General features: G+C 38.4%; 3 protein-coding genes across 4 annotated transcripts; 2 read left to right on the plus strand and 1 right to left on the minus strand.

Moving 5' to 3' along the window:
* Positions 1 to 21,380: 21,380 nt before the first annotated feature.
* Positions 21,381 to 25,816, minus strand: LOC128608048 (transmembrane protein 26). The gene is made up of 3 exons (XM_053625430.1): positions 25,301 to 25,816; positions 23,638 to 23,779; positions 21,381 to 22,499 (listed from the first exon to the last, which is right to left on the minus strand). The coding sequence occupies exons 1-3, from the start codon at positions 25,549 to 25,551 to the stop codon at positions 21,825 to 21,827; spliced, it is 1,068 nt and encodes a 355-aa protein (XP_053481405.1). The 5' UTR covers positions 25,552 to 25,816; the 3' UTR covers positions 21,381 to 21,824.
* Positions 25,817 to 41,657: 15,841 nt separating this feature from the next.
* tmem115 (transmembrane protein 115) lies at positions 41,658 to 46,651 on the plus strand. 2 transcript variants are annotated; one of them, XM_053625428.1, is made up of 3 exons: positions 41,658 to 42,905; positions 43,410 to 44,409; positions 46,062 to 46,651. In XM_053625428.1, exons 2-3 carry the CDS (start codon positions 43,553 to 43,555, stop codon positions 46,285 to 46,287), a joined length of 1,083 nt encoding a protein of 360 aa, XP_053481403.1. In that variant the 5' UTR covers positions 41,658 to 42,905; positions 43,410 to 43,552; the 3' UTR covers positions 46,288 to 46,651. The 2 variants fall into 2 exon arrangements, with proteins under 2 accessions (XP_053481403.1, XP_053481402.1); XM_053625427.1 differs by having other exon boundaries at positions 41,659 to 42,746.
* Positions 46,652 to 52,096: 5,445 nt separating this feature from the next.
* Positions 52,097 to 60,575, plus strand: rhoab (ras homolog gene family, member Ab). The gene is made up of 5 exons (XM_053625429.1): positions 52,097 to 52,204; positions 56,671 to 56,828; positions 58,581 to 58,701; positions 59,313 to 59,443; positions 59,772 to 60,575. Exons 2-5 carry the CDS (start codon positions 56,673 to 56,675, stop codon positions 59,943 to 59,945), a joined length of 582 nt encoding a protein of 193 aa, XP_053481404.1. The 5' UTR covers positions 52,097 to 52,204; positions 56,671 to 56,672; the 3' UTR covers positions 59,946 to 60,575.
* Positions 60,576 to 70,805: the final 10,230 nt, after the last annotated feature.

Below are 70,805 nucleotides of genomic sequence, written 5' to 3' on the forward strand. Positions count from 1 at the left end.
AGTGAGTTATGAGTCTGAAAAACTAATTTGTTCATCCATGATGCTGCAGGATTGCGCTATGCTTTTGCTGCCTCCAGAACAATAAAAATAAAAAAATTTTGTTATAACAAGATCACAAGAAAATTAAGTCCTGATCATGAGAAAACAAGAAAGAAAAAATATAATAATGCATGGCTGCTTAGGGTTTCCATCAGAGCTGACTTGCTGCAGTGGCTGAACTGCATTATTGGAAATTTAGCAACACATACCAGGCTTAGGAGGCACTCTTTCACTATTTAGTCATTCTTTTGTCATTTTCAGCACTCTGAGTTTTGTGGCCAACACTAAATGTAAATCAGTTGTGCCGTGAACATACTTATCAACATATGCATGTTATTTCAAAACTGCCAAATCTGAGACTTACTTTTTTTTTTTTTCTTTTTCGGTTTGACCTGCGAAAACACTTACACACAACTTTGTTAGATTGATTAGATTTGAAAGATTGATAAATGAACCTATTGCTGGACAACAGCTTTATCAGTGGCTGGCAGTAATGAAGTGCAGGGCGCCAAGAGGCCTCCTCAGACTGATGCCAATAATCACAGGTAGCACTTTATATTGAATTAGTGCCAGGTGCAAATTAAGCAATAAGCAGGTAATCAAAGTTGTTTGGCCCTGGAAATAACCCCTGCCCCAGTAACAGATATATGATAGAGGCTTTAGTGGCAAATAGCATTCATTAGCCAGTGATGATTGGCAAGAAGAACATGGTCATTAAATGAATATGCAATTACTTTTGATTGAAGATAAAAATAAATTTAAAAAATCTGTAATATATATGTTTTTTTAATTTGCATTCATTAAATTGTTGAAATAAAAGCCAAACAGCTACAGTGGCTCTACATCCAACTATAAAAGAACCAGCAATAATGATTATAATAATGAATAATTTATAACAATTGCTATTAGTAACTATTTGTAACAGCAATTAGTTACTCATTTTATTTTCTCCTTAAAGGTTTAAGGAGTAAAAGCTTATTTATTCCATCTTACCACAATATTTCTATTGTACTCTCAAAGCCTACAGTTTACAGCAGGGATAAATCTCCTTCAGTGACTCTAACTCATGATTGCTTAATGTTTTTGGGAACACAAACCCTATCCCTTGCACATTTAACATTTCCAAACTGCATCGGTTTGTATTTATATGCCGTATTGCATGTCCTGTGTTTGTTTTATGAGTGTTGATGTTAGATAGTTTCTTACAGTTACATTTATATAGCACATTTACATTGTATGGGGAAATCTCATCAACCACCACCAGTGTGTAGCATCCACCTGGATGATGTGATGGCAGCCATCGTATACCAGAACGCCCACCACACACCAGCTATTAGTGGGGAGGAGAGTGATATAACCAATTTAGAGATGTGGATTATTAGGGGGCATGATAGATAAGGGCCAGTGAGGGAATTTTGCCAGGACACCCCTACTCTTTTATGATAAGAGTCCTGGGGTTTTTAATGACCACGGAGAGTCAGGACCTCGGTTTAATGTCTCATCTAAAAGACAGTGCTGTTTTTACAGTATAGTGTCCTTGTCACAGACCACAGGGTGAGCACCCCCTGCTGGCCTCCCTACTCCCACTTCCAGCAGCAACCTTAATTGTCCCCAGGAGGTCTCCCATCCAGGTACTGGCCTGGCTCAACCCTGCTTAGTTTCAGTGGGTCACCAAGCAGGGAGATATGGCATATATGTTGCATTCTACATATGTTGTGTTCTACTGTGTAATAAAGTGCTTTCTCTTTCTCTGTGTGTCAGACTACTTAGGTAAACTGCACAGTGGATTTTTATGTGTTCACCGAATGTTTACAAGGATCAGGTACTAAGCTCAGTAAATACTGCTACCAAAGTAAACCTGTTTGTGTTGTTGCCTTGTTGGTTTGTTTAGTACTTGCTTGCCTGCTTTTTGCTGATACCCAAGAGCTTCTACAATGTGTCAGTGCAGAGAGTGTGAGACAGTATTAATTATTTAGGTTTGCTCAAGAGGATACATGTAAGAAAAATACAAACTGAATAACCTTGCTTTTAAAAATAAAACGTTACAGAAGTTAGAAGTTATAAATTGTTAATATTCAGCTTGACATGCATAGTTTTTAATAGCCTTCTCTATGTGTATATTCCACAAGACTAGTCATCATCTCTCAAACAATAATCATGTCTCAAAATAATATTTCATTTCAAAATAGATTGTCAATTTACTGAGATAAATCATAAGAAAGAACTAATGTCATTATACTTAGACATAAGAAAAAAGCAAGAGATGATGTCATATAATTAGTCATAAGTAACAAGAAAGAGATGATGATGATGTCATACTTAAACATAAGTAGTAAGTAAGTAAGAGATGATGTCATTATACATACAGTATGAAAAGTAATAAGCAATAGACAATGTAATTATACTTAGATATAAGTAATAAGTAAGACAAGATGTCATTATACATACAGTGCATCCGGAAAATATTCACAGCGCTCCACTTTTTCGACATTTTGTTATGTTACAGCCTTATTCCAAAATGGATTAAATTCATTATTTTCCTCAAAATTATACAAAGAATACTACATGATGACAAGATGAAAGAAGTTTGTTTGAAATCTTTGCAAATTTATTAAAAATAAAAAACAAAAAAAGCAAATGTACATAAGTATTCACAGCCTTTGCTCAATACTTTGTTGAAGCACCTTTGGCACCAATTACAGCCTCCAGTCTTTTTGAGAATGATGCTACAAGCTTGGCACAACTATTTTTGGGCAGTTTCTCCCATTCTTCGTTGCAGGACATCTCGAGCTCCATCAGGTTGGATGGGGAGCGTCGGTGCACAGCCATTTCCAGATCTCTCCAGAGATGTTCAATCGGGTTCAAGTCTGGGCTCTGGCTGGGCCACTCAAGGACATTCACAGAGTTGTCCTGTAGCCACGCCTTTGTTATCTTGGCTGTGTGCTTAGGGTCATTGCCCTGTTGGAAGATGAACCTTCGCCCCAGTCTGAGGTCCAGAGCTCTCTGGAGCAGGTTTTCATCAAGGATGTCTCTGTACATTGCTGCATTCATCTTTTCCTCGATCCTGACTAGTCTCCCAGTTCCTGCCACTGAAAAACATCCCCACAGCATGATGCTGCCACCACCATGATTCACTGTAGGGATGGTATTGGCCAGGTGATGAGTGGTGCCTGGTTTCCTCCAGACATGACCCTTGTCATTCAGGCCAAAGAGTTCAATCTTCGTTTCATCATGGTCTGAGAGTCTTTCAGGTGCCTTTTGGCAAACTCCAGGCAGGCTGTCATGTGCCTTTTACTGAGGAGTGGCTTCCATCTGGCCACTCTACCATACAGGCCTGATTGGTGGAGTGCTGCAGAGATGGTTGTTCTTCTGGAAGGTTCTCCTCTCTCCACAGAGACACGCTGGAGCTCTGTCAGAGTGACCATCGGGTTTTTGGTCACCTCCCTGACTAAGGCCCTTCTCCCCCGATCACTCAGTTTGGCCGGGTGGCCAGCTCTAGGAAGAGTCCTGGTGGTTCCAAACTTCTTCCATTTACGGATGATGGAGGCCACTGTGCTCATTGGGACTTTCAATGCTGCAGAAATGTTTCTGTACCCTTCCCCAGATCTGTGCCTCGATACAATCCTATCTCGGAGGTCTACAGACAATTCCTTGGACTTCATGACTTGGTTTGTGCTCTGACATGCATTGTTAACTGTGGGACCTTACACAGACAGGTGTGTGCCTTTCCAAATCATGTCCAATCAACTGAATTTACCACAGGTGGACTCCAATCAAGTTGTAGAAGCATCTCAAGGATGATCAGTGGAAACATGATGCACCTGAGCTCAATTTTGAGTGTCATGGCAAAGGCTGTGAATACTTATGTGCTTTTTTTGTTTTTTATTTTTAATAATTTTGCAAAGATTTCAAACAAACTTCTTTCATGTTGTCATTACTGGGTATTGTTTGTAGAATTTTGAGGAAAATGATGAATTTAATTTATATTGGAATAAGGCTGTAACATAACAAAATGTGGAAAAAGTGAAGTGCTGTGAATACTTTCCGGATGCACTATATGTGATAAGGAATATGAAAGAGATTATCTCATTATACTTAAACATATGTAATAAGTGTTGATGTTACTATACGGGAGATAAGTAATAAGAAAGAAATGATGATGTCATTATGCATATGGGATAAGTTATAGGAAGTACAGGGTGTAATTAAACTTAGACATGTAAGTATATGTGATTGATGATGTCATTACACTTACACAGAAAATGCAGACTGAAGAAGAAATAGTTTGTTGTTTCTTTTGCTGAAAAATGTAATACAATGTAAAAATAAATAAATAGATACATACATACATACATACATACATACTAATTCATTGATGTATGAATAAGATTATGGCAAGCATTGAAATGAACATCGGGTAATGTCTACTTAGACATAAGAACTAAGAAAATGATGATGTCCTTGTACATAGAGATAAGTAATAAGAAATAGAGAATGTAATATAGTTAAATGTGTGTAATGCTAAATAGATTAGATAAACATTAAATACATCCAAATAAATAAATACAACTGGACTGTGTGTACTGGGTTCACACTGAGATCTGTTAATAAAGCTAAAATTAAAGACATGTTTCACTCTTATTTCTGCATCTGCATGCACTGCTCAGAAATGTTCTAAGATTCTGTACATAAACCAGACAGTGTCCAACTCCAGGTCATCCAGCTACAACTCAATTTTGTTCCACTTAGGCCTATCAGCAGTTTCTGGTGATAGCCTCATTTCAGTGGCTTTACAGAAGGATGTTAATCTTTGTACATGAAAGTGAAAACCAGGCCTGAATTTGTAAATGGGCACAAAACATTATATTATTACTTACATACATTACAAGAATTTGCTGTTTTTTCAGGTCTTCATGAATAGTTAAATACCGAGGCGAAATGGAGATGGGAAATAAATATTTGAGAGAAAGCAAATGAGTTTCATAACTTTCATTCTCTTCAATGCAGCCTGTGTTTTTCTTTCCAAAAAGCTTAAAAAGCTCTTAAAATGTTGCAATTATACCCTGTGAGTCTTTGAATGTTACCCAGACAAACATATGAAGTCTTCCTAATTGAACATAATCACTGTTTAAACAAGCCCGTCTTTTGTCTTTTGCCTTCTAAGAAAAAATGATTTCATTTTATATGATTTTCTCTCTAATCTTTTGCTTCTGTTTACCTCTTTTCTCCAGAGACATTATCTAGCTTGTGTTCTGAAATAACAGCAGCTTTGCAAATGACCTGCACTCCCAACTACATTGTGCTACTTAAACCCCTTCCAATTCTGCTTCAGCCAGCCAGTTCAATATTGTATCGACATGCCTCTTAGACTGAGGCTTAGCAGGTGAGAACACTCTGAATGCCTCAGTGACCACGAAGAGTGTGAGAATGTGTTTTGATGCATTGAGCCACCCTGCATGATTAAGTGTCAGTCAATGTCAAACAAAACATTTTAATGTGCAATAAGTCTCGCTTGGTGAAAAGGTAAAAAGGTCTATTACACTACTAGGGTTTCATATTGCACATGTGTTGCATCAGACACCTGGGAATCTGATCGGGTAGGGTCTGACTTCATCCACTGTTAAATGTACTTGTTCTTTTATAATTGCCTTTTTGGAAGTTCTTATTGCTAATTATACTGTTGTACATGCCATTATTCTGTACAAATAGGGCACCATTGGATTTTTTTTTTTTTTGTCTCAGATGAGATAATCCCTGTGGAAATAAGACAAAATAAATTAAAAATATAATAAGAATCCAGGATTTCTCATGAGAATGGCTATGTTCCATTCATTATTTATGATTTCAGTTGCTCTTTCTTTATTTCCTGCCATTTAAGTGGAACATTAAATATGTATGAACAATTCAAGGCAAATGTTTGCATCTCCAGTGGTTTTTGAATGAAGGCGGGGGGACCTCTATTTTGCAGTATATTAAAAAAAGGAATTAAACAATGTTTTTATTGGTGAATCCTGCAATAAAACAATGCAAAGCATATAGCAAAAATTAGTTTTTAAAAAGAAAATTTGTCAGGGCTGTCTCTGTCAAAACAAATTATATGAAAAAAGAAATGATTACAGCTGAGAAGATCCAAAAGCTGTGCAATGGATACAAAAGAGGCTGGAGGCAGTTATAAAGGCATATACCTTATTGCAATACTCAAAAGGAGGGCACAATGTTTTGAACTGATATAATTTTGAGAGTTTTTTCCTATAATAATATCTTAACTTTACCATTTGGCGATTGTTGGTATGTTTGTAAAATAATGAGCATCTATAAAACCTAATCAATATTTTTTGTTTGTTTGTTTTTTTGCTATAAATGAAATTTGTCTATCACTAAGATGGTCTAATAATCTCTGTAAATTGAGGTATTGGGCTGTGGGAGCTAATATTTTTTTAAATGCTGTTTAAAACTTCTGGTGATTCAGTGATAATTCAGACAACAGGATTCGCCTTTAATGTGCCTCAGTCTCACCCAATCATCAGCAGTCATGTCCCTTTTATTTCCCACCAACCTCGCTTCTTTATTCATATATAATAATTGTACTATGTAGGACGATGGCTGCCAGGCTTCTCCTTTGTTCATCTGAGAATATGAATGGGGAGGATCTATTTCAGGAAATAGGTTAGTGGTAAGAAGACGTAGCTTTGTTTAATAAACAGACATTCTGTTTGTTATTTCTTATTCCTATACAATTCCGTTCAGGGATACGTGTTTTGCCATGTGCTAAATGTACAATGTAACGTTCATTTCATCTTTCTTATTTGCTATAAATGTTTTTTTTCCCCCAAAAGAAACCCAACAATCCAGTTCAACAGTTTATCAATCAAGCAAGCACATTGACTCTCTCATACATGTCAGCACAGCTGAAAATCCAATTATTAAAGAAACTGAAGTTATAATTCAAACTTCATCCTGGTAAAAGAATGTGTGTGTAGAACAGAAGGAGATGTCAACCTACAAACACATCTCATAATTCAGTCTTCCTGACATTTCTGCAGGGAGAGATGTCATTTACATGTTAAAGTATAACATCTGAGGTGTAATCATCAGCATTGCCCTTAGAAGAATTGGTTTGATTGTTGTTGTTGTTGTTGTTGTTGTTGTTGTTGTTGTTTTTTACTGGCACTGTATTGTTTTTATTAAACTCATGCTCTAATTTGTTTTGTTCTACTAATTTATTTTCTCCAAGCAAATGATGGTGAAAATCAACTTAGCAAAATAAACAAGTCACATCTTGAATAAATCTTAATGAGACAAGGTGAAAATGAGAGAAATAGCGGTGGAGTGACAGTAAGGGTTGAAACTGGGTTACTTAGTTTGATTATGCATTTCAATCTTCTATTATTCATGTTACACCTTTAAAATGAAAATGCAATTTAGGTCCTGGCTGTCAGAGTGAGTGAGGAGCAGGAGAGTGATGAAGGAGGCAAAACATGGGTGAGAACAGCACACAGTGGAGAAGATGAAGACATAGTTAAGAAGTTATATTTTAAGAATATACTGTGAAAATGTATATGTTTGGCTACATCCAGTAAGAAATGACTATATCTCTGCTGATTTGGAAATTTACACTGGGCCATTAAGCCATAACTGACTCCATAAACAAACTGTCAACTTGCTTTTAATTGTGATCACATGCTAGTAATAAAACATGTGAAATGGGGTAGTTTATTTTCTGAAATTGAAATATTTTGAATGGTTAATTTTTAAAACTTTACTAAGACCAGTGTTAGGTGGAATACATCAGAAAAGCACATTGCACATACATTGCACATGTTTTAATTAACATATTCATTAAAAAATGCATAAGAGAAAAGGCAGCTGTGTGGGATGGTGATTCTTCCTTATTGGTTAAGTTACATGAAATGCTTTTGTATGGTGAATTTGCTAAATATAATCTTCTACTACAGTTAGTTGACCTGAAAGATATTGAATTGTGTGTCCAGACTGCTTAAAGTTGTTTAACTCAACCAATTTTACTGTACCATCTGCAACTAATCCTGCTAAGCTAATCCTACTTAAATTAGAATATCCATACATCCATTTTACATACCACTTATCCTACACAGGGCCATAGGGAGCCTGGAGCCTATCCCAGGGAACTCAGGACACAGTGTGGTGGACACCCTGGATGGGTGTCCAACCCATTGCAGGGCACAATTGCACACACTACAGACAATTTGGAGATGTCAGTCAGCCAACAATGCATGTCTTTGGACTTGGGGAGGAAACTGGAGTACCCAGAGGAAACCCCCAAAGCATAGGGAGAACATGCAAACTCCACACACACCCTAGGGCGGGAGACAGGATTCTAACCCCCAACCCTGGTGATGCTAAGCAAAGATGCCAACCACTAAGCCACTGTGCCCCCTAAATTAGAATATAACAGAGGAAAAATGTAGGCTAATTAAAATTATTGGTGGAAAAATACATTTTTGAAACCTTAAAGGTGTCCCCATGAGGAAACCCTCTGTAGAAACTGACAAGAGCTACAGTATATTCTCTAACTATTACAGGTTATATTCTCTCACTTTTATGTGAGACTTCAAGATGGTGGCCCGTACAGTGCAATCTCTTTGGATTACAACAAAGGTGCTACTTGTCTGTTCTTTTGTTTGTTCTTTTGTCTTTTGGTTACGTACCCTCTTGTCTGACATTATTTCATGATAAGAGTAGCACTGTGATTCTGGAGGAACTATATTTCATCCTTAAAATTACATCTGTCTGTGATGTGAATGTCTGTGAATGACAGTAAAGACTGGTCCCTGGAGCTAGTTACAAACCCTTACTTACACAATCAAATCCTCAAGGAACCTTTGAAGAACATTTTTTCTAAATGTGTACACTAGACAAACAAAACTGCTAAGAGTTCAATTTGAAATTAATCTACAACTTTGTCAAACAACTTGAAACCTATGTATATATATGTGTGTATATATATATATAGCTATTGGACCACAAAAAAAAAAAAATTCAAATGCTGTGGACTCTGGTAGTCTATGTCCTATCCACACCTCTGCCAACAAGCTAGACAGCTTTGTATATTGTATAAAATAGTGATGGAAGCACTGATCTTGATCATGAAAATTGTCCACAGTGTTCAATAAACTGACAATGTAGTAAACACGATGTATAAGAGAAGTCTTTCAAAGCAGAGAGCGTTTTTATTGCAGGCAGGCACAGCTGGCAATTCACAGTTATTTTATCCACTGCCTGAATGATAATTTTAAAAATTGTGCTGGTTCTTTCAATTCTCAAAGGTGTCACAGTCTTACATGGTTGTGATCAACTTTGGAAAGTGTGCCTATGTGTTATTAACCTACATTCAAGTGCTTTTTTAAAGCAGTGTGGTCTTTGAAAAACATTCCCTGGCAAAGTCCAAATTGTAATCTTAAAAGGTTTCCATTAACAAAATATATCATGGACCACATACAAATACTGTTCTGCCATTTTAACTAGCTGGCTTGTCATGCTAGCAAGTAAATGAACCAACGAGGTTTTATACTTAATTTAATGGCTAATTCCTTGTCACATTGGTGATTAGTAAATTGGTTTAGCTAGTTTACACTGGTTTAGCTGGTTTAGCTGTATAACTACTGTATACAGAGGCAATAACAAAGCAATTAACACCTAGCAGGTATAAGCTGATTTGGTGTTTGTAGCGGAGTTTAGTTTCAGTTGTTTGTTTTCTGGTGGTATAATTTGCTCAGCGTTGTCATATCACCTATGTATGTTTTCCATCCATCCATCCATTTTCTGCATTACTTATCCTGTACATGGTCGTGGACAAGCCTGGAACTCAGGGCACAAGGTGGGTCCCTGAATGGGATACCAATCAGCTTACAACACATGTTTTTGGACTGGTGGGGGAAACAGGATTACCTGGAGGAAATCCCCAAAGCATGGGGAGAACATACAAACGCCACGCACACAGTGTGTAGGAAGGATTCAAATGTTTGCGAGGCAAATGTGCTAACCACTAAGCCAATATGCCTCCCAATTTAAGACTTTATTAATACATAAATACTTTCTATTCATTTAATAAATAAAAGTGTCACTGCTGTGTTCTAACACAGAGTGTTCTTGTCATAGACACTCAACATCCACTTTATAAGGAACACCTGTTCACCTGCACTGTCATGCAATTAGCCAATCATGTAGTGGTAGCGCAGTGCATGAAATCATCCAGATACAGGTCAAGAGCTTCTCTGAAACTGAGCAGTTGAAGATTGGACAGAGACAAGGCAACAGTATCAGTGACCATGTTCTCACTGTAGCATCAGATTCCTGTCCTTTGCTGTCAGCTTGAGCCAGTCTTGCCATTCTTCCCTGTGCTTAGTCATCAGTAGGGGAATTTCCGCCTGCAGAACTGAATGATTTTTTTCACACTATTCTGTGTAAACTCTAGAGAAAGTTGTGCATGAAAATCCCAGGAGATCCACAGTTTCTAAATGAACTCAGACCAGCCTGTCTGGCACCAACAACCATGCAATGGTCAAAGTCAATGAGATCTTTTTTTCCCCTCATTTAATTTGAACATTAACTGAAGCTCTTGACCTGACTCTGCATGATGTTGAAGACCTATTTGCATGAATCTGTAGGTGCACATGTGTTCCTAATAAAGTGCTAAAGTAAGGTAAGTAATAAACGTGAAGAATTATACAACTGTACAATCTCTGCACTCAATTCTCCCAGATAGTTCAAACTTTAGTGCTTCTGTCTGCATACCTTATTGATAGATGACAGATATGATACATTTGATTTAGAATTGTTAAGAAGTTTAGATAAAGGGTATCACTTTGGGAACTGCCTTAAACTGCTTTGAATAAATGTGTAGTTATGGTAGGCAGTAATAAAAAATTGGGACATGAGTATTTCAGAAAGGATTGGTGTCAAACCCACAGTCCTCAATCGCTCTATCTTATCAGCTTTGATGGGCTCAGGTTTCCAGTGAAAGCTTCATACATCACATCTAGGTTGATTGCTAATCATTATGCTTTTTTTGATGGTTCAGATAAAACCATCTAGGTTTTATCCAGGTCAGACAGGTTTCACACTGGATCTGGAACTGCAGCTATAACTGCAAACATCTCAGTAGAGATAATGATGTTACATCGCACTAAATCTGTGGTATGTTAAATAGTTTATTGAGATGTTCAATCCCTAACAAAATGACATTTCTCATTGAAAAATTCTATTTATCCAAAGCCTGTTATATTCTGCTCGATATCATTGTAATGTTATGATGTATATACGTGTATAAGATGCCATAAGTGGATTGAAAGTGCAGTGAATGTGGACTCATGTTCATTTAGATTTACATTACAGTGTAACTGATTTTGTCAGTTATCTAAGCTTTTTTATTGTCATATTATCACTAGTTTCAACTTCAGTTTTTCTGCTCATGTCTCAAGAAGCTTCAGAAACTGGAAGTTTGCAATCTGTTTGGTTCTACCGGGTATATTCACTTCTGTAAATACAAAAACAAACTTTTGAACACTATAACACAATAAACTTTGGAGCAAAATATAGTCAAATCCAACACCTTTTTATTTATTTTGGGGGGGGGGGGGATTTTTTTTTAAAATTTATAAGTGGTGAGTAAACAAGGTCTGCCTTTTGCAATGTCAGACAGGCAGATCATATCCTTGATGAAACTCTCTGGCCTTTCTGTCAAAAGCTCAAAAGCTATGATAGATTATCTACTGTAGGTTGTCACACATACCATAATTGTATGCTTTTTTGCTGCTTTTTTAAGCAGTGGAAGTTTTACAGGAGGTCCAGGGGGGCAGTGTGTCTGTAAAAACTAAAATAATGAATCAGATATAAATAATAGGAATTATGAATATCAAATAATGATGTTTAGCTAATAAAAATTTCTTACAAAGCGTATGACTGGGTAAAATTAAGCCACTCTTTAGCGACCTAGCTAATTAGCAGTACATTTCTATGCTTGTCAGTGATATGATTTCTTTTTCCTTAAAGGAGTAATAGTTCAGACTAAATGGTCTTACCTTCACACCCCAATGAAGATGGTCCATCGCAGCTAAGACTTTTGTGATGTGTGACTTTGAGTGAATAAGACAAGTTTAGGCAGACTCTGTAGTCCTGAGTGAAAACAGAGGAGGGAAACTGTTTTTCTATTTATTTGATCTCCCAAAAGCTTGAATCAGAGATTGCATAAGGGATGGGTCAACCTTAACAAAAGAAATGCAATGAACTAGGATTAGTCATATAATTAGTCCAACTAAAACCAAATGCCATGTTCAGCTATGATCACAAAGGACTTATTTCCACCTTCTCATCAGTGTAGTAGGAAATTTATAATGAACAGGAGTATTCACTTACATGGAACTGAATAGAGAGCAGTCTCATTCATTCTGTCCAGCACGGTCGGACAAAAGTGTCCAAAATGATTGTCAGTAAATGTAAAATGCTGTCGCTTGCAAAATTGCTGCATATTCAGCCTTCAGGTTTTTAACTAGCTAAGCTATTAGCAATGATGAAGCTGAAAGACAAACCGTACTACGTGCAAAACTGATTTTGAAAGAATCTGCTTAGTCATTTCTGAGGTATGTAATTTGCATTCAAAAGTCAATTGAAAGCCATTTGATTAATTGAACAATGTTACTTCCCAAAAAGGAAGTGTTGAATGCTGCTTAGTTTGCAGCTGATCCAGCAGATAACATCAGGCTGGAAAACTGAGACTGAAAAATGCTACAGACAATTCAGGTCTTCCATAGTTTGAAAGGTATGTAACAGCAGGCACCTACGCACACAGGCTCTTAAAAGCCCCTGGTATATTTTGTCGTTCTCGGCTAGTCTTGACAATACAAATAACTCCTTGCCTGTAATGGACAGGGAATATGAGTAATTATGGTGGATGAATCATCAGTAAGGCTAGCTTAAACTAGCACCTTATTTTCTCAAGTCAGTGCAGATGGATGCAGGTAATTGAGTCAAACTTATTGTGTCTGTGGGAGGCTGGACAAAGACCTAATAAGGAACTGCTAAAATAGCAGCACATCCATTCCTGTACAACTCTGGAGCTTAAAATGGACACTGTTGTGAGATTGTTTGAATGTTGATGCAATAAATACTATACTATGTAATCTCATTTAAAAAATCATATGAATTTGAGCAAACAATGGCAATGCTTGGATTTCAGATGACAATGTTGTAAAGAAAGGTAGAACCACTGACCCTAACATTAACCTTTGCAATGTTTCCTCCAAATGATACTAGATTTGTTTGAACCTCCATAATGGCAGACCTCAATCAAAGATTCTCCCTCACTCTCAGTGCTAACGTTAATTGTCAAGTAGGTTGTTCTTGATACTAATAATCTCAGCTCAAACAGATATTTGAGGACAATATGATATGAAGGTTATGTATTATGTGACAATCGACACTGAATTAAATGTGCTGAATTATATTGGAAAATCTTTAGCTAGTGCAGAACTCATAATTGTTACACATGGACAGATAACTGGTGATTACTCATGGTGCTCAAGATTCATGGTACTGTCAGCTTTTGAAATTTCTCACCATGATGAGTAAGTCCATGTAGTTTTCTGTATGTGTAATGGTTTAAATGTGCTTGGACAAATGGAGTACTGCATCTCGAATGTAACAAGTATGTACTGTAGTTCCAGTACATACTTGTAGCCGCTCATGCAAACTTCATTTGGGTTTGTTTAGAAAAGGCAGACAGACTTATATTATCATCAAAATTAGTTTTAAACATTAGTTATTAGATTATAAAGATTAATATAACAGAAAAAAACCTGATTCTTGAAGCACCGTCAGTGATAATGATCTAATTTATATTCATTTCTGATTAATTTGAGGACTGTATGTCACATCCATTTAGTGGTACAATTAATGGACTTGGGCCATGTAGATTATAAAAGTTAGATAACATAGCTTATGAATCTACTCATGTTATGTTCCAAAATGTAAGCGTTTTCTTGCATTGTTTCTTTTTCAACTTTTTCACATCAGCATAATGGACATCACTGTGATCCACGTTGCCAGAAGCTTAATTCTAATTGGCCTTATATTTATATTTAGTTATATATAAATTTGAGTTATATTTATTTGAGCATTGGTTTCAAGAATTAAAAAGGGATGCCAAAACTAATGAAGGACTGTGAGTTCTTTGGAAAGTTAGGAGTTTTTAGCTTCTTAAACCGGTTCTACTTGAATCCTGTCTATGTAGAACACTAGAACAGGAAAACCCCTGTTGTAGGTTTCCACAATGAAACCTTCCAAATAAGTATGTCCCCAGAGGAATGACCAAAGTGGTGCTATATGGAACCTTTTTTTTAAGTGTATGAGCTTCATTTGAAGTTTATTCATCTGCAGTAACCACTTTATCTTGGTCAGGGTTCTGGTAGATCTGGAACTGCTGTATCCTGGGAATACCAGGCACAAGGCAGGAATATATCCAGGATGGGATGCCAGTTCATCACAGAGCACCATTCACGCATACACATACACACCCACACACTACCTCGCACCTACCAATCCACCCATTTGGGTGGTGGACAAGCAGACAAGCAGACATTCTTTCCAGAATCATGAATATGAAGAGACGTGAAAGCAGTGACAAACTGAGTGTCTGATTCACCGTGTATTCATGAAACTGTCATATGACATCAAAGCAATAGTGAGACAACATACGGTCCCCTCACATTGAAACACCTCATTGAGTGAAAATGAAGATGCTAGTCAGACTCAAAAAAAATTTTACATGCTATCGAGAGATATACACCATAGCTCATAACCAAAATGTTAGCCAAAGACTTTCTGCCTTTTGTCGAGGATGCAAACATGATTCTTCATCATCAGAGACATTATCAGGACAGGATCAAGACTGCTGCTATATTAAGTCACCTCCTCTCAGGGAATCAGGTACTTGTTTATTTACCATAGTCTGCATATAATAAATGCACATAATTAGCAGATCATACATATGTGTTAAATTTTAAGTGCTGCTTTTTAAGCTAGCTAAATGGACTTCCGGGTAAGTATAACATGGGACTTGGGAAGCATAATGGAGATTTCACTTGCTAATTAATTGCCTATCTTATACATTTATTTGTTCACCCCTGAAAAGGTTTTAACATTGGGGCTTGAGATGTCTCACAATTCAAGTGAAGATAATACCTCTAGAGACTAAATGTACTCTTTTAGATGTCAGACTGACAAGGTTTGGAAAGCAGCCAAGTTTTGTATGCCACAGGATCACCACTCCTCTGTACTCTTGCAAGCTTCTTGAAATCTTACATGAATTCCTGGTATAAGCTTTGATCCAACTTTAGGCATCTTTTTAAAAATACACTGATTACAAGTAACATTACACCTGACTTTGTGCCTTTACAGCTGGTTCAAAACTGAAAAATGAAAATCACTGCCCACAGCCTAGATGTCCAGCAGAGCCAGGACGGGAGGGACAAATAACGCTGAATTTGAGTTTCAGTTCGTTTTGGACAGCTCATGTGCTTCACTCAAAGGATTTGTGTTCTCTCTTTCACCCTGTGTGTGATTTTCATAGATGAGTGAGGTGTCTGGTGAGATTTGGCTTCTTAATAATTCATTTTGGCACCTCGGAAAAAAGAAAGTGTTTATCTCGTTTATCATGTTCCTATGTCAAGCTGAGGCACAGAGGCAAAGTTATTACAGTCTGCACATGAATTATTAGCTTTAAACTCTGTTAGAATGTGAAACACACCCCCTGATATGTATGCTTAATGTACAGGATTTTAAACACTGGATGAAAAACTGGGTGAGACTTTCTTTTCTTTTTTCTTTTTTTTTACCTCACTTATGATTTTAGCTTTTAGATGGAATATATATATATATATATATATATATATATATATATATATATATATATATATATATATATATAAAGCAGCATAATTGGCTGTGAATTCTGGTGTGTAATGAGGCCATTCCAACATTATGGATGTGACATTTGGACTCATATTGACTTACAAACTGTCTCAGAGCAAGCACAAGCTTAGCATCACTAAGACAGTCTGAGTATATCGGTATTGCATTTTAAATTTAAGATCTTAACTTTTAAGATCTCAGATATTTGTTTACATTTAATAGGTATCAAAAAATGATCAGTGTTCCAAATGTGGATTCAAACAATCAGGCTTCTTGTGGCAGAGAATTCATTTTGTCCAAACAGCAATATTTAAAGACCATCACAGCAATAGTATAACATGTCCTCATTAGACAAAATACAAACATACATCAATCTGTCATGAACCAGCCAATCAAATTATTCTGAACAAGATCTTTCAACATATCATATATACCAATCAGCCATTACTTAAAAAACATCTGCCTAATATTGTGTAGGTTCCCCTTGTGCCATGAAAACAGCTCTGACCCGTCGAAGCATGGACTCCACAAGACCTCTGAAGGTGTGCTGTGGTATCTGCTGTGGTATCTGACGTTAGCAGCAGGTCCTTTAAATCATGTAAGTTGCAAGGTGGGGCCTCCATTGATCAGAATTATTTATCCAACACATCCTACAGATGGTAAATTGGATTGAGATCTGGGGAATTTGGAGGCCAAGTCAACACCTTGAACTCTTTGTCATGTTCCTCAAACCATTTCTGAATAATGTTTGCAGTGTGTCAGGGCACATTAACCTGCTGAAAGAGGCCACTAATGACACTACAAATATGTTTTATTAAAAAGGCTTACTTCATAATTAGTCATTTCTGCATCTTGCTGTTGGCCAGTTACCAACTTCTGGAATATATTTTCCTAATATTCCTAATATTCTATGTAAGGCAATTATGTGCTAGCATTAAAAGCAGCTTGCTTTATTTGTCAGTCATCTCTCTGGGCTCTCAGCGCACATGATTGAGATGGAAATTGCTCTTATGTGTTGAAGGAGAAATCAGAGGGAGCCAGTGAGACATGTGGCTCAGAGTTAATTCAGAGGACAGGTTAATCATGCCGGCTGCTCTGCTACAGATGTGCACCTGCTCACTCAGCAACCTGTTCTCTCCTGAGAAACCCAGTCATTACCTTGTCTGTGTGGGTGTGTGGAGGTGTGTGTGGGTATGCGTTTAAGTGTGTCTGTGAAGTCTGAGTTCATAATTCTTATTGTTTGCCCATACACTCTTTAGTTTCTTCCTATTTTGTTTGATTATTTCTCAATTGTTTTACTTTGTTTTGCTTAGCCCACCCCCTCTGTTTTTCTAGGGCAGGCGAAGCTCTTTTAGCGATTGTTGATCAGCTGACTGCCTTCCTCCCACGTCACAGTATCGTTAAAGCTCCTGTGAGTGAGAGTTGCTCTCTGTGCCTTTTCCTTTTCTCATCGCCTTTGTTTTTCTTCTCAGCCATCCAGGTGCTCCGAGCTAAATAGTACATCACAAGCACGCACACACACACACACACACACACACACACACACACACACACACACACCTTCCTACCTATGCTGCCAGCCTACAAGCCTGCCACAGTGCCAGTCTCATCACTTTGAGAACTTGCTGACATCTGATCCAACTCTGTCTTGGTGCGAAACTCCAGCATTGTACCACATGACTGATGTATAAGTCGTGATCAGAGACATACTAAGCCCTGATGTACAGGAGGGCTTTTAATTCCTCTGTAAAATGTAAATGCTTTTTGATCACTTTGCAGCCAGGTAATCTTTCACTAGCCATGATTGCATATTAATATGCAATATTAATTGCATGTTTTTCTGAAGGCAAATGCCCTGTGTACATCATTGCACCGTGGAAAATGCCACAGCCCTGCTGAATAAAAAAACACGTCCTAATGGAATTGACAGAATTGTACCTGAGGATAATCACAACAATAAGACCAAACCTATAGTACACTTTTTTCAGCAGACTCATAAATTAGAAATAAGATTGAAACACATTCTATGAAGCCCATATACATAAATTGATATTCATAAAACTGTGCTTGTCATTATTTGTACATTGGCAATGATTCATTGTAAGCATTATTACAATTACGTGCTATAAGTAATTCCTTGATAACTTAATGCACATGTTGTAATGCAAGTGCACTATTCATTATAATGGCATGTGTTGTACAGCACAACATTAAAGACCTGTGAATGATTATAAAACCAACTGAAATATTTGTTTACAGTTGTAAATATGATCAAAAACTTGGCTTCAGATTAAGTACTAATCTGAAACTTGGATTCAGATTAAATACACAGCCACAGTATGGGGGTTTAAAAAGTACGTTAATAGGCAGGTTTTTTGTTCTAATTCTGCATTCAGCTTAGCTTGGAAGTGTTACATAATACTCAACCTATGTGTTAGAGCTACAAAGTGAGTAAAAACATGGACGCTTCCATTTTTGTCTTTTGCTAGCAACAAGCTTACCAGCTAATGTTATTGACAAGAGTGATGCAATTACGTTCACAGAGCCGCGAACTCAGCGTTACAGATTTAACAAACTAATATGTCTGTAAATTGACTGAGCTAAAGCAAATACTACAGGGTGTCCCAAAAGTATCCATACATAGGGGAAATTTACACTTTTTAGCGAAGGGTCTTCCAAAAAATTGTATACTTAGTTTAAATTATTATTATTATTATTATTATTATTATTATTATTATTATTATTAAGAATACCTTTGACAAAAGAAGAATGTATTGAAATCATTCTCATGGCTGGATCAGGAAGCTTTAACAGGAAACCTGGCAAGCACATGACACACTGTTGCCAAACTTATTAACAAACTCAAAAAGACAAGAAGTGTTTTGGACTAACCAAGAAGTGGACATCCACGAACATCCACTGATGAAGGCACAACGATGTGGTGCTGGAACACATAGTCCCCAATGTATGAAAACTTTTGGGTCTCCCTTTAGTATATACAGTATAACTCATTTAAAAGTAAAAAAAAAAAAAGCTACTTTGTTTGCTGTTGATGCCATGAGCAGCCATGTTGATTTGACTTCTGATGTGCTGAGGAGACCCTCCTGATATTTTGAGTAAGAATTCCAGGTCCAGGTGCATTTTCTTTAGTTTTTGGAGGTTGGAAATCACAAGCTTTAGTCAAAAACAACAAATGACATCCAAAAATGACAAGGACACATGTCGCACCTAGCTTTCTGTCTCTAATGTAATTAATGTAATGTATCTCGTATTAAGTGTTTCCATATTACATTACATAAACAAATCGTGTCTTTCATCTTACCTATAATGAAGAATAACTGAACATATTAACTTTACTTGATGCACACAGTGATGGTATTTGAAATGTTTATAAAGTTTTTGTACTTGCGAATTTATATTGCAGTTCCTTTATAATTATACACAGGACATCATTAGTTATAAAGGTTGTGCAGTATACACATACATCTATCAATGAATTTCTTATGAGCCATTAAATGAGTTAATAAAATGCTTACAAGGAATTATTACCAACTTACAAAGAATTATACGCGCATGTACGATGATTTATGGATATGGGCTTAAAGATTAAGGTTGAAATATAGTTTTATGATGATGATGATAATAATTATACAGCAAGCGAAGGAGGAAGAGGTGTGAGGGCTGACGGCAAATCTGCGGATTTGAACAGCTAATACCCTCAAACAGCAAGCTGTGAATTAGCAAACACATCTAGCCTATTTGCCTTCTGGCTTTTTTAAAGACCATACATTAGCATATATTGCCTCTGACTTCACACAAGCTGCTATGGATTTCACCTCGCTTTCTCTCTGTCTTGCTCTGCTTTTCTGATTTAAAAAATTGCTACAGTGAGGAGGACTTTGAAAACAAGACTGTACTTAGAGAGAGGGGGGAGTGTTTCATTATGTTTTATTGTTCTCAGGAGATGTTGCAGCTCTTTTATTGCAAAACAGCGAGAGAGAGAGAGAGAGAGAGAGAGAGAGAGAGAGACAGCCATCGCCAGTATGAGTACTGTGACAGTATAACAGTTATAATAAGGCAGTGAGTGTGAGACTGAGGTGCTGCCTATTTCTTATTTTAGACAAATTATGGAGTGTGTGTAAAAATAAGACAAACAAGCAAGGCAGCATGATATATGTTTTAATTCAAATCTACTGTAGTTGTACACCATTATAATATACCTACAGTATGACACACACACTCTCTAATTAATCTTCATGTTTACCTGGACAGTAGATTTGAGGTAATCGTTTTCCCCAAAAACTCTGAGCATAGAGAATACTCTATATCATGGAAACGATGCAGTAACTGAGAATGGGACCATGTTCACAAGACCTGACATCGAATGAGCATCTTCAGAAAAACACAAGCTGCCTGATTCGTGTTGTTCATAAAAGCTGTATGAACAGAGGGTTTTTGCAGCTCTTTAATCAACCCTAGACACACACAAAAATGATTCATTTGATGTTAGCAAGCATGTAGTTGTGCCATGTCTGTCTTTGTTACGGTGGCTTAAACAATATGTGAACACTGCCATCTCATGGTTCTTAAGGCTACTATCCAATTCACACTGTTCCAAACGATTGTTTTCAAGAATGTTAGAAATAAGTTTTTGGTAGTGTTTAATATATATATTAAACACTAATTAAACACTTTGGTAGTGTTATATATATATATATATATATATATATATATATATATATATATATATATATATATATATATATATATATATATATATATTGGTTTTTGAGCAAACTATGGTGGGCTTTCTGGTTCAACTTTAAGCAATGGCTTGTTTTAAACTGTATAATAAAGGAATACTTAGTGACATTTTATTTTATTGGAAATGATCTACATCTCATTGGAAGCAACCAAGATCTTGTTCTCTCTCATTAGGCATTTACAGTACACAAGATATAGTTGTCTTACAATTGATATTAGCACTAGCTATGAATCTTTTATCTATAGACTTAACTGCTTTAGCCTGCCTATAATTAAATAAAAGGAGCCAGTTAGTAGGAACTTAAATAGAAAGATTTGGTCCTTTAATAGAACATTTGTTTGCTATTTTCCTAATTTAATTGGCACTCTGTAGCTTTTTTCTTTTGTCTCCAGCACTAATATTGCTTATTCTGTAATAAAACTCCAGGCACTGTATAATGAATAACACAGCCAAACCATACAGAACTAAAATGGCACAAAAATGGAAAGTCCCATGAAAGGATTTGTTTTAAACTTTTTTAAAATTAGTTCAGTCTGCATTATATCATTATATCAAGATAGAACAGCAGGCAGGAACAAAGGAATATTGAAAGTTATAATTATAACTTGGAATGTCATGGTGAAAACTGGAATGTCTGAGATATTTAGTGATGTACATAATACAACGTGAGGAAACGATGACAGGAATGGCTACTCTAAATTTCCCCTCAGTGTGAATGAGTGTCTGACTGGCATCCCATCCAAGGTCTATTCTCTTCTTGTGCCAAGTATTCCTGTGATTGCACTGGATTGATCTCAGCCCTGACCAAGGTAACGCAGTTCCTGGAGATGAATGAACTTGTATTGTGATGTGGTAAACTGAAATATCTCAATGAATATTTGATGTCATAATATTTTAGTGATGCAGAAGCCATGTGAGATGATGTGAAACAATGTGAGGATACAATGATAACACATAGCCTCTTTAACTCTTGATTTTAAGTGAATTTGTTTAACCATGGTTTTCAACTTACTGTTGAAAATCTGTTTACTCACAGTACTATAGATTCTTACCTAATCTTAACCTGAATTTTACATCAAAAACTTTCATTAATACTTTCATTTACCGCTTGGCCACTAGACTCTAAAACTTCAAATCTTTCACCTTCAGCTCTTTCAGTCTGTCTTTGAGGTTCATCAAGTGATCTTTCTACCCCCCCAGGCCTGTGAAGCTCAAAGTGGACCACGCCAATCCTGTACAGCTCCAGCATAACAATGAGGATGTTCTTACATGTGAAGAAGATCATCAATTGGTTCAGAACATTTTCTCTGAGCATCAGGTAGAGGCGGTACACGAGGAACGGGCCGTCCTGGAGCCCAACAGTAAGAAGAAGGCTCCAGATCTCACTGGAGCAGCAGGAGGTATATGAGCAGGGCAGTAACCCAGGTCTGATGGGTTTAAGATGGAGCTTTGTGTGGAGTTTAGGGGGATTTGTTTGTGTCAGAACCAAAGGGAATTGCATTAAGGCCCAGGAGAAGAGGCTCAGCCCCACAATAATTACAGCATGGTTGGTTTTCACTTGAGGCTCCTTGAAAGTGTCAAAGATGTCCAGGATGTCTGCGCCCAGGCCTACGTAGACCATGAGGAGTTGTGAGAGCTGGTCACGTGACATGTCACCTTTGGGCATGAGCCAGCGGCCTAGTACCAGTATGATAAGCATGGTCTGCTCCAAACCGGCCACCCAGTTCTCAGGTTCCAGATCTGCTAATCCCTAAGAAAGATATACATGAGAGCACAATTATAACACAAAATCTGGCAAGAAACACAACTGAAGTAAATACACTTTTCCAATGCTGTTATGAAATTCTCACATACAAGCCATATACATAGAAATAGGAAATACCAAACACTCTGAACAGCTTCAACATTGCAAAGGTTCGACTTTCATGCTAATATCATCATGAATGTCATCTTGCTTGTCATCTTATAGACTGCTGACTCAATCTTTGGTGTAACTTTATGTAACTGCATGGTGTACCTGCATTGCATTCTTGCTGTCTCCACTAATTCTACATTGGCTTTCTCATTAATAAACACATCGCAAATACTACAATACAAGCATATTAAATGCTTTTCCTTTAACTTCTTCTCATTGCATTTACTCAAATGTCTAGTCCAGTGTAAATCCCCGGATTCATAAATCCTTGATTTACATCTACAGGGCTTAGTTCATGCTAGGAGGGCTGTCTGGCCGTTGCTTTCAACATATCAGCAGCAACATGGTAACCCCATCAGAGAGCAAGAGCCAAAAGCCTGTGATGCCTCTCATTTAATCTCACTGTGACAGTTTCAGATCTCTCAGCTTCTGAAAACAGATCAGAGGAAGGATTCTGGGGTTGGGAGCTCTGCTGCGTGAAGATATCAGCAGCTAAAGTGATTATTAGCTGCTTCTGAGGATGATGCAGGCTACAAACAGCCTACAGGTTAGTCAGACAAATTGCTAATCCTTCTAGGAAGATTTAAAAAAAAATAAAAAAAATAAAAATCAATAGGTGGTCATGGAAATGAGGTGAAATCATCACCTTAGCTCGAGTCAGACTGCAGTGTTGACAATCCAGATACAAATATACTGTATATGGTTCAATGATTCAAGTGTCACAGCTGACAAACAACACCAAATATCCACCTGCACCTGTATCAACTGCATTTTTTTTTATGCTAAGGGGAAAAAATGATCAGGCAGACTTTTGTACAAAAAAAAAAAAAAAATGCCACTTTGCCTTTCATATGCAGGCCAATAAGAGTACACATGATGCTGGGTAAGCACTCTGAGATCCCAGGCTCATACAGTATATTGTATATGATACAGAAAACTGATGTTTCACTCTGAGAAACTTGAAGAGACCCACCACTGCTATGGGGAGATGAGACAGGAGGAGAAAATCAGGTGAAGATGAGTTGATTGGCAGATTGAACTGCAGCAGGTTCAGCTCCAGGAACCAGATGGAGGGAATCACAGTACTGAGATAAAGGAAAACCATAGGAGAGAACCTGCACAGAGGAACATCAGAGCGAGAGAGAGAGTCAGTGGGGGATTTTCAGCACAATCTTTCAGATTTAGACATGTATTGATCTATGCTTCTTTTCACAAAGCTTGCAGGCAAATTCCCAGATTTTGTTTTTCATTCTTTCATTGTTTATTGCCTGGAGTGGAGGTGGGTTATTTTATCTAAATGTTAATTTCAGGATTTATAGTACTTAATCTTCCAATTATAATGTTGGATAGATAGATAGATAGATAGATAGATAGATAGATAGATAGATAGATTGATTGATTGATTGATTGATTGATTGATTGATTGATTGATTGATCGATTGATTGATTGATAAGTGATTTGGTTAAGGATTAACAATGATCTAGACCACAGAGGCTCTTACTGCTGCCAGAAGGGACTCAATTCAGACTGCAAATTATTCCCATCAGCTATGCAAATCCCTTTAGATACATCCAAGCCTCTCTGGAGAAGAGAAGTGAGACTTCAAAGTGTGTGTGAGCGAGAGAAAATGAAGAGAGCACAGTGTCAAGAAACTAGAATGTGAATAAAAGAGAAAATGAGTAGGAAAATGGGAGCCAATGAAGGCCAGAAACATCATGAGCTCTGAGTTGGTTACAGGTCCAAAGACAGTGGAGGCGGTCAGGATCTAGAGATATTCAACATTGAAATCTCCAGTGATATGATTTTGCTTGACAAGTTTTTAAAAAGTGATTGAGATGCGATCATGAGTTCATTATGTAAATGTAGACATTATAAAAACACTGTGAGCTGAAATATTAACAGCAGTATTAATCGAAGCATCACTTGGACACAAAGAAGTTACAGAGGAGAGATGTGTGCTCTACTGTCACAAGAAAAGAAAATCAGTATACCATGGTACTGTGATTTTGGGGTGCCTCAAGTAAACTAGAATTTTTACTTTTTTTTCCCCGTTTGCTCCCTAATTTAATCTTGGGAAATTCCCACCTACAACTCAGCGCTCCCCTATCAGACAACGTCTGCCAACCGGGGAGGCTAAAGGTCATTGTGCTTCCTCTGAGGCATGAGAAGCCAGCCAGTGCATCTCAAAGTGCTGCTCTCCCAGGGCTATGTCATTAGGCAGATGAGCACACCCAGAGGAAAGCGCTATCTACCCTCTTCCATATACACAAGCTCAGAGATGCCCATGATTGGCTAGTGTCACTCTGATTGACAGGGAGATAGTAATGCTCCTCCTACCCAGACAGCATGGCCTATTTTAATCTCTTGGATTCCCGGCCACAGATAGTTATGAATTTGAAATCATGATCTCCTGAACACTAAGCCATTTCTGACATCCAGTCAAGAAGAAAAAGCTTGTGATATAGGTTAAAGGATTTGGTGTGGACAGGCTAGTTGATCTGACACTATGTGATGTGAAGTGCTGTATCAACAGATTAATGTATCATTAGCTGTTTCTAAAGGTAGAGTTTCTTTAATAAACGTAACAGTCCAACATCCTGCTTAGAAATAACACCAAATCCAAATCAAATGTCACCATTTCCACTCTGCGTTGCGGGTGCATTTGATTGTAACAGCCATCTCTACTCCCAGCAGTGCCACGCCCATCAGCAGCAGCCAATAGCGGGGCTCACCCTTCACCACCACAACACGCCACACTGTCACGATGCCATGCACTGCGAACAGGAAACGACTTAGCAGAGCCAAAAGGACGTCCATAACTCTGCGCATTGTCCCGTCTTTGCACTCTGGGAAGAGGGGGAATACATTATTCTCTCTGAGAGTCATTATGTCTAGTAAATACACTTCCAGCAAGGAGTTTTTCAACAGTTTTATTACAGTTTTATCATTATTAGTGCCACATATAAAACAAAAAGGTTGCGGAATGGCAGTTAAATAAGGCAATGAATATATTAAATAAATGTTCAGCCAAACACCTCAATCTTTGAATTTCAAGAGTAACGGTCCACTCTCAGATCCTAATGGGGCTTTAAATTAGTGCTGTATTAAAAGCAGGTCCTTTTCTGTTCACGTATACCTTTTTTTACGCATTTTTAAACAGTTTAAATAAGTAAAAACTCAAATAAATAATGTATATTGTATCATAGTAAAGGCAAACTAATGAATGCAAGAAGTTTATATAAGAACATAAAGAAATTTAACACAACACTGAAAATCATACGAACCACATTAAAATATGTAATCTAAATATTTAAATAATTGGCTCACTGATTAATTGTCCTTGACTGGACAACTTATGCACATTTGCAATACAGTGATCATTCCTAAGATGCATGAAAGAAGAAGAAGAAGAAATAGAAGAAGGAAAAGAGAATGACACTGAAGAAAACAAAACGAGAAGAAGAAAAACAAGAAGAAGAAGGAATACAGTGCAATACAGATAGAAGAAGAAGAAGAACAAGAAGAAGAAGAACAAGAAGAAGGAGGAATACAGTGCAATACAGATAGAAGAAGAAGAAGAACAAGAAGAACAAGAAGAAGAAGAACAAGAAGAACAAGAAGAAGGAGTAATACAGTGCAATACAGATAGAAGAAGAAGAAGAAGAAGAGGAAGAAGAAGAAGAAAAGACAAAGAAGGAAAATAGAAAAATTAGTTGAAGGAGAGAAAGGAATAGAATATAAGGAAGAAGAGGACAAAGAAGAAAAAGAAGAAGAAAAAGAAATAGAAGACAAATAATAGAATAAAATAGAATAACTGTATTTAATAATTAAACATATTCTAACACTAGACAATCAGAGCATTATCCTAGGAATGCCATGAAGTAATGACAGATGCATTTTTTACACAGTGTTTTTGTTTTTAATTTATTAACCAATTGAGACGGTCAAGGTCAAGGTCAGCACTGTTCAAAAAGTAGCTATCAGAAGATATATCAATTAAATTATAAGATTATGTCAATATAGGTAAGATTGAATACTCACCCAGTGAATACTAAAACCAAGGAACAAAGTTCAGAACTCAAGTGAATGTCCCTCTGAAAAAGTCTCTCTCTCTTACATCTGTCTAGCTTTAAAACAACATCCCCTATCAAACCCCCCAGGAGTGTGTGTGTGTGTGTGTGTGTGTGTGTGTGTGTGTGTGTGTGTGTGTGTGTGTGTGTGTGTGCATTATCATTATTGTGCTGCTGATAAAATTTCCTGTTGCTTTATGAGCATCAGTCATGATGTCATCTTTAAGGGCCTCGAGAACAAAATAGGTGCTAAAAAAGAAAGAAAGAAAGGAAGAAAGAAAGAAAGAAAGAGATTCCTATGTAATACTTTATGAATATGTGCATTAAATATACAGACACTAATCTGAAAACTACCAGTTATGATTTAGCACATATTATTAACATTTTTGAATATCCAGCATGCAATATATGTACCAGACAAATATAATTATGACCTATTGGAGAGGCTGCTATTATGTAAGTGATAACAAAAACTGACTTTGTTGCACAATGTTAAATGTAGTTATAAACTGAGAAAAAAGTATTATGTGTTATTCTTTAATTAACGCAGAAATGTAATCCTTGGTGAATAGCTGTGGCATGAGAAGAATAAAACACTGGAGCGTACTTTTACAGGAAAACAAAAAACTTCTTTTGTCTTTGGCTGCATCACACCACTCCACTGTTGATTATTTTCTTATAACAGCATCTCCTGTTTTATTCTTTACATAAATCAAGTGCAGTAGCACGTCCTATGAATCCAGTGTGCATAATGCATTGTAAAAGCTTTTATAACATGTTATATAGCATAGACACATTATAATGTATTATTCATTATTCTGTATAATCTATATAATCTGTATATTCTGCTCAAAGTTATAGTTATATGAATGCCATTTCATAAATCATGAGTTAATGATTTGATGATGTCATAAAATCTATTCATAAATACATTGTACATAGTAATGTTGTAATGCATTGTAAAAACAGACCGTGGTTATAAAGTATGTATGCTACAAGTTATAATGCATTATAACATACAGCTTTTTTCAAATTGTACTTGTATAAGGTGATATTGTCTGTATATAGAGTGAGTGATTTTACTTACACATCTGGATTTAACAGAACTTAACTTGCACTAATGTGAACCTCAGGATTAGACTGGTATATGTGCTGTGTAATTTTAATGTTTGTTTACAAATCTAACCATATTTATGTGGTGTATTCTGAAAAAATGATGTCCGTTCAGGTGGACAGGACAGAGTAATACATTTGAAAGTTGTTTTGAGTAATCTACAGGCAGGCACAACTGGCAGGATGTGATAACATGCTCTGCATTCAGCCCTCAAACGCAGTGGAAAAACGGGTGGAGGACTTAAAAGAGAAGGAAAAAGGAGGAGAGTTGTAGTGAAGTTAAAGCTATACACCCTTATTATCTGTTTCAGGCTGCTGGTGTGATTTCCTATCAGATTTTATAATGTAACAGCTTTGTAATATGTGTATAGTGTGTACATTTAGATCTGGTGTATTTAACTCAAATTTGTGACGGTCCAGTTACATAAAATGTCTTTCTTTGAAAGGTTCCGATAAGCAACTACAGTAACCCGGCTGAATTCCCACAAGAGTTACCTTTTCATTCTTAATCATTAATGATTCGTTCATAGCTGTAAATAGGACATTTTTAATAGTTATGTTTTGTTTCGCAGTGGCAATTCATGTTACCATTTCAACTAGCACCATAGAATGCACATGACTGTTTTTTCTTTTTAATCCCACTTAAACCCTTTCCCACAGAAAGTTTAACCACTCCTGCAGTTATTATATTTGATTGCACCTGGCCATGATATTATCTAACAAACTTGGTTGGCTCTATTTCCCCAAATATAACAAATTATTCATTTAAACCACCATGACTTGCTGTGAGCAGGAAAAAACACGTTTTGTAGCCAGAAGCTGAATAAATAAATGTTGTAATTGAGATGCACAGTTCCATATATTCCCATGTTAATGAACATAGCCTTGGTTTGTGCCTCATATCTAACTTAAATTAAAAACCGCCCACTCCTGAGACTTTTTTTTTGTCTCAATACACAGCTCTACTGAAGAGATGAGACAGATAAGTCTATTTTGAACTCTATGCATTCATTTTTAAACATTCTTTTTTCATCCTCAACTTTTTTTAACAAGTCATGTTGTGATTTCATTGATCAGACCAGAAAGGGAAAATGAAAAAAAATAATAAAATTCCTAGCTTTAGCTCTCTTTCTCTGCAGCTAGACTGTGGTGCGATGAGTTCCTTTTAGCTAAATATTTTAAATAAATGCATGTGATTGGATAAGTTAAACAGACGATCTGCTACAGAAGCTGTAATGGTTCATGTTTAGAACTATATTTAGTTGTTGAATTATGCCTGTTTTTGGTCATATGTTTATTGGTTCTGCTACAGTATTTTTTTCGGGTGAAATAATCTGCTGGGTTGACATCCAGACTGCAGTCCACCAGTTGACAACCTCTGTTGTATAGGGTGTCCAATTAAATATGCTAAATATTACTTTATTTGAAATAAAACAATGTCCTTTTTAGAGCTTCTCAGAATCACAATTCTCTTTTTATGGATGTTATCAAATGACCTTGTTCTGTGTCAGTGTGAAATAGCATTTTAGAACAAACGAGGAATTCATTAAATGATTAACTGAGGGAAGATAAGCTTTTTCAATAAGTTCTTGTTTATAAAGGAACACTCTAGCATTCCTTTCAGCCTAATCTCTACCTACTCTGTAGTGAATGTTCAATTACAGCAAGAAGTAATGCCAACATGTTCCCATGTACTGAGAAAATAATGGAAATCTCATTTGTGGAATGGAAAAATGGACATTTCTGAATTCATTCAATAATTGTCTGTCAAAAAGTATGCTTTATAGAATGCTTGAGTAAACCCTTCTTTCAGACATGACACTACTTGTTCACAGGGAAGAATCTGTGCTTGTGCATTGTAGTTGTGTGGATCTGTTCTTAACTTGAGACCACATAACCTTTATCTGATAAGCTCCCAGTACTTTACTGTAGAGATACATGGGCTATCCAGCTAATAATTCTTTAATCTTAAGGTGATATGCCACCAAATCTGCTTATCATCTACTTCACTGCCTGTATATATATCCAAATAACTAGGCATCTAGCCTAAATGCAGCCTAATCACCCATCTCTGACTCTGATTATGTTAGCCTGGCTTCAAAAGCACAACAAGAGAGACAGAATAGATCCAAAGGACGATGAAAAATCTCTTAAGAATGAGAGAGCGTCTAATACTCAAACGTGCACAAAGATACAAAGACGAAAGCACAGTTTGATGTTTGTGTAGCCACGGCAACTAAGAAAATGCTAAATGCAGAGAATGCCTTTAACAATAACCATGTAAGTGTAGATTAATAATCCAACTGTTAAATAAATCTGTTCCCAAAATGACCGGCGTATAGTCAAAGACCAATTTTTGGGGTGCAAGGAATTTAGGACAATCACAACAATAATTAATGACAGAGCATGCTGAGCAGCACAAACACATAATAATAATAATAGTAGTAGTAGTAGTAGTAATAATAATAATAATAATAATAATAATAATAATAATAATAATAATAATAATAATAATTCCTTAGATTTATATAGCGCTTTTCTAGGCACTCAAAGCGCTTTACATTGTATGGGGGAAATCTCCTCAACCACCACCACTGTGTAGCATCCACCTTGATGATGCAATGGCAGCCATAGTGCACCAGAACACCCACCACACACCAGCTATTGGTGGAGAGGAGAGGAGAGTGATGTTGCCAATTCAGGAATGGAGATTATTAAGGGGCCAAGATAGATAAGGGCCAATCTATCACATCACCAAAATGCCAAATGTAATAAATGCCTTTACACCTCCTTTGTAAGTGCATTTCAACCAATGTAGAAATTCCTGTTCATGGTATTCATCCATGCGCTACAAAGGTGGTGAATAGAAATTAAGTTTAAAACTGCTGGTGTATTCCTTTCTCAGTAATTCATCCATAAAAAAGTAAACAACCTTAATTTACTTGTAAATTGAGCATTCTGGTACTGCACCATCTACAGGAGTGAGAAGTACATTTGAGTTTAGGAATCTGTAGTGCTGCGGGCTTCACATGGGAACATTAGTTCAGGAAAAGACTGACTGTCAGGTTAGATTTCAAGAGAGAACAAATGGTGTTTGTGCAGCAGTTTGAGTGGCCATTAATTCTGTCCATTAAGAAGCCCTTTGCTTTCCCACCCAGTCACCTCCAACTGCCTCTGCCGTTAACAGGCTCTGTCTAGAATGGGGCAGTCGCATCATGGATGGAGTCATCAGCATTTTTATGAGGTAGGAGAATCGGAAATGGCAACGTCGTTATAGCAGACTGGCAGACTGGCAGATATCTCTCTAAGGCTTTGAGGTGGCGCTTAAATTGGCCTTTCTACAATCACTGGATCATCTTTGAAGAGTTTTCTCCACATGTGAGGTAAAAGTCCAAGGGTATGCGTTTTAATGGATATTTGCACACATTTGTCTTCAAGAATCAGTTGTAAGTGGTTTTAAAATAAATTTCACCCAGTGCAAATGGGCCATATGAGACAAAATTGTTTGTTTAGTATAAATCTGCTTAAACTGCTTTTGTGTTTTGGGCTGTGCATATTCTCCATACTTAAATAATGCAAAAATAACCAAAACATGCTCACCCAAAATATTATAAATCACAGATTCAGGACAGAGATCCAATGGATATTTCCCTTTAAAATACACATGCAGTATGTACACATTCATACTAAAGACCATTGGAATTACAGATCCTAAATTATGACACAAACATGAGGCAAATAATGATTGTGAAAGAAAAACAGTAAATATCATCATACTATAACAATGTAGTGATCGAAAGAGGTAGTAAAACACAAGTAATTGTGATTTATATTGAACAACAGGCACTCAACAGGCAGTTTATCAAAGAAACATTCAAATGTCCAAGCCTTAATTAAAACCCCTCAGTGCTAGTGTGTCCATCCATCCATCCATTTTCTATATCGCTTATCCTACAGGGTCGTGGGGAACCTGGAGCCTATCCCAGGGAGCATGGGGTACAAGGTGGGGTAAACCCTGGACAGGGTGCCAATCCATCGCAGGGCACAATCAGATACACATTCACACACCCATTCATACACTACGGACACTTTGGACATGCCAACCCAAAGAACCCGGAAAAACACACATGGAGATGAAGAGAGCAAATGCACAGCCAGTATGCTGAGCTCAGAATCAAACCAAGGATCCTGGAGCTGTGAAATGGCAACACTATCCACTGTGTCACCCCACAAAATATCAGTTGTTACACTGTTTACCATTTGCACATTTATAATTCCCAATAGATAATTCACTGAGAAAACACCAGATGTGGCAAATCAGCTCTGCCTAAAATGTTTTGTAGATTGGCGAGTCTTTGTATACAATGTGATGCTTATCCAGATGTTTTGTACAAGACTGATCACTGACAATAATATTTACATGCTTCCTTTGGCAACTGGAGAATATAGTTATAAAACAAGCAACCTTATTGCTAACTAGGTTTGTCCAAGAAAAAATGGCAAGGTGATATCTGAGAGCAGAAAGAGTCAACACGTATTGATCATCTTATAGAGCCAAATAATCTGACTCACTGACAAGAGTCTGATTGGATAATTGCCTGAATTAGTAGATGTACAGGTTTACAGGTGTAAAGTGGATGGTGAATGTAGTATCCCATTGCTAACAAAGACATTGGCTGCGTCCGAAATCGCGTACTGTGACAATATGTACTGAATTCGATGCAGTACGGATTGTACGGCCGTCAAAACAGTACGTACTAATCTGTATGTGTGTGTATTATGACTACAATCCAGGACGTTCTACATCCGCCATGTTAGCATTGTTGTGTGACCTTCGATGTCATCATAAACACAAAAATATTAAACAAGTTAACAATTTATTCAGGTATTGTTAAAAAAAAGTCCTGTTTAACCAAGGTTTAATACTTAAAAAGAGGTGACGCTGTCTTCCGTGATTGTTTTTCTGAGCTCGTTCACACCAGTCCCTTTGCATTATGGGATTGTTTAACTCGCGTAGTGAGCATCGGTTGCATACTGCAATATCCCACCGGAAGCAGTACGTCATCCGGGTATTTCTCACCTACTGTTTCTCGATTACTGAGATTTCGGACGTACTACCACTTTGGCGTGCTGCTTTTCGCCTACTGTATAGTAGGTACGTATGCTGTTTCGGATGCAGCCATTATCTATGTTTGGTGACAAGGAAAAATGGTCCAGTTGAAAGTTGCATAAACTTTATTTTCCCTATACCTCATATAATGTGACTCAGTAACTGGTCATTTAATTCGTGGGATTCGTGGAATCAGGAATCTGTTCCTAAAAATATCACTAATCACCTGTGTAATAACACATGACAACCAATAGAGGACAGGGTCACACTCTGGAAATAAAATCCAAAAGGAATTAAGCAGTCACATGATAAACCTAGGAGCACATGTCTAAACACAGATTTAAGAAAATAACAGAGGAAATGGGAGGGCCTCTAGAGGACAAGGATGGGAAAGACTACGATTTTGCCAGGCTCTCTGATTGGGCTCAGGGGACTGGATAAATTCTTACAACCCATGCTCAGCTTCAGTGCCCTGACAGTAGTGCAAGTTAATTTCCAATTTTCTCCTTGGTCCTGCTTCCTCTTTAATTCACGCTCATTAGACTGAGCTCCCTGCTCCAGCATGAGCGAATGCGCCAGGGTCAGACAGACAAAAGACAAGGCACGCACGACAGCAGCGTTTGCACTTCTGTGTAATATGTTCAATTAACTTTGGACAATGCAGCTTATTTGTGCACACCACTAAAGGAAGCAGTCAGTCTTCCCACGTTTGTATTGCAAATAAGGAGCAGGTGTAAAATATAATTAACAACCAGGTTGGCCCTTAGAGATGAAGCAGAAGGAAATAATGAACATGGATTTTACTGTGCCAGAGCATAGAGTGGAAGAACACTAGATCTGCAGTAAAAGCGCTGAATGTGTGATCAGATTTTTTTAGCATTACATTTAAGTATCAAACACAAGGCAAGGCCATGACCTAATGCTTATGAGGGTAAAAAAGGCTACTGTAGTCATATAATTAGATTCAAACCAAAGACTGGAGTCAATAATCACACCAAAAATATTTCACTGCTGCACATTATGTAACTAAAATGCTGTCAAGAGTTTACTACCTAATTAGAAAACTTACTTCTAGCTTACTCTTCATAAACAGACTTCATACTTCCCACAAAACATATATTTGCTTCTTTTATCAAGCAAATAAAAATCTCTTGTGATGAGAATTTACAGGATTGGGACAAAACAGTTGTGTGGCCTAATCAGTGTGAGGCTAATCAGATAAAAATGACTTCAGCTGGCTAAGGAGCATAAATATTGGACTGTGGAGCAATGGAAAAAGGTCATGTGGTCTGATGAGCCCAGAATTAATCTATACCAAGGTGATGGGTGCATCAGGTAAGAAGGGAAGTGCATGAAGTGATGCACCCATCATGCATAGTGCCTAGTGTATAAGCCTCTGGAGGCAGTGTTATGATCCGTTGCTTCCGTTGGTCAGGTCTAGGCTCAGCAACATTACGTGGCAATAAAATGAAGTCAGCTGATTCCTGAATGTACTGAATGAGCAGGTTATCCCATCAATGGATTTTTTTTCTTCCCTGACAGCACAGGCATATTCCAGGATGACAATTCCAAAATTCATTGGGCTCAAATTGTGAAAGAGTGGTTCAGGGAGCATGGGGAATCATTTTCACACATGAATTGGCCCCCACAGAGTCCTGACCTTAACCCCACTGAAAGTCTTTGGGATGTGCTGGAGAAGACTTCAATACAACCTTAATACAAGATCTCGGCCCAAAATAAATGCAACTCTGGATGGAAATAAATGATGCCACGTTGCACAAGGTTGTCGAAACAATTCCACGATGAATGTGTGCTGTAATGAATGCGTGCTGTGGTGCAATGAAATGTTAGAGTGAGCAACTTTTTTTCTTGGCTAGTGTTCATGCATGACAGTGGCAAACAACAAATCAACAAGCATCATTTGAGCTGAGATTTTTGCAATTCTATACAGGTTAGGTAAGATGCAATAAAGCAAAAAAAGCGAAACAAATGATTCCTCTGACCAATCCTATGGCACATGCTGTCCAGTGTTTCTTCTGTTTACCACTCACAACTTAAGTTCCTACATGTAGTTAGTTTCCATTTACTGTTTGTATTATGAAGAAAAAAAAAGCTTCTAGAGAAGTAGTAGAGATCGTTGGTGCCTCTGGTGAGTCTATTTAGCTAGTAGATTTAGCTTGTTTTGCTAATCAGCTAACAAAGCTAGTACAAACCTAGCATGTAATATATAAATTGAGCAACTAATTTTCAATAGTTAGCTTGTTTAGCTTGTATAACTAGTACCTTTTCCATCCGAACTAAAAACAAAAAAGCTAGTGCATGGCCACAACTGATAAAAGTAGCAGTCTCTATGACAAAGCAACCTGCTAGTGCTTGCTTGCATGATCGTAGCTGAACTGGTAGCTGCTGTGGTATTCATGCAGTGATCACTAACATTCTTGGTGCTTACAGAGAATTTCAGCCCTAAAATCCATTATAATAATGTGTAGATCGTTTTATATGATGTACCATGCAAAGTATGAAAATACAAAAAATGTGTGCCAATGTTTTTCTGTGATCGTCAAATCCAAATTGCAAATCTCAAACACATGTGTGGGAAATACTGCTCATCCCTGCCTGAGACAGTCCTGGGATTTAAGATCCCCTGTCTCCACTTTGTGTGCATTTGAATTCTTTACAGAGCTCTTATTAGCTGGGATGTAGAACAGAAGAGGTGGAAAAGAGTAAAGATGACAAATATATATACATTCTGTGGAGGATGGCTCAGTCTTAAGAGACTTGATTATAGTGCTAGCTTAGAGCTACCTGAGAGCAATATATTACAGGTGTATTCATTTGCCTTATTCAGAGGAACTCCATTCACACTGATCCTCTGACTTGGATTACATCTGTCTACTTGTACCTGTTTCACATAAGCTTTGAGTAAGATATCCTTCTCATATTGAGGTATTCCTTCTCTCATTTTGCTCTTGTCTCACTCTTTCTGTCTTTCTGCCTCTTTTTGTGACACAGTCATCCATCTCCATCAATCAACACCACAGGAGGAAGTGGGGAGAATCAGGATGCTATGCTATTGCTCTAGGTCATGGCCATTTGAAGAACAAATGAGCAAGATGAATTAGAGCCCCAATGAGACAATTGGATAGATGGGGGAGGGAGGGAGGGAGGGAATGAGATAATGAAAGTGGGAGGAAATGAGAGAATGATAGAGGATTAAATTATTTGACAGGCACTATCACAGCAGCTGTATGTCTGCATGAGCAGGACAGAGCAGTCCACCAAAGCAAATACACACTTTTTTGCCAGAAAAATAAGACTCGCTGCAATGCTATAGTACATTATATACAGCTGAGCTGGATGACAGGAATAAAGCATTTCAATCAAATAATCGTTGTGCTTTGATGATTAAATTTAGCAAAAATGTGTGGTGGCCTGGGAAAGCCCTTCACATTATCAAATTTTTACATTTTTATACTATATATAGTTAATTAAATGATTTAATTCTATTGAAAGGTGCTAATATATTTATGGAAAAACAGCATTACTGTCAAAATGTAAAGAATTTTAACAAACAAACCTGGGGGCACAGTGGCTTAGTGGTTTGCAGGTTTGCCTCACATCCTTGGGGTCAGGGGCTCAAATCCTACCTCCACCCTGTGTGCACAGAGCCTGCATATTCTCCCCGTGCTTCTGGGGCTTCCTCCGGGTACTCTGGTTTTCTCCCCCAGTCCAAAGACATGCATTGTAGGTTGAATAGCATTTCCAAATTGTCCATGGTGTGTGAGTGTGTGTGGAGTTGGCACCTCTTTCAGGGTGTCCCCCACCTTGTGTGCCAAGCTTCCTGGGATAGGTGACTCTGTGTAGTGGTACAGAAAATGGATGAATGGAAATAAGTTTTCATGCCATTCCCCCTTCAGCGCAAACATCAGCATGAATCAGCACTTCTGTGTTTTTGTTTTGGTTTGATTGCTGACCATCAGGAGCGTTAGCTGGACTGTTAATCATCTCGGGCTGAACCCAGGTTCTTCTCCATGCATTTTTTCCAGCTCAGCTAGTAGCCTAAGTTTTGTTTTAAGCTGAGGTAACTTAGCTGTCAACGTATGACATGATCAGAAAAAGTTGGATTTATCATAAAATTTGACTCGGGTGTTATCACTGTTTGTAGGACTACCAGACCAATAAAATATAAAACTTTTTTAACTAGGCTAGTTTGGTGTCACTAGCCAAGGGTTTAGCTGCTACAGTGCCATGCAAAGTACATTATCTTTCCTTATGCTCTGCTCATATCATGTTTATGTAAAGTGGAACTTATATATTCATTTACACACCTCGTTTTCCTGCTCAGCACGAGAGGATGTTACTGTTTCAGTTTCAACCCCTTTACTGGTTTAAATAAAAAATAAATAAAATGGCGTATATCCATTTTCCTCACACTGACTATACGAGCTAGTGTTTGGCAGAATTGAGAGCTGTCAGCCAATAAGACACGAGTATTTCCACGTACTTTCCTGTAAACCCTGTCTGATTAGCCTCGCTTCTGTTCACTGGAGATATAAAATTACACTGGCGTCTTCTTTTACTGATGTTCAGTTATGTAGTGACAAACCGCTCCAAGAGGATAACTGTTAAGGGCTAAAGAAAAAATCTTCAGGGCTGCAACTCTGATGCCCTTAACTTGAGCAAGGCCCTTAATCTTCAACTGCTCAACTGTAAATTGCTCTGGATAAGGGCGTATTCCAAAATGCTATAAATGTGTGTGCTTTGTTGTTGTCTCTTTACTCAAGTGATCTTTGTTCACGTTAACATTGCTGGGGAAATGATCTGTTGACTACATTTTTTATTATTAATGTCTTTTATTAGCTGTGGGGTATTAGACCTGTGGGGTATGAGCATTTCTCAAGGAGGGTCTGAAATTACAAGATACATTTTAAATATGCATATCAATGGCTCAAGCATGTAAGTGAAAAAGAGTCCATTAGTCGTTCAAAATTGATTATAACCTACTAAAGGGGTGCAGAGAGCTTGTTAGTGGTCTTGAGTAAGCAGTAATGTAGAACTTAACTGTAAGTGTTTCTTTTTATGCTTTTCGTGAAATTTGAAGTTGTTAAAGTGTAGGCCTTGTAGAGCTGTAAATGTATATTACATTACCTTAGAGTTTTGCTTGCAGGAATGTCAAAACTTTAATACTTTATATCTCAAAATATCTCTTCACTAAGGTAGATATTGTTTTAAATTTTAATACCAAGGTCAGAATAAATATAGATAGAGAGAAGTAGTTTAATATTTTTCCTTCTGTTTACAGAGCCTGTGCGGCCACCGAGATCGAAGTTTTACCTCAGAACAGATATCTTATTGACAGCTAGGAGGAGAATTCATCCAAGTGTTCTGACTTAAAAATCTCTGACCCCTGGATGTGATTGAAGGGGGGGGGGGGGGAGAAGTTGTTAATAAGCACATAGCTCAGCCATTATATCCAATCTGTATTATTATCTAGTATCTTTTAATAATGCTGTGATTTTGTGATCAAAGCCTGCTATTAAGTTTTGATTTAATAAAGGGTTGAACACTAATGAATGGTAATTGCAGAGTTACTAAATCAGCTTTATTGTGCCTGTATTATCAGTGAAGCAGTGGAATTTGTTCAGTGTGTGAGTAGATAATCTTATTCTGTAAATGTTTTTTATGTTGTTGTTTTTTTCATAGCCACTGCATCTATAAAATGATTGAATAATGGTTAGGTGGAAGTGAAGGGGATCAAATAGACTAATTTTAACAAACCTGAAGGGAATTTGAGAAATGTTTGTGCATCTGCAAATGTTATGAGAAATAGGATGTGAACAAATATGAATACATTATTTGACATAAACGGATACAAATACAGAGACGAATAAGAGGCACACTATTCGGTTTTGTTTTATTGTTTTAGAAAGCTTGCCAGGAAGGTCCACAAGGCATCTGGTTGAGACTAGAGCTGTGCATCAGGACTGGGATCTTGAAGTAAGGGTAAGGGTTGTAGTGGTATAGAAAGAATAGATTGAAAAAAAAACTTTTCTAATTAGTCAAATATATAGTGCCTCTAGAAAGTACTGACCCCTAGTGATTATTTCTCTTTTTGTGGTCAAATTTAAGTGTATTAGAATGGGAATTTTTTTTCTTCTTTTGGAATGACTCTCTACAGAAATAAAATTAAATGAATGATTTAATTGTCCTGGGAATTATTTAAAAAAATTTAAAAAATCTAAATACTCTTTAAGGGATAAGTATTCACCCCCCAGATTCAATACTTTGCATTGTCCTTTTGCAGCAATTACAGCTTTGAGTTGTCTCGAGTATGACATATTATGTGGAGATTGTTGGTGGACAACAAGTTTCAGCTCAAGCCACAGCTATTCTGTTGGATTTAAGTCTGGGCTTTGACTCTGCCATTGCAGAATGCAAACCTTCTTTTTTTCTCAAGCCATTCATTTGTAGTTTTTACCCTGTGCTTTGGCGATTTAATCTTTGGGGTTGCAAATTTTCGCCCTAGACATAGATTTCTGGCTGACTGGAGCTTGTATTTGGCTCCATCCTTGATGGCAGTGAGATTTCCAATTCCTCCAGCTGAAAAGCAACCCCAGAGCATGATGCTACCACCATGGTCCTTGATGGTAGGAATGGTGTTGCCTGGGTATTGAGCTGTACTTGGCCTGTGCTAAACATAATGCTTTGCTTTTAGACCAAATGGCTCAAAATCTTTTTGTAAAACATGTCAAATTTAGTCACATGCCTTCTTGCAAATTCAGACATGCCTTTATGGGGTTCTTCTGGCACTCACTCATAAAGCCCAGATCTGTTAAGAGCTGATGATATTGTTGATGTCTGCACAGGTACTCTTATTTCAACCATTGAGCCCTGTAACTCCTTCAGTGTTGTAGCTAGCCTGTTGGATACTTATCTGACAATTTCCCTTCTTGCCCATATGCTCACTTTGGAAGGACAGCCTGATCTTTGTAGTATCTGGGTTGTGCCATATTGTCACAATGCACCTAGAAAGGTTCAAAGCTTTGCTAATCTTTTTATAACCTTCTCCAACTTTTTCTTCCTAACAACTTCATCTCAAAGCTTCACAGGCAGTTCCTTAGTCCACATGACAGCAGGACTAATCTGCCATTTTAGCTGTGTGACTTTCCAAAGTCAGTGGTATTTACTGTGTAATTAATTGTACAGCTGTACAATAGGACACGTGGATTTCAAATGAACACAGGTGTACCTTTTGTAATATAATTAATGTGCATGCATAAAGAATATTAAATACTAGTTTTAATTTAGACTGTCAAAAGAAATGGAGTGAATAATTATTAATTAAGCAGTTTTTAGATTTTTTAAAAATAATTCTGAGGAAATTAATTCATTTTCTGTGCCGTTTGTCCTACACACGGTCACGGGGAGCCTGGAACCTGTCCCAGGGTACTCAGGGGAAAAGACGGGGGACACCCTGGATGGTGTGCCAACCCATTGCAGGGCACAATCGGACACACGTTTACAAACTATGGACAATTTAGAGATGCCAATCAGCCTACAACACATGCCTTTGGACTGGGGGAGTAAACCAGAGTACCCAGAGGAGAGCATGCAAACTTTGTGCACAGAGGGCAGAACCCCCAAGCCCGGAGGTGCGAGGCAAACATGCTAATTTATTTACTTATTTCTGTAGAGAGAGCAGAGAGGAGCAGAACAAAATTTAAATTCGACGTTGCAATACAACATAAAGAGAAATATTCAGTAGGTGATTCATATTTTCTAGAGGCACTGTGCATTACAGCACAGTGAAATTCTTCTCTTCGCATATCCCAGGAAGTTGGTGTCAGAGTGCAGAGTCAGCCATGATATGGAACCCTTGGAGCAGATAGGGTTAAGGTCCTTGCTTACAGTGTTTTTTACCAGTATATTCAAACCACAATGTGGTTTGCCAAAGAGTGTATTTTAAATGGACAGTGCAGTGTAGCCTTTGATACCACATGTGATGTTCTTGTGGGCAAAATACAATGACCATGCCTTATTAAGCTGTGGCGACCATTTAATTACCTTGTTCCCTCGTGTTACTAAATCATGACCATGACTTAATGATTTCATTCCCATGCCTAACTAAGTCATGGCCACACATTAGGATCCAATTCCCATGTGCTAATGCTTTATTTATTATTAAAAAAGGATGTCACAAGCAGAGCGGTGTACTATTGTATTTAGTGTTTGCAAAAATGTGCATTGGTTTTTGCACTTTGAATGAAAAAACAGTGACTATTCAAATAGTGCTGTGACCTTTTGTGTAACTTTGTGTGGTTTTACGGAATTAAATTGGTGCCAAAAGTATTGAACGTAACATTCCAAGAAATTAAGAAAAATATACAAGGAGAAAGAAGAAAAACACTCTGAAACTGAAAACAGTGAACTCAGTGGCAAAAATTTTGCATGGTCTTCAAATAAACAGCATTCTTTTTTAACAGTTTTCTAAGCTTCCTTTTCATTAATCATAGTTTATGAATGCGCTGCCAGAGTTTTCATTTATGCTTTCAAACTTTTCATTTATGCTCCGCAAGTTTACGTTCGCCACACTGGCAAAAATCTCACATGTGGAAAGGCTTAACAGCTATTTACTCTCATTGGCTAGTGAGATTTGGATCGACAGTTCTCTAGCAAGGAAAAGTAGAGACTTTAGTGTTGTGGATTTTGTAGAACATTCTGGATTCGATTCTCTGAATAGTTATAGTGTTTGTACTTTCTAGTGGAAATTACTTACTAAGTCAGGATATTAGTTCGTAGGTTTGGGTCTCAAACGACTATTTTTTTTAAAGATCTCAGGGGCGACACGAAGGGTCGTCATCATCATCAACGTCATCCTCCACCTCCTCCTCCTCCTCAGCTGGACACTCGAGCTGTCGATCCGAATCTCACTAGCCAATAATTGTAAATCGCTGTTAAGCCCCGCACATACATGAGATTTGTACCAGAATGGCAAACGTAAACTTGCGGAGTGTAAACAAAAAAGTTTGAAGGCGTAAATGAAAACTCTGGCAGCACATTCATAAACCATGATTAGTGAAAACGAAGCTTAGAAAACTGTTAACAAAGAATGCTGTTTAATTGAAGAGCATGTTCATTTTTTTTTTTTTTTTTTGCCATTGAGTTCAATGTTTTCAGTTTCAGGGGTTTTTACTTCTTTCTCATTGTATGTTTTTGTTCGTGAAAAGTTACATTCAATACTTTTGCCACAAATTTAATTCCATATGCTTTTGAGACTTGAGAAACGCAGCTGAGCAACGGAGGGTGAAATGTTACATAAATAAATAGCCTTTTTGCACTACGTGCGCAGTTACAGGAGATTCGCGTCCAGTTCTCTTACTACGTTTCCCGACAGCCTTTGCGCCGAGCTGCCGTAAAGCGACGCTGTTATGGTCCGACGGTGACGTTTGCAAATCTGGCGTTTGTGCTTATCGCAGTGTTGTATTTAGCTGGGAGTGCCTCTAATGGGAGTGGGTTTTAGCAAGTGTATTCTCAGTACACGTCAACGTGTAACCTGCAGAAACGGATATATAACCGTTGGTACACTGGACTGACACGTTGGACGGCTGTTTCGAGTTTCACGCATCTTCGAATCGATCAAAATTCCTTCTCGGGGCCTAGTGGAAGAAGTGGATCCTCGGGCTAAGCTGCGCACTCTGACCGGGATGACAGGACATGCTGCCGGGGAGAGCTGCTGATGTCTTACGTTAATCTTGCCCACAAGAGGGCAAGCATCTGAACTCAGAGAGGTTGCTTAAAAACTGATCGACTGTCATCTGATGAAAGAATTAAACAACATTTTAGGAAACATACTGAGGGGCAAAGTTCTTGCTAGCTAGCTGGCTAACCAAGTTAGCAGGCTAAAAAGTGGCTTGAGTCATAGCCAGAAATGACCGTTTGTTTTTTAGGTGTGTGTGTGTGTGTTCGTTCCGTTACTGTGTTACGTTCCTCTCGTACAAGCCTTTCATTAAGAGATGCTAAACCTCCGAGTGATTAATACAGGAGGACCGAAGCCCCCAACAGCTTCAAATTGTTAGCTAACATTAGTTTTAGTTAGGTTAGCAAGCTAGTGACGTCATTAGTATTTTTACATCTTTTTGTATTGGGTTTTTTCTCTCTAGTTAATAAGATAAGACACATCTTGTCGTGTTACTGAGAAGTCCTGTCATGACGACTCTCCCATTACGGATTACTTACTGACTGTCAGAAAGCACTGACACTGGAGACTCCTTCCATAAATGTTAATAATTGTCTCTATACCATATCAACCATTATACAGCTTTTCTTTTTTAAATTACTACACGTTTTATCTGTTTATGATTAGTCTTAGGTTATGTAACACGTACACCTGCCATACAAGGCCTTCTGAATGTCAAATAGAGATGTAATTCTGCTTTATCTTCTCGATACAGGAAACGTACGTGGGTTTCTGATGAGGCTGCCCTGCTGTTTATGGATGTCACTTCTATTTCCTCCCGACCCTGTTGATCCCTGTTGCACTTGAGGCTCCGATCGACACACGCTTACGACTGAAATCAAGTCAAACCTGCCAAACATGAACCGATATCTGCCAGTGGCACGGCAGCACTTCCTGACTGCTCTAGCCAGCACGAGTGTGGTGGTGAAATGTATATGTGTCACCGTGTTTGTGCTTTACCTCATCTCGTGGCTGGTGGACACACGCGAGGCTCTCGGAATCACCCCCGGATACCTTTTTCCTCCTAACGTTTGGATCTGGACTCTGTTGACACACTGCGTGGTGGAGCAGCATGTGTGGGACGTAGCACTGAATGTGGCCACAGTGATCATTGCAGGGAGAATGCTGGAGCCTCTATGGGGTGCTCTGGAGTTACTTGTCTTCTTCTTAGTGGTGAACGTTGCTGCCGGTTTGCTTTCGGGCCTCTCCTACATTTTCGCCTACGCTGCCACCGTTGACCTACGCTACCTGTTTGCTGTACACATCAGCGGTGCGCCCACATTTCTCGGTGCCGTCCTGGTGGCACTAAAGCAGACATCAGGCGACACGACTGTGCTTCGAGTGCCTCAGATTCGTCTGAAGGCAGCTCCAGCACTGCTTCTGCTAGCATTAGCTATCTTGCGGTTAGCTGGGCTGCTGGAAAGCTCCGCACCATTAGTGGGGTGCAGCTTTGGTGCATTAGCAGGCTGGGTATACTTGCGCTTCTACCAAAGGCACAGTCGTGGGCGCGGTGACATGTCGGACCACTTTGCCTTCGCCTCCTTCTTCCCAGAGGCACTTCAGCCAGCAGTGGGCCTCATCGCCAGCCTGGTGCATGCTGCCCTTGTCAAGCTTAAGGTGTGCCGCAAGATGGTGAAGCGCTACGATGTCGGCGCACCGTCATCCATCACGATCAGCCTGCCTGGCACAGACCCACAGGACGCTGAAAGGAGACGGTAAGAGGCTGAAATAATGTCGCACTTGAGCAATGCCATATGCTGCCAATCGGTGCAAATAATACAAATTTCTGAAAGTAGGGGCAACAAGAGTCCGTAACACAACAGTCAAGAAAAACTTGCTCTGCAAAATGTACCAGAATGTTTGGCACCTTAGAACTGGATCTGTACTTTTTGTAGTTTATGATCTTTGGTACAATTAGCTCTGTCACAATGTGTGACAACATACACACAAACACAAAAATAAATATTGTTCATTGGTAAGTTTTTCAGGGCACCACTGCAGCCTAGACAAACAGAAAAGCTCAAACAAATAGAAACATTTTTGTTCATTGAAGGGTCCAGTTACTTTCAGAGTGATCGCTAGTAGAGATTGACCAATAGTGGATTTTACCCCTCACTTATGAATGCCTGTGCAGCTGTGCACACTGCACATTTGAATTAGCGGCAATTGCTTGAATCGTGGGTTCATTATATATTATTCTTAATGAAAAACACAACTACAAAACAGCACAATGACAAACTTGCTTATATTTAACATAGAACTCCCACCATCGTGTTGTCAGTCAGCTCACCTCACTCTCGTCACATGATAAATGAGGTCTGACTCCAGCTGATCTGTGCTGTGACTCTGACTCATTCGGCTCATGCTGAATTGAGCAGACGCGTTCAGTTTTTAATTGTAGCGTCCGTCCTCTAACTGAACTAAATGATTTTTATTACTATAAAAAGGCAAAACGACGGTGGGGGCTGTGCCGTGGTGGGCAAGTGATGTAATCAATGTGCGGCCCCAACACCGGGAACACCGCCTATCACAGCAAGCCTACACAGCAGTATTTTAACATTATGGTCATAAAGGATGTAATTAAGTCGAAACCTGTTAAGCTAGTAATTGTAATTGACTATCCTTAAATACAACAGTAAATCAGTTGAGGAGTCCTTAACTGACTTCCTTTTTTCTTACTTCCTTTTCACCTTCTTATTTCAAATCATATACTATAAGTTAGGAATAGAAAAATGACACAAGCCTGCTGTTCGGAAACTAATAAAAGTTGTTCTACAAGTTTCATTAAATAATTACACAACATTCTGTGTGTTTGATGCATTTAATGTCCAGGCCTAACTTTCACTCACACTGCACCAGCCATAAACAGCCGTGAATGTTCATTAATCAGCCTCTTCCTTTTGATCTCTCTTGAAGCTGATAAGACTGAAAGTACAGCTTGTCTTGTTTCTGTCAAAGCACAAAGGACAAGTGCTGACCCTGGAGACTCCAACAACGTTTAATAAACACCTCCTTACCAAAAACGTCATTATATCAATGATTTGACATTTTATTTGTTTCATATTTTTATATATATATATATATATATATATATATATATATATATATATATATATATATATATATATATATAACAGTACATTTTTTTTTTAAGTTGATTTATTGTTAGCCTGAAATTGTGCAGAGATTTTGTCTGCCATACAAGCCCCTGTGAATGAGCTGTTACTATAGAAATGACTACCTTAAGAAAAAGTGCACTAATATAAACCCGTGGAACTGGAAATGAATCAAAACCACATTGAAAAAACTTTGGCTTATAAAGATCTTATAAATTTTTTAATGTTTCCTGTTTGTGGTTGCCCTGCAGGCAGCTGGCGCTGAAAGCTCTGAATGAACGTCTAAAGCGAGTGGAGGACCAGTCTGCTTGGCCCAGCATGGAGGACGAGGAAGACAACGACGAAGACGAAGTTCGGACAGACGCACCCTTGCTCCCGACCCGTGACTCCTCGCCGCCAGCTTCCAGCACTACCCAGAATTCCACAGGGCAAGAGTCGAGCATCATAAGCTTTGAAGACGCCCCCACTCACTCCTAACACACACGCACACAAACACACATGTACATGAGTACATGAACCGTTGAGTTCAGCCCCTCTGAGTCTGACACGATCACAACACCTGCTGAAGAGGCGGTGATGATTTACCCTCGAGAGCAAGACGGCTCGCCGTAGATAGTTTATAAATCTTGATCAGTTCTAATAAACGCTCTTCTACAAACAAGCTTACAGGTACACTGATATGTTCAGTTTAGACGTTGTACAGATGAACTTTTCTGAAAGTGTGCATCTGTGGCACTTTTTTTTTCTGCAATGTACAAACAAGATATTCACATCTGTGTGTGTGTTTGTATTTGTATGTGTGTTTGTTCGGAATAAATGCTTCAGCTGCTGCTGGGACATATTACTTCTACTTTATTAGGTACAGGCTTTTCAGATGGCTTATGGGTAACTCCTAGACTTTTTAAACTTTTTCGCCTCACCCCAGCAGCAGGTAACAAAGCAGTTGAGCCCTTTTTTTAATGCATACACTGTTTTTTGCTGGGAAATTGGGTTTAAATGCTATTTGTGCCTGTTTATCACTGACAAGAGAATTTCAGAACTCATTTCAGACATAAGCTGGTTTGCCAAAGGTGGACAGTTGGAGACTTAACAACGTCTGAGGAAAGAAATCATAAAAACGAGTTCCATGTTCAGTAATGTTGGTCGATTGCTTACATTAAGTTATTAACCACAGAGGCATCTTTTCCCATATATAATTATTTGCTCAGAACCACACAAATTAAAACTAGCCATAATTTAAGATGATGTCTAAGTGTAATCAAAACTGCATTAAGAGGTAAGGAGCTGTATGAAAATATGCAGGATGCAGAAAATTCTATATAAGACCAAGGTTTTTTTTACCCTTTCCTTTTTATTTTTATTTTTAAGCACTACACCCTGCAGTGTTGTGGTTCCTCACAATCCTGAAGTGTGGATGAAGGGAAAAAAACAATAAAATGAGTTTGCATTTTATTGTGATATTATGAGGGGCTGAATTTCCAAAACAAGACTATTTTGAAGCCACCAGCAATCCAAAAGCCTTAAATATAGGTGCAATGATTGTGACTGGAACAAGTAAACAACAGTTAAATCATGTGTAATATGGTATAATGTGAGAAATGAGTAAGGCATTTTGCTGTTTATGTCCCATGTCTGTGGTGTTATGTGTCTTGAGGCCCTTTGCTTGATCATCCTTGGGAAAGAAACATGCTGTGGTCCATGCACACGTTTGTACAATATGCACCTCTAGGCTATAACTATGATTATCATACATTTACTTTTTGGGTGTGTGTGTGTGTGTGTAAGCCGGATTGTTTAAACTAATGACAGCAATACAGCCGCATACTCCAGTCTTACTGTACACACCACCTTCCTTCTCTGTCATTATCTATGAAGCTTCAAGATCTAAGGAATCACTAAGGAATCAGTTTATCACTTCTATATGCTAAGTTTAAAAAAAATCTACATGGTGTGACGCTGATCCTGAATCAGTCATACACACTATAAAGTGTAATGTGTGTTGACTTCATTTCCTCTGTTGATCTGTGATTTTTTTTTTTCTTCAGTATTTCTTTTTAAAACCCATCATTCATGTTTAAAAATTCAACTTATCTGCTCTGTCATTCTGTTTGTGGGAAAGACATTGTGTACGTTGGTATAAGAGTGAATGTATTAGAGCAAAAGAAGAGAAAATTGGGGCTGTTTTTATAAAGCAGATTTTTTTTCTCTACAGATTTGGCTGATGTTCAGAGACAGAGGGAACTTTTTTTAGTAGCTGGATGTGTTTGCTCACTAATAATTTTTTGTTTGTTTGTTCAGGTTGTTTATTTTCTGCTGTTAATCTGCTCCCAACCCCCCCCCCCCCCTTTCCTGCTCTAAGTCTCAACTCTTTTCTTTACTCTGTGGCTCAAAGTCATGTCAATTCTCTCTCTGTCTCCAATAAAAGGTTATATGGAGGACACCTCAATCTTGTCATGTCATTATACACAAGCAATTTATGTTTTCATTTTTATACACTTTATTAATTATATATTCTATTTATTATATTATACAACCCCATTTCTGAAAAAGTTGGAAATCGCTAATAGAAACAAAGAGGAGTGATTTGTAAATGTACTTTGACTTGTATTTAAACAAAAAATGTATAAAGACAAGGTATTTGATGTTTTACCTAATCAACTGCATAGTTTTTTGAAGGTAAACGCATATTTTGAAATTGATGCATACAACACATTCCAAAAAAGTTGGGACAGGGACAATTTAGGACTAACAGTGAGGTGACAAGTTGAAATAAAAAGGTGATGTGAAACAGGTGAGGCAATCGTCTATTCATAGTTTATAAGGAGCCTCCAAAAAAGGCCTAGTCCTTTAAGAGCAAGGATGGGTCGAGGCTCGCCAACCTGCCAACAGAGGCATTAGCGAATAATCCAACTCTTTGAGAACAACATTCCCCAAAGACAAATCTGCAGGATTTTGGGCATTTCACCTTCTACAGTGTACAATATAATTAAAAGATTCGAGGATTCCAGTCAAACCTCCGTGTGTAAAGGGCAAGGCTGAAAACCACTATCACCATCACAATCTTAACCACCATGAATCTGAATAATGGAGATCCTGACATAGGTTTGGGTATACTTTGGTAAATCTTTTGTCAACACCATTCGCCGCTGCATCCACAGAGGCAAGTTAAGGCTTTACTATGCAAAGCAGAAACCATACATCAACACTGTCCAGAAGCGCCGCTGACGTCCCTAGGCTTGGTCTTATCTGAGATGGACAGTAGCACAGTGGAATTGTGTTTTGTTGTCCAACGAGTCAACGTTTCAAATAGTTTTTGGACAAAACTCATTCAAGCTGTTATCAGCGTCTGGTCCAAAAGCCAGTGTCTGTCATGGTATGGGGTGTGTCAGTGCCCATTGCATGGGTATCTTGCACATCTGTGAGGGCACCATTAATGCAGAAAAATATGTACACATTTTGGAGCAACATATGCTGCCATCCAGAGCAGGACAACACCAAACCACATTCTGCCCAGATTACAATCTCTTGGTTGTGTAAGCAGAGAGTGCGGGTGCTAGCAAGTGCAAAATAAGGCAACGAAGGCCCCGTACAGTTGCGTAGCTGAAGAAATGCATAATGGATGAATGGGGGAAAATTCTGCTTGCTAAACTTAACCAAGTGGTGTCTTCAATGTCCAAACATTTAATCAGTGATATTAAAAGAAAAGGTGATGTTACACAGTGTACAGTGAACAGTGTACAGTGAACAGTCGACTGTCCCAACTTTTTTGGAGTGTGTTGCAGTCATCAGATTTTAAATCAGTGTATATTTTCAAAAATAAATTAAATTCACAAAGTAAAACATCAAATAAAGTTTTCAATATAGTACAGGGTGAATTTAAATTTCAAATTACTCTTTTTTTTTGTATTTTCCATACTGTCCCAACAGTTGCTTATTTTAAGCAGCACTATCATTGCGTTGTGAATCCTGAAATAAACATGGTTGGATTTTCTTGGAAAACCACATATATATATGGGGATGGGGGACACCCCCCATCCAGGGTGTCCCCCACTGTGTGTCCCAAGTTCCCTGGGATAGGCTCCAGGTTCCCCGTGACTCTGTGTAGGATAATTGGTACAGAAAATGGATGGATGGATGGATGGATGGATGGATAGTACTAGTACTATTTTCCTTCTACTGCCCTTGGATAACAAAAGCCCATTGTGGTTTGGAAATGAGTTTGCATGCATGAATCACAGAGATACTTGTAGGAGGAGGCCCCCAAAGCACGGGGAGAACACGCAAGCTCCATGCACACAGGGCAGAGGTGAGAGTTGAGCCCCCTACCCTCGAAGTGCAGGGTAAACATGCTAGCCACTAATCCACTAACCCCCCCAAAAAAACTTTCATTCAAAATATCATTCATTCAGTCATTCATTCTGTTATTGAAATGTACCTCATCATGCTGTTTCAAATTACATAGAGTCCTTTTAAGAGGCAAAAGTGTACACCTCTATTGTATACAAATCTACAAGTCTATGCTTACTCTAGCATACTGAAATGTTTTACTGAGGAAGGGTCAGGGGTACTCATCTTCAACTTCAGCTACATTATTTAGCATAAGGCCAGGGCCGGTGAAGCATTGGCATGATTCTTGATATATACAGTTGGGTCCAGTGGGGTCTGAGACCACATTGGAAAGCTGGGATTTTTTTTTTTCCATTTAAAATTGGAAATACACACAAGGTTTTAGAATTTTACATATTTAAAACAAAAACAGTAAATGTTAAATATCTTGAATATTTAATATTCAAGATTCTGTACTCTTTCTAGGTCACTATTTAAATGTAAGCAAATTTGTGATATTGATCATTTTAACTGCTTTGTACAAAAGCTCAGATTTTCCTCATGCCTAGTCTCTTCTATTAATGTATGCATTCAGACGACACTTCAATTGATTTGATCTCAAATGGTATCATAAGGTTTTGCACAAAATTGTGGAGACTGTGCCTGCTCAAATGCACTCATTAAAGTCATTAAAGTCATTAGTCATTAAAGCAAAAAGGGGACATAATATACACTAAGAAATTCTGAAATTCATGTAAATATTTCAAAGATTTCAAAGACTTTCCACTCAGGCGGTTGTCAATACTATAATTTGTAATGAAAATTTTGGATTAAATTATAAAAGAATGCATTTTCACTAGTGCACTCAGACTTTTGGACCTCACTGTAAACTGATTAACATGATTAGATGTTAAACTGAAATGACTGGATGCTAAACTGAGCCTATTCGGTTGCTGTATAGTATACATGAATAAATAATGCAAGGAGTAAAAAGGGTTTTTTTTTCTAACAACTATTCATTTTCAATAATACTCAAGTATAAATATGCCAAAATAATTTTTAAGTATAGTAACTAAGTACAACTACTCAAGTATTGACCACCCCTGTTGAGTTATTACCCTGCCTGATTAGTCACGTAAAATGAATGGGTTTAATCCAAACCTCAATAACTCAAAAAGAAGTAAGCCTATAAATAATGTGATATATACAGTAAACTTGGACCTAGTGTGTACAGTGACCACTTGACAATTAGATGAAAAGTCTGTATGGCTCAAATAAATAGTAAAAATATTACCTTACACGTTTAAATATGAGCCCCATGTTTGAACAGATGAATTGTGTTCATAAAATAAACGTGTACAGATGAGGAATTTAGTTGAAAGGGTATTGGGGTAAACTCTGCCCTTCTGTTTTCTTGAATTTGAAGTGATGTCTGTTTGAGAGTGTAGTGTTTCACCTTAACCACTAGATGGCACCAGTAACATGCCTATTGGTTGAAGGGGATAAAGTACAAAGCCGTGTCCTCAGACTGCTAGCTACTGTATGTTTGTTTTGGGATGGGGTCTTAACTTAAAATGTAGTTTCGTATGCTTGGAAGTTCATTTGATAATACTGTTGATCAATTTACACTCTCTGTAGATAAACCCCCGTTGCTATATTAAGACAACTTGTGAGTCTATTTCATTTTATCAGACACACCTACCAGCTACATCTCTACAGTATACGAATAACATCTAGCCAGTGACGGTCTTTTAATGAACGGCCTAGAGAATGCAGTAAAAGATAGACTGCAATCAGTAATTCATGATAATAAAAGGGGAAAAAATGCCTTTAGCTGTGCATATAAAGTTCTGCTCGTGTTCTCTGCGGTATAAAAAAGGGTTAAATGAGGTAATCACTTCGCGTGCACGCGCAGGCGTGGCCCGCGCACGTGCACGTGTCCCTTTGCCCAGTCTATGAGTGCCCGCCCTGTGCGCGTGCTCGTGACTAATTCATTGTATGTGGTAGGAGAAGAGGCTGGTGCACAACTGCTGGGGAAAAAAACGACGGATAAAAACTTAACCTTTAAGTAAGACTTTTTTAAAAAATTTCTCACTAATATCGGTCTAAGACGAAGTTTGTTTTTTTTTAATTATTTTGTTTCCTGTTTCGATGGTGGTTTTAAACTTCTTATTTGTGAGCTGAGGCGAGACTTCTTTCAGAGAGCCAGACCGCAGGAACGTTAGCCTGCCTTCGCTGATACGCTAACTAGCTAACGATAATTTACCGGCTAAAAATAACTACCTGGTTAGTCAGCCTTTTTACATCGCATTGTTTTCATCGGATGTTTTCTTCGATTAGTTCGTAAACAAGCCAGAAAGTGACTAGAAAAGGGGTTCGTTATTGTCTGTAGGAAGGATTTGCTAGCTGGCTAGCTAACTAAAGGTTAGTTCATCGTGAAAGTAGTTGGATGCAACAGTAACGCCTCACTATTGTTTTCGCTTTTTGAGAGCGCTGTATTTTTTTTATTATTATTATTTTATTATTACCAACTCTAGTGTACACGTGTGTATATCAAACGATTTCCATTTCCCAAAGTTAACCTGGTAAGTAAATAAAAACGAGCCAGTTACGTGTAGTGTAATAACGCTATTTTAACCAGACCCAAATCCGGATTAATTAATCCAGGAAGTTACTCCATTATTCTGTCGTGTCTGTCACTTATTTCTGTAAAATTTATATCGAAGTATTATAATAGTAGATGAGAAATGTTGCGAAGATTGGCTAGTTTGCTGAATGTTAGCTAGCTATTGACATGAATAAAAGTGATGAAACTTTTCCTGTTTGTGAAGCTGCATGGCAGTGCGGGAAATGTTTGAGATGTAGAACTCTTGATTTAACTTCTTTTGTTGGGTTTTAGTTATTGTGTTCGTGAGATTTTATAGTGTCAGAATTTTGTACAAACGCACCACAGTTTAAACTAGATTATTACAAGTCTGGAATAATGAGCACTCCGGTTTATTTTAGGTTTAGCTGCAGTTTCCTCTATTAGATATTGTAACAGGGACGAAGCTGCCCGATTGATGTTTGTGTATAAATAAACGGTAATGATTTGTCCACTATCAACCTTATCAACCATCATGTTAACGACAGTTTCCGCTCATTAATGACTAATGAAGGCTGGTTAAACCTGTGTGTAATGGGTTAGCAGTAACATGTAGGACAGCGTGTACAGCCATCTGTTGCGCCTGGACGCCATCTTAAAGCCGGAGGGGTTTCTAAGTCCCACCCAGTGTGTGTTGAACGCCTCAGAGTCGATTTATTTTTCCGACTTCTCAGCGTCAGATAGACACACGCACACTGTTCATTCTCCAAACCATTAAGTAAGCTTACAGACACAGTAGTGTTGAAGTAGTCCACATTGCTCTTACTATAGTGAGCTGAATGTGAATGTTTCTGCTGCTGGATTTCCTTTCAAATGTCCTGTGACACCTCAGTGAAGAAACCCTGCTCAGTTTCTGTCAGCTCACATTGCACACTCCTCGGAAGTTGACATTTATTCCTAATAGTATACTAAAGCTGTTGAACCTTAAATCCCCCCTCTGAATGTAGCTTTTAAACAGGGAAAACTTGTAGGAAGTAGTGTAGGTGTACTTCTGCGGTGGGAGAGTAGGGGAACCGCAGAGTCCGTCTAAAAATACACTGGCAAGTACACTTTTGTTTTGTACAGTAAAAGTACCATGATGTCATTTGAGAGGTTGTTTTGTTTTTTTAAATGACTGTATAAGCAGGTGGGGAAAAAGCCATCTAACTACATGTTGACGTAACTTATTAGTACAGTAGATATCTAGCCCTTTAGCTAATAAAGCAGTTTTAGGTCTGGGCGATATGATGAATCACAATACTTGAGGACATTTCTACGATGGAGTGGATAGAACTATAAATAATTTAGCAAACAAACTGTGAAGTAGTCAAATAAACAAAAAACGTTAAAGTGAATTCAACCATTCTCGTCTTTAATGCCTACAAAGACAGAGATTATGTTTTTGGGATTTTTTTTAATGCGTCAAATCAACGCCGTCCTTTCAGTACTGTTTAATTTGTAATTATTTTAAACCGTTTAAAAAAATGCTTCACAATTCCAACAAAATTTCAGAAATGTGTGTTATATAATCCATTTATCACGATGTAGATATTATATCGATATATCGCCCATCCTTAGGTTAGGTGAATTGAGCGAGTATTTTAGATACGCTGATATGATGCATTTCTGAGTATTGTGGTTTTCTTTTTGTGATATCTGGTCAGACTGCTTCTAAAAGTGAAACAAACAAACTTCAGAAAGCCCACAGCTCTCGTAAGCGTTCAAGACGGTACAAGGATCTCAGTTGTGTATTAAACATGGAGGCTGATGGTAAACGGCAAGGAGTGATATGTGAAAATGCATGTTTTATTGTTGTCGGATCAAATTAAATGGTGGCTTGCTTCGGCTCTGAGGATGTTGCGATTTTTGAGGAATGAGAATCAGTCCCATCACCCAATAGGAGACTTTTATTGAAAGGATGATTTGAGGCGTTGAGCTTTTCTCGGGCCGGGATTAAAGCAGAGTGCTTGTATGATGTTTTTTTTTCCGGACAGCAACGGCCAGCCTGATTTTAAACGTGTAGTCAGTGGTTAAAGTACAATTTCATTTACATCTCGATCATCAGCTGAATTCTTGTAAATGGCTGCTGTGTTGATTTGGAAGAGAAAAGTGTCTCCAGCCAACCATCTGGTCAAATCATTTTAAAGACGTTATCATTTCATTTGTAGAGTCATTATAGTCCATGGTCTAAAAAAATTACTCTTAAGAAAATGGGATGCTGCATCACTCATCTCAGCATCTCAGTTGATAAAAAGTTCAATATTTAGTAGCTGCTTTCTTTAAAAGGAACAACACATTCATTTAGCCATGGGAAGTGAGCTTAAACTAGTATGTTTGCTACAGCCAGCACTGTGTGAAGAGGATGTGAGACATGATGTTGAAGATCCTGCTGATTTCTACTTCCCTTTAATCTACATAGCTCTAGTAGCCAGTCGCAGTAGAATAGACCTTTTTCATACTTCCGCATTTGTGAACCGGAAGTCGTCGTAGTTGGGTAAACTATGGCGGTGACCGTGAAGACCAGTAATGGCCACCGCAGTGTTTTGTCTTTCCATGGATTTCCAAAAGATGCTGAACTTTGTAGGAGGTGGGTTCAAGCAGTTAAATGCAAAGAAAGCCACAACTTTATTATTAAACAAGGAAACCTTTTCCATATTGACCCGAAGCATCGAGCTCTAGCTTTTATTCTCATATTCATCACGTCAAGCGCTATGCCAAGAAAACCAAAGGAGTTGGTGTACAGCTAGCCATTGCAACAATAGTGCATTTTATCAAAACCTTACGTATTTTTACACATAACTCTCGAAAAAGAACTTGTAGCCTACGTCGAGTTTTGTTTTAAGAGTTGGTGAATTCATTTGGACCAGGCGTTCAACGTCTCCAAGTGTAAAGGTGGGCAAATCTTTCAGGGACTGTGAAAACACATACACCTAGGCGGAAGCTGTAGCTGCGTTTACCCGACTATGACGACTTCCGCTTCAATTTTTCACACTGCTGTGGTCTGCTAGACTGCACCGAAGGAAGCATGTGTGGATTAAAGTTTAAGTTGGCCCTCGGTGCTTTTGTAAGTCTGTTGTTATTGCCTGTAAAGAGTAGCTGACTAACTTGCTGTGTGTGTTATCTTGTCTTCCAAAAGGGAAGTTCCAGAGTTTCCTGTTTGCGTTTGGGGTCTAGGAAGTTGTTTGTGTATAATTACTTATAAGTTAATGTCAGTGTTGTGTAAAAATTGGTTCTGGTCAAGGAACGGTGTTGTTGCTCCGTGATCCCTGTATTATAAAGCACACTCGTGTTCCTCTAATATTATTCAAAAGTCTCTGTTTCATCCATATTTCCATATGGTTGATCATTGAAGTAATATGATATGCTTCCCTGAAACAACTTTGAAGGTTTTATGCTGTAATTAGAGGATAAAGTTTTACATTTTTAATATTCTTAACCAATTTACATTCTAATGAATGTGCAAAAATATTTATTTCATTAATTAAATAATTTATTATAATGAAAATAATAATAACCCATTCAAAACAAGTGACCAGTCAGTTAGACCTATAAATATAATAATTTAGAAACAGCTTTCTCCTTCTTTTTGTTTTTAAACAGCGATTGATCTCCATTGTGATCTTCAAGGTAATCTCAATGGTTTATACAGAATTTGACAACTCAGTGTGATTCTACAAAAGTGAATTTCCAAAAGCATCGTGTGCAGTATAGGTTTACCTCGGTAAAGGTCAGCGTGGGTGTGAGAGATTCACAGATCACATGCTGAATGATGCAGTCTTCACTGTAAGATCATAGATAGTGGTGTGTGTGTGTGTGTGTGTGTGTTGTATGTGACCATAGCAACTATCTACTGTAAGCTGATGCTGCAGCATGTGTGTCTAACCTGTGACCCATTTGTGTGTGTGTTGTAGGCATGGCAGCGATTCGTAAGAAGCTGGTGATCGTTGGTGATGGAGCGTGCGGTAAAACCTGTTTGCTGATCGTCTTCAGTAAGGACCAGTTCCCTGAAGTCTACGTCCCCACCGTGTTTGAGAACTATGTAGCAGACATTGAAGTGGATAGCAAACAGGTAACGCATGAACTCGAGCATTAGCTTTATTTGACTTTACTTCCTGCCACAAAATGTATTCGGAACAAACACTGCTGAACATGACCAACGGTTCCACTCAATATTGCGCCTTTCCGGTTGTTAAGGACAGGTGTGTGGTCTGTCGTTACACTCCATGTGCCCTCACCGGAAGTATTAATCAGTGTTTATTGCATTTTCGGTTAATGTCCATCAGGAAACAATGTCTTGTTAATGTAAACCGAAGACTAATTTACAATGAATGTGTCACAGGTCAAAGTACAGAGAAAAGAAGCACTGGTTTAATAAAAGTCTCGTATTGCATTAATGTTCGGAGTGGATCGAACTGGTAGTGGTTGTGGAATTAAAGGTCTGTTCTGACCCAAAAAACTTAGTTTAATTAACCAACAGCACAACTGTCCTCTGGAGCACTTTGATGTGAGATTATTTTCAGTTGTGCTTCCCTGGTTTAATGTCCCTGTTCAGAATGATTTCCTTATTTCTCTTGCAGCAAGTTACCAGCTTGTATTATGAGCTTGTGTCATGGATGAGCAATATGACCGATATTCAGATATTTCTCTCATGCACAGTGTGTCATGATGTACACTATTTAGCCAAATGTTTGTGGACACCTGACCATCACACCCATGTGGAAGCGCAGAGTTGTATGCTGTAGCATTACAATTTCCCTTCAGTTGAAGAAAGAGGCCCAAAACTGTTCCAGCATGACAGTGCGCCTGTGCACAAACCGAGCTCCGTGAAAACATGGTTTGTCAAGTTTGATGTGGAAGAACTCGAGTGTCCTGCACAGAGCCCTGAAGTCAACTCCACTGAAAACTTTTGTGTTGAACTGGGATGCTGACTGTGCACCAGGCCTCCTCACCCGACATCAGCGCGTGACCTCATTAATGCTCTTGTGGCTGAATGGGCAGATCCCCACTGCCAAGCTTGGATCTAGTGGAAAGCATTCCCAGAAGAGTGGAGGTTATTATAACAGCAAAGAGGGGACTAAATCTGGAAAGGGATGTTCCAAAGCACATACGGGTGTGATGGTCAGGTGTCCACAAACTTTTGGCCATATAGTGTAGCACACTATCAGCAAATCAGTAGTGTTCCAGTTAAAAAAAAAAAAAGTTGCTATTTTTATTTAATATTTGCAACAATAAAATTCTGTAAGAATTAACATTATATAGATTTTTTTTAAAAAATTGAATAACATCTAATCTGCTGTTTGAAAGTTTGTGATTATTGTAATGGTTATTAAAACTAAACTCTCACGTGATCTCAAGCATATTGACACAATTGATCACATTTGTCAATACTATAGACCATCACTTTGGGCAGCCTTTGCTTGTATCAATTTAGATTTACAGGAGAGGCACAAGGTTAGTGCACTCTCTCACAGGATCACGATTTCCGTATCGTAACAAAAACTAATTCTACAGAATTCATTGTCATTATCAATTGCAAAACATCGTGGAGCACTTTAACAGTGGAATTTAATACTGCATGGGCCTGTAAAAGTTTTGACCAAGATGCAATCCACTACAAAACTAATGGCACACACGTACACTCATGAAAGATTTAATTAGCAGCTGTGTGTTGGTTATGATAATCAGTGTCAAGTATAAAGAATGTAACAGTTAGCTCTAACTAAGCAATTCTTCTGTCTGTTCTATGATTTTAGTCCTGTTTTTAGTTCTGATCTGAGGAACGTGCCATTAGATTTACTGAAATTCTGTTTTTGTGCTTCAGGTCGAGCTCGCTCTTTGGGATACGGCAGGGCAAGAGGACTATGACAGGCTCCGCCCACTTTCCTACCCAGACACTGATGTCATTCTCATGTGCTTCTCTATTGACAGTCCAGACAGTTTAGGTGATTGTGCCCTCTATTTCTCCCCTTAGTCTTGATCTAGAATTACTTTAATACCTATTTTAAATCGTTTTCTTTCCTATTACTACTCATGTAGTAAAGACGGTAAACTATGAATTCTGTTACTTCAGAAAGGGATTTGTAGACCCGATGGTCGTTCTGTTAATTGCCTATAAATATCTCAGCATTCAGATCTTGATGCCTTTTAAGAGCTGCCATTTTGCCACAGCATTACAATAAGCTGATATAGCTATGATGTGTAGCATTTTGAGGCATTTGTTAATTATGGGTATTCTAGGGGGAAAAGGCATAGTGGAATTATTTAGAGGGCCAGTGAGAGAGAATGTTTATTACAGCAGTAGTGAGAAATTTCCCTATGAATCTTACCTTTCATAAGAAAAATACTGTGTAGCTTATTTACTGATAAATGTGACAGTGATGAGGTCAGAGATTTGTTTAGCAAATTCAGTTGCTTAAGGTATCTGTTTAACGTCACTGATTTGAATAAAGGTTTTCTTTATTGACAGTGTTCAGCATTACATCCAGCAAACTAACCACATTTCAGTATGATGGGTTGTTTAATCAGTGTCTCATCTATGACCTCTGTCGTACAGAAAACATTCCAGAAAAGTGGACACCTGAGGTCAAACACTTCTGCCCAAATGTACCCATCATCCTTGTGGGCAACAAAAAAGATTTACGAAATGATGACCACACACGCAGAGAGCTGGCCAAGATGAAACAGGTAATCTTGCTCTTGTTGGTCGGTTACACTCACTATAGTAACGCAAACTCCCAAAAACTATCATGCTGTCATGCTTTAAAGTACATTTCAGAATTGTGTAAAAAAAAAAAAAAAACATTTTTAAAAGAATTTGTCTTTATTGAGAGCCTTTGTGTAGATGCAGTGGTGTGTAAATGTTTATCCTGATGTCTTCCTTGTGTAGTCAGTTTGGTATTAGTGAATGGAAAGGAACTATTTGTGATCATTTTTATTTTATTATTTTTTTTATATGTCCAGTCAATTAACAGCAGTGTAACATCTATATTCAAAACTCTTCCTTCTCAAACAGGAGCCAGTCAAAGCTGAAGAAGGACGGGACATGGCTAATCGGATCGGAGCTTTTGGCTACATGGAATGCTCTGCGAAGACGAAGGATGGTGTGCGGGAGGTGTTTGAGATGGCCACCAGGGCCGCGCTGCAGGCCCGCAAGGGCAAAAAGAACAACAAATGCCTTCTCCTCTGAACACGCAGCACTGGACTGAAACCCCAAATAGGGGTGCAAAATGTGTGTAGAGTCACACACTCATTCCTCAAACTCGCCAAATGTTTTGGAAGAAAAAGTAACTGCTCAGAAAATAGTTTTGTTTTTGTTAATTTTATTTTTGATTCTTTGATTAGTCATGGAAGTGTTTTTATCAGTATTTAAGAAATTGCAAAGGACTTGGACTTTTGCCTTATTTGTTTGTTTTTAATGTTTTGCCTGAGTTTTGTGATGTTATTAAAGTCACACCCACCTGCCAAATGCTGTCATGTGACTCAGAAGCCTGCCAATCAAGTGCTCACTACAATTGCTGGGATTTGTTTTTTTTTTTTTTTGTTTTTTTTTTATTCCCCCATGAAACAGGGCTGAAAAGTGAACATGATTTGTAATCTGTGTGTATGAGTCATTTTTATGGTTTGTTTTAGATTAGGAATTTAAACACCACCAACTTTATTGGGAAGCAAAAAAGACGGGTGGGGTTAGATATGTATACATGTACATATGTAACGCGTGTGTGGATGCACACAGACATGACTGGAAGTCCATTTGTAAACTAGACTTGGTAAATCTTATGTAATAAAAGACTTTCTATAAGGAAGTACATGGGTCTAATTTTGTTTTGTTGTTGTTTTAATATTTTGTACAACAGGCAGTCAGATATCGAGTTATGCTCTTGTAGCATGGTGGTATTTGGAGATTTGCGCAGTATTTCAGTGTTCAGACCTCACATATTTGTAGGTGTAAGTTATATTTGGACAAAATGTGGAATGGAATCCCATTTGATGTTGACATTAAACACATTTATTTTATATAAAGAAATGACCCTATCATATCCATCAATTTATGGTCCTAATAATTAATAGTACAGTCCAGTGTTATTTTTGTTGTTCTTTTGTTCCTGTATAGAGGACGTGAGAGGAGACTGTCTTAATCATATACAGAAGTAAATTAAAGTGAGATGTGATTGTAGCAGAGGAATGCTTATCTTTCAAACCATGCATCAAATTAACAAAATCACTGGCAGCATTTTATTAAATAGCAAGATAAAATAGAGCCCACGTTATGATTTCATGACCTTGATGTGATACTCTGTGGTTTCATTAACTGTTAATTCCAATTAACTGTTACCGTGATTGTATAAAAGTACACCCCATGGAAATTGTTGGGTTTTTTTGTTGTGTTTTTTTTTTTTTTTTTTTTTACATATTTGGACAAACATTTGTTCATCCTTGAAACGGTGCCTATTAATAAAGGTGATGCACTATCAACTGAAACAAATTTGACATTTTGTAGTAATTTTCTCAATTTACATGAACAAAAAACAGATCAGTCGCATGGAAAAAGTAAGTACACCCCTACATTTATCACACTTTCAGTTGCATATAATTAGAATCAGGTGTTGAAGATTGGGTGCCAGTGATTAAAACCTGCTTAGGGAGTGCAGGTGGAATCTGTCTTTATTTATATCCCTCTCATGTCTAGTGTTTGGTGTTCCCTTTGTTATTGAGGTGTGTGGTGTCATCATGCCAAGATCTGAAGAGATCTGTATGGCCTTCAGAAAAAAGGTGTGGATGCCTGAGTCTGGTAAGGGATTTAAAAAGATCTTCAAATTATTTTAAATACATTATTCTCACTGTAGGGCAAATAATATACAAGTGGCACAGATTTAAAATACTGCCAATTTATCCAGGACTGGCCGTCTCAGCAAATTCACCCCAACAGCAGACCGTCTGATGCAGAAAGGAATCTCCAAGAACTCCAAAGTTTCATTACAGGATCTGCTAGTAAGTCTTGCAACTGTTGGTGTCTAAGTGTATGCTTCTACAATCAGAAAGAGATTGCACAAATTTGACCTGCATGGGAGGCGTGCCAGGAAAAAGCCTTTGCAAGACTACAGTTTGCCAATGAGCAAAGACCAGGCCTTTTGGAATAATGTGCTCTGGACAGATGAATCAAAGGTAGAGTTGTTTGGCCACAGTAACAGCAGACATGTTTGGTGCAGACCAAAGACGGCTTGTCAGGAGAAACATCTCATACCAACTGTGAAGCACGGTGGAGGAAATGTTATGGTTTGGGGTTGCTTCACTGCCTCAGAGACTAGACAGCTTGAATTCATTGATTCAACTATGAATTCTGCATCATAGCAAAGAGTGCTTGAAGATAACGTGAGGTAAAAGTTGAAGTTTAACCAAAAGTGGACCTTTCAACAGGATAATGATACTAAGCACACTTGCAAATCCACTAAGGAATGGCTCAAAAAGAAATGGAATGGAGAGTTATGGAATGGCCTAGTCAAAGCCTGATTTGAATCCCATTGAAATATTGTGCGGGGATTTGAAAGTGGCGGTATATGCAAGAAAACCCTCAAACATCTTACAACTGAAAGAATATTGCATGGAAGAGTGCTCAAAAATTCCAGCAAGCCTGGTGGGCAATTATGCAAAATGAATTATTTATTTCAAACAAAATCAATTGAAATAGTTCAAAACAGGGCGCTCGGTGGCTTAGTGGTTAGCACGTTTGCCTCGCACCTCCAGGGTTGGGAGTTTGATTCCCACCGTGGCCCTGTGTGTGCAGAATTTGCATGTTACCCGTGCTGCAGGGGTTTCCTCTGGGTACTCCGGTTTCCTTCCCCAGTCCAAAGACATGCATGGTAGGCTGATTGGCATGTCCAAAGTGTCCGCAGTGTATGAATGGGTGTGTGTATGTGATTGTGCCCTGCGATGGATTGGCACCCTGTCCAGGGTGTACCCAGCCTTGTGCCTGCTGCTACCTGGGATAAGCTCCAGGTTCCCTGTGACCCTGAAAAGGTTAAAGCGGTATAGAGGATGGATGGATGGAAGCATCCGGAAAGCGCTTCACTTTTTCCACATTTTTTTATGTTACAGCCTTATTCCAAAATGGATTAAATTCATTATTTTCCTCAAAATTCTACAAACAATACCCCATAATGACAACGTGAAAGAAGTTTGTTTGAAATCCTTTCAAATTTATTTTTTAAAAAAAAGCAAAAAAAAAGCACATGTACATAAGTATTCACAGCCTTTGCTCAATACTTTGTTGAAGCACCTTTGGCACAAATTACAGCCTCAAGTCTGATGTTACAAGCTTGGCACACTCAAAATTGAGCTCAGGTGCATCCTGTTTCCACTGATCATCCATCCATCCATCCATCCATCCATCTTCTATACCGCTTATCCTTTTCTTCAGGGTCACTGGGAACCTGGAGCCTATCCCAGGGAGCATGGGGCACAAGGCGGGGTACAGCCTGGACAGGGTGCCAATCCCCACTGATCATCCTTGAGATGTTTCTACAACTTGATTGGAGTCCACCTGTGGTAAATTCAGTTGATTGGACATGATTTGGAAAGGCACACACCTGTCTATATAAGGTTCCACAGTTAACAATGCATGTCAGAGTGTAACAGATATAAGGAAAATAGGAAATAACATTCCCCCTCCCTCATGGCATGTCTTGTGCAGTAAGATGTATTAATTTCGCTAAAATCCTTCGCGGTTATTTAATAGTTTGCTGTTCTTGGTGTAGGGAGTACTTTATTGGTGTTCTAGCTCTTTGCTGATTGGTAGTAGACATATCGCGTTATTCCCGGTTTCTCGTCAGTCTGGGGTGAGTTTGACTGGGAGAGGTAGGTACTCAAGGCAGCGCGATTATAAAGTCCGGATTTTAAACTTTAGAAGTCGTGTCAAGCACACAAACCAGTTTGGTCATTTATAGTATTGTTAGGATAGACGGACTGTGTCGTTTCTGCTGTCTATTTTACTTGTAAAGTGAACAAATTGACACGTTTGTCTCTCTCTGTGTGTGTGTGTGTGTGTGTGTGCGTGCGTGTGTGTGCGCGCGCGCGCTAGCTGTCGCCATTTTATCTTCGTGTCGAGGTACACACTTAGGTTATTTTCTCATGTTAGGTGTGTTATGAAGATAAATCCTGTATGACGACGTTTTGCTCTCTTTGAACTCTAAATAGGTATGTGCATGTGTTCTATACTCACATTTACCATGTTCAGTAAATGTATTATTTTAGTCAAGTTCACTGTATTAGGCTATTGTGGGGCAGGACATTTTTCATGATTGCTGTGGTGCTTGTGTATTCCCTTCTTTCATGGAATATATAAAACTTATGTTATGCACCAGTTGATGATAATTGTGCATCTATATGATCTATATTTCATGTTAATGTGTACAAAGTTAAAAAGCTATTTGTTATTAACTATATAATTGAAGGTAATATGATACAAAGTAATGACACTTGTTGTTTATCTTTTGTGTTTTATTAACACGTTTTGAGTTCGTCTCCTCTAAATAGTCAGTCGGCGTTGAGTTTAACTGCGAGAGGTATGTTGTGAAGATAACTCCTGTATGATGACGTTTTGCTCTCTTTGAACTCTAAATAGACATTGAGCTTGTCTGCAGGACGAATAAACCTGAGTTCAACAAGATACGCTGGTGACTATTGTGCACCAGAACACAACGCAGTGTGGCCGGGCTAGGCAGGACAGACCGGCTACAAGAGCACAAACCAAGCCATGAAGTCCAAGGAACTGTCTGTAGACCTCCGAGACAGGATTGTATCGAGGCACAGATCTGGGGAAGGATACAGAAACATTTCTGCAGCATTGAAGGTCCCAATGAGCACCGTGGCCTCCATCATCCGTAAATGGAAGAAGTTTGGAACCACCAGGACTCTTCCTAGAGCTGGCCGCCCGGCCAAACTGAGCGATCGGGGGAGAAGGGCCTTAGTCAGGGAGGTGACTAAAAACCCGATGGTCACTCTGACAGAGCTCCAGCGTGTCTCTGTGGAGATAGGAGAACCTTCTGGAAGAACAACCATTTCTGCAGCACTGCACCAATCAGGCCTGTATAGTAAAGTGGTGAGACGGAAGCCAATCCTCAGTAAAAGGCATATGACCGCCCGCCTGGAGGACTCTCAGCCCATGAGAAACAAAATTATCTGGTCTGGTGAAACGGAGCTTGAACTCTTTGGCAAGCATCATGTCTGGAGGAAACCAGGCACCACTCATCACCTGGCCAATACCATCACTACAGTGAAGCATGGTGGTGGAAGCATCATGCTGTGGGGATGTTTTTCAGCAGCAGGAACTGGGAGACTAGTCAGGATCGAGAGAAAGATGAATGCAGCAATGTACAGAGACATCCTTGATGAAAACCTGCTCCAGAGTGCTCTGGACCTCAGACTGGGGCAAAGCTTCATCTTCCAACAGGGCAACGACCCTAAGCACACAGCCAAGATAACAAAGGAGTGGCTACAGGACAACTCTGTGAATGTCCTTGAGTGGCCCAGCCAGAGCCCAGATTTGAACCCGATTGAACATCTCTGGAGAGATCTGAAAATGGCTGTGCACAGACGCTCCCCATCCAACCTGATGGAGCTTGAGAGGTCCTGCAAAGAAGAATGGGAGAAACTGCCCAAAAATAGGTGCGCCAAGATTGTAGCATCATACTCAAAAAGACTTGAGGCTGTAATTGGTGCCAAAGGTGCTTCAACAAAGTATTGAGCAAAGGCTGTGAATACTTATGTACATGGGTTTTTTTTGTTTTTTTTTTTTAAATAAATTTGCGAAGATTTCAAACAAACTTCTTTCATGTTGTGATTATGGGGTATTGCTTGTAGAATTTTGAGGAATATAATGAATTTATTCCATTTTGGAATAAGGCTGTAACATAAAATGTGGAAAAGGTGAAGTGCTTTGAATACTTTCTGGATGCACTGTAAGTTGCCCACTCTGAATAATACCCCATGTTGCCAGCTGTTTAGGTACTACCTACTCTCCTTGATAATTTTATCAGTTAAACCTAGCATACAATAGATGCACAATAACTGGCTGTAGCCTATCTGTTGCACTGCACAAAACGTCAGCTCAATCCACCTTGATGATCAGTGGGAAAGAACCACCATGGACCACATTTTATTTGGGTGATGTATCATTCTCAGAATGTCAGTGTGCCTTAGTGTCAGACCCAGCAGTAATTCTGGGGATTAGAAGCACCTTAATGTCACTGCTGAGTTCACAACAGAATATATCTTTTTAACAGCAGTCCTGTGGTCAGAAGCTGATTATGAAGGCTTAAGGAGTATTTTAACATGTGGAAGGAATAAAATAATCTACAGTTTTTTGCTGCTTATACACCAACACTGCTATGCCTAAAATCCTGGCACAGTGACACCAATGTACAATGAACCACCACCCAAATAGCGGTTCAATGGTGGTCATTAAGCAGAGCAAAAGCCATTCCTTGTATACCTACAGGGTAGACATTCCTTGTATACAAGGTTTGAGCTCCAATTGGAGTTTTGCATGTTCGCCCTGTGTTTGCATGGGTTCTTTCCGGGTTCTGCAGTTTCCTCTCACTTCCCCAAAACATGCATGTATGTGGATTAGCCATGCTAAGTTCCCCTTAAATGTGAATGCATGTGTGTATGGTGTCCTGTAATGGACTGACGTCCAATCTAGGGTGTATTTTCATCTCACACCCGCAGTTCCTGGGATAAGCTCTGGATCCACAGTGACTCTGACCAAAATAAACAGGTTTTGCACTGAAAATGACTGCATGAATGAATAAATGAATGAAGGTAGGACACTTCTTGAAAGTAATGGTGTGGATTTGCTTCTCAAACCTGCAGGTGATAATAGAACAACAGAGTGGTAACTTGCAAACCAACACCTTGACTCAGATGTTAGCTAACAGCAAACACTATTTGAGCAGAGGACCACACCTAAACCCACTAAAACTCTGCTCGTGTCTCAATAAGTAACATACAGTATATAATTAATATATTCAACAGACTTTTTTCTTACATCTAGTTGATTTTAATGTGAATATGACACGGGGAAAGGGCCTACAAAAGTGCATTATGATTTAGTCAGGCAGAACCTGCTCTTAGTGGTGGAAAAAACACTTCAGGAAGGAACTCGTCACGCTGCCGCCTGCGCGAGCTGCGTTAAAAAGCTACAGGCGTTTACACACAGCGTCTTTCCTAAAGACCGAGACAGTCTCTCTCTTTCTCTCTTTCTTTCTTTCTTTCTTTCTGTCGCTCTCTCTCGTCCTCCGGGGCGTTTTTTCACTCTCAACTCGCTCCGACGGCGGAGTGCGGCGCGCCTCTGCGAAACTCCCAGCCTTTTATATGCGGCTATTTTTAGCTACCAGCTAGTGGGACTATTTTTAACCAATGAGCTCATGGTTTTCCGTCGCGGCCAATCAGAGAAGAGAACACGTGTTTATGAGAAATCGACAGCGAAAGAGAGAGAAAGATGAGCGGACAGCTGGTAGAGAGCGCGAGGGCCGGCGGGCGCGCGCACGGCTCGCGGACTTCTCGTCGACGTCACGGATTTTCTTCGCGTGACAGCGGAAACTCGTCTTTGGCTTGGTCTGTTTGTCAGTTTGTGGCGTATATGTGGGTCTGATACTGGTTTAACATCTCCCCAGTCCACTGCACAGTCTGTTCTCCATCTCTTAACCATTTCTTTAATGTGAAAAGCACAGAAAGTACGCCGAACACGTCTTAAATACAGCCTGTATAACGATTCCAGCAAGCTCTTATGATCATTGTTTTTTCTTCATGATCATCATGTTTTATCCTAAAGCGACACCTGGCGGTCGAGTTTAAAATTTCAGCCAAGTCCATAACATATCAGGTGTGTTCAATTATTATAATACAGGATATGGCAAAAAGTTTGTGGACATCTGACCATCACACCCATATGTGCTTTTTGAACATCCTATTCCAGATTTAGTCCTCTTTGCTGTTAGACTAACCTCCACTCTTCTGGGAAGGCTTTGCACTAGATTTTTAAAGGGTGGCTCTGGGGATTTGTGCTCAGTCAACCACAAGAACATTAATAAGATTAGTAAGGCACTGATGTCAGGTGAGGAGGCCTAGGGTGTAGTCAGTGTTCCAGTTCATCATGTTCAAAGGTGTTCAGTGAGGTTGAGGTGAGGGTTCTGGGACACTCATGTTCTTCCACACAAATCTTGGCACGCCATGTCTTCATGGAGCTTTGTGCACAGGGACATTGTCATGCTGAACCAGATTTGGGTCTCTTAACTTCAGGAAAACTGTAATGCTACAGCAGCATATAAATACACAACATAAATGACAATCATATAACTGTGTGTTTCCAGCTTTGTGGCAACACATTGAGGAAGAAACACATATGGATGTGAGGGTCTGGTGTCCACAATCTTTTAGCCATATAGTGTATGTAAAGGTCCAGCTACAGAAAACTCCTTATAAGCAGATAACATGACTGAATGGTGACAACAGTCACGTTAATGTTTTATTACAGTTTATGACTATAAATACGCTGAAATGGTTGTGTTTTTTATTTCGCAGTGCCGCTTCATGTTACCAATTTTGACTAACACCATGGACTCTGACTGGATGAGAAACATCTGTCTGAATTTAAGAATAAACAAATATTTCTTTGTCCAGTCATTTTTAAACAATCTGTTTTCATTGTCATCTTTTTAAAAAACAAACCATGTATTTATGTTGTCACCATGTCATCAGGCAATGAGAGAGAGAAAAGGTATGAAAAAGAAAAACATATGAAATTCCCCTTTCTGTTGCCAGAATGTTTTATTATGTTTAACAAGGTCAGTGCTGTTCCTGAAATATTCTCACTTTTTATACAGTTATGTGAAAACTGACGTTCACCAAATGTCGCTTTTAGGTATTATTATCTTGTATAGTTAATTAGTAGTAGTAGCAGCAGTAGATCATTTAGTAAGTTATTAATTAATCAATCCTTAGTTACATATGTGCATATACACACATACTGTATACAGTATGTATAATATTACATGTTAGTGTTCTTTGTTGTTATCTTTATTGGCTATTATCTATTAGCCATTAGGTAAAGTAATGTAGAATGTGCTAACATTAAAGCTCACATTTATAGTAGTTAGAAAATAACTGATTTAAGAAGTAATAATGTAATTTAAAAAATTGTATTACCTACTCTATTTGTTTATATTTCGAAAATATTGGTGTGTGTTTAGACTAATGAAATTCTCAGAAGAGTTCATGTTTCTTTGGACCAGATAAGTTTGAGTATTTTTCAGGTTAAATTAGTAATATCATAGACCCTGGTTATGTTTGTTTCAAAATCAGTGTCCTTGATAATGAGTCGTTATTGGTCACATATACAGTAGAGCACAGTGAAATTGTTTTCTTTGCATATCCTAGCCTGTCAGGAAGTTGGGGTTAGAGCACAGGGTCAGCCATGATACAGCACCTCTGGAGCAGAGAGGGTTAAGGGCCTTGCTCAAGGGCCCAACAGAGGTAGCTTGGCAGTGCTGGGGCTTGAACCCCCACCATTCTGATCAGTAACCCAGAGCCTTAACCGCCAAGCCACCACTGCTCCTGTTCTTTGCATTGTCTCTCTGTTACTTTATCACTGGTGTGCTGGCATGTTGGGTCCATGGATTCATGCTGTTGGCTCACTGGATGTTTTTTCTTATTGCACCATTCTGAATGAACTCTAGAACCCAGGAGATCAGCAGTTATAGAAATACTCAAACCAGCCCAACTGGCACCACCCAGATAGCAGACCAACACTGAATCAATGTTAATGCATCAACCAAAATATCACTGAATCAGTGTTGAAATTTGAAATTTAACATTGATTTTTCATCAAGTTTGCACCCTGAAATAATGTTATTTCAACAATGAAAAATAGATCAAGATGTACAAAAAGTCAATATTTGTTCAACTATAGGGAAGGGTCATGAGGTCACAAAATTAATAGGATCACTGGTCCACATATTTGATTTGGCACAGGTTTTATGCTTTATGCCCTTCCTAACACAACCCTCCCATTTCATCTGGGCTTGGGACCGGCACTGAGTACCTGCCCAGGAATCGAACCCAGGCCGTGGGAGTGTGGGATCCTTAGCTGCTGGACCACCAGAGAACCCTCTAAGGAGCATGAATATGCTCACTAAATGTCACGGAAATGCACCCAATTGATTTGCATTGTGTTGAATGAGGGGTCGGAGGGACTGACATAAAATCTAAGCTCCACCAATCGGGAAGTGAAGCTGACCAAAAATCAACATTGATTTACTGTTTGTCTTTTCAACACTGAAAAGCAATGAATTATCAACATTGATTTAATATTATTTAGCATTGAATATTCAACCTCAATCAAAATGACGATTCTGATGGAATTTCAACATTGACTCAATATCACCTTTCTATCTGGGCAACAATCATGCCATGGTCAAAACCACTGAGATCACATTTTTCCCCCATTCTGAGGGTTGATGTGAACATTAACGGAAGTGGCTGGCCCGTATCTGCGTGATTTTAATTAATTGTATGACTGTTTAGGTGTACAGGTGTTCCCAATCAAGTGTTCAGCGAGTCATGTTGTGTCCCAGCCCTGTCCACTAGATGGCGACATGGATACGCTATGCCTTACAGTCAGTTTAATCGTGCTGTGTTCCTTAATAGTGCTGTCTCTCTCACAGACAGTCTCACTCTGATTCATGTGAAATGTGTCTCTTGTTTATATTGCCTCTTAGATTTCTATTAATTTTCTGTCTCTCAGATTCTAGTGAATTTATTCTCTCAAACTGCATTGCACAGCAAGTCTTTCTGGTTACTTCTTTAGAGCACCCATCTCTCCGTGTGTCTCTCTAATTATCTCTTTTCCAGATTGTCCCTTAAAGAGTCCCGTTAAAGATCTCTCTCTAAACTTGTTTCTTTATTTATTCAAAAAGATCTCTCACTCAAACTCTCTAATTCTTCTTTCCTCTCTCTCTCTCTCTCAGATTGTCTCTCTAATTCCCCTAAGTGT

The sequence above is a fragment of the Ictalurus furcatus genome, chromosome 5, assembly GCF_023375685.1.
Source record: "Ictalurus furcatus strain D&B chromosome 5, Billie_1.0, whole genome shotgun sequence".
Taxonomy (NCBI): Eukaryota; Metazoa; Chordata; class Actinopteri; order Siluriformes; family Ictaluridae; genus Ictalurus; species Ictalurus furcatus.

Coding starts and splice junctions, on each gene's coding strand:
- rhoab (XM_053625429.1), top strand. CDS start 56,673: ATGGCAGCGATTCGTAAGAAGCTGGTGATCGTTGGTGATGGAGCGTGC. Junction 58,702..59,312: donor TGACAGTCCAGACAGTTTAG/GTGATTGTGCCC, acceptor TCTGTCGTACAG/AAAACATTCCAGAAAAGTGG. Junction 59,444..59,771: donor AGCTGGCCAAGATGAAACAG/GTAATCTTGCTC, acceptor CTTCTCAAACAG/GAGCCAGTCAAAGCTGAAGA.
- LOC128608048 (XM_053625430.1), bottom strand. CDS start 25,551: ATGACTCTCAGAGAGAATAATGTATTCCCCCTCTTCCCAGAGTGCAAA. Junction 23,780..25,300: donor CGCAACGCAGAGTGGAAATG/GTGACATTTGAT, acceptor TCCTCTGTGCAG/GTTCTCTCCTATGGTTTTCC. Junction 22,500..23,637: donor CTCATCTCCCCATAGCAGTG/GTGGGTCTCTTC, acceptor TATCTTTCTTAG/GGATTAGCAGATCTGGAACC.
- tmem115 (XM_053625428.1), top strand. CDS start 43,553: ATGAACCGATATCTGCCAGTGGCACGGCAGCACTTCCTGACTGCTCTA. Junction 44,410..46,061: donor CAGGACGCTGAAAGGAGACG/GTAAGAGGCTGA, acceptor GTTGCCCTGCAG/GCAGCTGGCGCTGAAAGCTC.